General features: G+C 39.9%; 4 protein-coding genes across 4 annotated transcripts in view; all 4 read right to left on the bottom strand.

Annotated features, from left to right (window-relative positions):
- LOC111232436 (neuronal acetylcholine receptor subunit alpha-7-like) overlaps positions 1-5722 on the bottom strand; it is a 41789-nt gene extending 36067 nt beyond the window's left edge. Inside the window, exon 1 of the mRNA XM_022759952.1 lies at positions 5625-5722. Within this exon, the coding sequence (XP_022615673.1) occupies positions 5625-5694 (70 nt within the window). The 5' untranslated portion in view covers positions 5695-5722. The remainder of the gene's footprint in view (positions 1-5624) is intronic.
- An 8598-nt stretch (positions 5723-14320) lies between these two features.
- On the bottom strand, positions 14321-21841 carry LOC111232437 (neuronal acetylcholine receptor subunit non-alpha-3-like). The gene is made up of 6 exons (XM_022759953.1): positions 21586-21841; positions 19480-19631; positions 16984-17028; positions 16572-16681; positions 15237-16146; positions 14321-15135 (listed from the first exon to the last, which is right to left on the bottom strand). The coding sequence occupies exons 1-6, from the start codon at positions 21647-21649 to the stop codon at positions 14971-14973; spliced, it is 1446 nt and encodes a 481-aa protein (XP_022615674.1). The 5' UTR covers positions 21650-21841; the 3' UTR covers positions 14321-14970.
- An 18254-nt stretch (positions 21842-40095) lies between these two features.
- On the bottom strand, positions 40096-56782 carry LOC111232448 (neuronal acetylcholine receptor subunit alpha-3-like). Its single transcript, XM_022759972.1, has 8 exons — positions 56641-56782; positions 44383-44522; positions 44217-44261; positions 44028-44137; positions 43546-43753; positions 42326-42952; positions 41927-42064; positions 40096-40527 (listed from the first exon to the last, which is right to left on the bottom strand). The coding sequence occupies exons 1-8, from the start codon at positions 56696-56698 to the stop codon at positions 40402-40404; spliced, it is 1452 nt and encodes a 483-aa protein (XP_022615693.1). The 5' UTR covers positions 56699-56782; the 3' UTR covers positions 40096-40401.
- Positions 56783-67841: 11059 nt separating this feature from the next.
- LOC111232449 (neuronal acetylcholine receptor subunit beta-2-like) overlaps positions 67842-72089 on the bottom strand; it is a 15012-nt gene continuing 10764 nt past the window's right edge. The window contains exons 5-6 of the mRNA XM_022759973.1: positions 69154-70144; positions 67842-67997 (exon numbers count right to left, since the gene is read on the bottom strand). Coding sequence (XP_022615694.1) covers positions 67842-67997; positions 69154-70144 — 1147 coding nt within the window. The remainder of the gene's footprint in view (positions 67998-69153; positions 70145-72089) is intronic.

Raw genomic sequence — 72089 nt, 5'->3', positions numbered from 1 at the left:
CAAACAGGAATGCTATTTCATACGTCAGGGTGTTTATAGTGCCCCTGATGAGCCCAACTAAACCTATCCAGGCTGAGCCTCTGTCCAACACACACACACACACACACACACACACGCATGGCTGCATGTGAAGGCAAATGTGGAGGTGCTTTAAAGGGCTGGTCTGCATTATTTTCAAGTCTGTCTTAAAACAACACTTATATATATATATTTCAAAGTCTTTTTAGACCAAATTCCTTCTTTGTGTTACAGACCCTCCCCTGCTGCTTAGAAAGAGACAGTGTCCTTAAAAATCCCAATAGTTGTTTCATAACGTTAGGTCCTTAGGATAAGTGTTTTTGCTTGATTGACAGGTGCCTCAGCCTATCACAGGTTTGGTGATTGCTGCTTACTTCAGGTTTCAAAACATCCCGTCAAAGTGACATAACAACAGCTAGCTGTTTGCATCAATGATCTTGCCTGATAGACAGACTCTGTGAACAGGGTTACGGGGCCTCTAGCGTGGCTGAGGCCCCTGAGGTTCCTGCTAATATAACATGAATCCTGATGAATAAAGAGCGAGACCACAACAAAGCTGTGGTGACAAAAGGGTCAGAAAGATAAGAACTGAAGTAAAAGCATTTAAAAAAAATATTCACATCATTTGACTTCAATTTAGCTTTAGAGTGGACGATCTTAGTTCAGCATTTGATCTACTTTTCAAATGAATCATATAGATTGCATCATTTAAACATTGAATGTTTAAAGTTCAAACGCTACCACCCACTGTGAACTGTTAATCTGCTAGCCCGCTGCAGCAGGGAAGCACTGAGCAGGATGAGCCAGTGCTAGCTGGTTAGAAGCGACTAAACTTTCAATTCAAAACACTTACATATAGCACTTCCTAAATAAATAACAGCGCTGTCCAAATGAATCCTCCATATGAGCTAAGCAAAAAGTATGATGGGATGTGACACAATTTGAAAACAGAAGACAGCGTTGTGGGAGAAGCGAGCAGACAAACATCCGAAAGAATCACGAAAGCGATAGAAAGACATGAATCACAACTTACAGTCAGGACTATCACGATAAAATCAGAGCGTTAACAGGATGCAGATCGTGTTTAAGATCATGGATTGTGATCCGACCCAAAAAGATTGTTGTATGATCTTTTGTCCAGGCGCCTCCCGCCCTAGTTAAGCTCAACATTAACGTACACGCAAGTTTTTTCTTTCGAGGCTTGTCCATTAAAAAGTAAATGAAATGCTGACATCAAAATCATACTATTGTGAAACCAACCCCTCATTACTTACAGTAATCTTATTTCACACTGTGGTAAACATGCTTGCTAAATCTCAACAATTGAAACAAAAAGCCAAGTCTATTATCCAGTCTGGAACATAACAGGGCTCTGATCCCAGAATGCTCTGGGACTTCGGGACCAGAGTTATGAACCTGGAGGGGGAACAGGCCTGCACAAAGAAACCGCTGACAGGCCGCCACTCCCTGAGGGCCAGGACAGTCAACACCACGGCAAATGCTACACATCCACAGTCTTTCTGATGCAAATATCTTGTGTTAGTGTGTGTGTCTGGGTGAATAGTAAAAAAATAAATATCACTGAGACAGACACCGAATGGTTGAATTAAAATTTGCAGCAGATAAAACTTGGAAACACTCAGGTAAATCACATACTGACACTGCTGAAACTCCACTGGCCAGAATGGCACAATCAGCAATGCGTCTTGCAGATATCAAGCTAGTTTTTTACAGATCCAGCTGCTGTAGAAGACTGGACGAAAATTACATAGGTGTGCCAACGAGTCCCTGCCAAACATTTCCTTTCCCAAACCAGTGAATGGGCGCCCTCCTTAACAGAAGCCATCTACTCTCTTTTAGAATATGGCCGACCTTGACGATTGTTATTCAACTGTCTGTAAGAAAAGCACCCCAAGGTGAAGAAATAATAGGGTCCTGGCTGCAACAAATTGTGTGCCAATGTCTGTGATTGCATGTGTTGGTATAAGAGTTAATTTAAGTCTTATATTCATGCTTGTGGGAAACAAGCATCCTCCAAATGACAGGAGACTAAAGAGGATACTTGCATTGGCTCCACTATTGTCATCGTGATTTGTTATGTCCAAGTACATGTGTGTGCAGCCTCCACAAAGGTTTGCTGTATGCATTGATTTAAATTAAGCTCACATCTACTTTGGCAATGGTCTAGCACCTCATTATTTCACTATCAATCATTTGGTAGAGGAATGAGACGGGGGAGGTCAGCAGTGAAGTATCCAGATGTTCCGCATCTTTAAACCTACATCTTAACCCAGGTGGCTAGCCTATTACCCAACCACAGGCAGCGAGACAGGGAGAGGAAAAGGAGAGAGAGAGAGAGAGAGAGAGTCAGAGGAATAAGAGATGATGATTTGATAACAGGAGGCACAAGAAAGTAGGAAACAGAAAAAAAGGGAATTAGAGCTGGATGACGGTGAAAATGAAGTGACGCTACGGTAAAACCAGGGCATCAAGGGTCCTTAAAAAGCCTGGGAAATTCTCTAAACCCATTAAAAAAAGAGTACAATGGTTACGTTTCATAACTTTGTATGGGTTTCTATTTATGCTTAGCTTTGATCTGAGAGTAAACCGCAAACAGAGGTTTTACATTTTGTGAGATTTTAGGAAAGCAGAGTTATGAAGTAAGAATGTAAGCGCTCTGACTTATTGGTTGTATTTTTATTACATCATGAAAATGAGATTGGCTGTATTGTCAGTTTTTAGTTAGTTCACTTCAGCTTTTGCACTTGCAGTTAGTCAGGTTCATACACATATTAAAATATCAATTATGTCACTAAATGTTTAATTATTCTGTGCCTTTTATCATATAATGCGCATCTATAGACTCACAGCTTTCATTATCATTAGCTGTTGCTAATGTTGTCTTCATTACAATTCCAGATGGCAATGCAAAAGTTGCAAGAAAGGGCTTATTGTAGGGCGGCCTCTGACACCTGCAGACACTAGACAAAAATGTATATGAGAAGGGCAGCATGTCACTGACAAGATGTAATATATAAAATCTGTAATGAGGGAAAAAGGGGGGCGTCAGGCAGATAGAAGGGAGGGTGAAACAGAGACAGATGAGGGACAGTAGAGGAGGAGACCACAGGATGAACTAATGCCGAAAAAGATCGATTTCCACCTTCAACCACTTTCTGTAGCTGACATGTGCCATTACTCTGTATGACTCTGTCTTTTCTGTGTTTCTCTACAGGTAAACGGGTTTCCATGTGCATGTACTATACACATGCTCATTACCATTTTGTGTGTGCAATGCTGAAAGCAAATAAGGAGCCATGGATCCATCCATTAACACATTATTTCCAGCATCGTGTGACAACGGTGGTGAGCAGGGATCAGAGCATATGGTCTTGTGTGTTAATGGTGTTTTGGATGGATGGATTCATATAGAAGAGATTTATAATCTATGGTTGAGGGCTCAGAGCCCTAAAACCACTGGACGTTTAATCCTAATCCAGGAGTTAAGACCTGTGCTGCTAGCTATCACATCCATACTGTTATGCTGGTTTAAGGCGTCCATATACAGACCCACAGTTTTAAACTTTTGAGATAACTGGATGGCAGAACAACTTGTTGACTGTTTTCGTGTTGTCATTAAACGAACAGCAGCACTTACAAGACCTTCACGCATGACTGAAATGCTGAACAAGGGCATAAACAGCCCGATCTACATAAACTTCATGATTAAAGAGCGCAGAGTCTGGGAAAGTGTAAAGCATTGCTGAATATGGAAAAAAATTAGAAGCAGGCAGACCGTGAAAGAGTCTGCGAGAGAGGAAGAGATGAAACGAAAGAGACAGACGAAGACATCGAGAGAGATGAGGCGCTGCTTTGACATCAAGCAGATATTACCGCAGCATCTGTGTCAGGCAACTTCACTCTTACCAATCTCTGATTCTCTGTGAGGGGTCAGGAAAATAATTTCATACTCCATCATCTGTCAATCCATTGTGTCTGGAGGCATGGAGAACAAATTGCTACAAAATCATGCTTCAGTTTCAAGGAAGCTAAATCGTCCTATATCTCCTGTTTTGGCTATTGTCTTGTGTTTCCCTTGACAGACTAAAGCGGCTTATCAATTGTACAGTGAATGTGCACATACTAGGCCTACAAGCAGCTAGCTGCTTCTTTAATCCCCATGTTCAAAGCCTCGTGAGCATCTGTTCTCATTCCAGAAGTCAAATGTAACATGCCATGGTACAAAATTATAAAGAAATCCATAGACAGATCCATATCTATATCATATTCACATACTGCACACATCACTAAAAGTCAACCTCAACATTAAAAAACTGCAGCAAATAATTAAAAAAAGACTTTGCAAAGACTGAAACTTTCTCACCTTGTTGGCAGATTTTTTGGAATTGTTTAAGAGAAAAAAAAACAAAAGCCTTATGATTTTAAGATTCAGTGCTAAATAACATGATGTATGTCTTCAACAGTGCTGCCACAACTTTGACACTAAACACCAACACTGTCCCACCATGAGACAGCAACACTGTCCATGAAAGACTGTGGCTGCCTCCTGTCATGGGTCAGCATGTAATCCATCCTCTTTATCTCTCCCTTCGGTATTTATTTCAGTCATTAAAGCTCATCCTCTCACCCCCATTCTCACCCACAAGATGACCACTGACTGGATCGGTATGGAGAGGTGAGGGCAGTGGAAGCTTGGCAGGTTTGATGGTGGACACATGAACATGCACGCACACACAAACACACGCACACGCACACGCACACACGCACACGCACACATGCATACATAGAAAGTTTGAAGGGATATCTTCAGCAAAGCCGCTGTGTCACAAACGGGTAAGTAAACATCCCAGATGTTATAGATGCTGATGCTACTGATGATGATGATGGGATGGGACTTAGGAGAGAATTAGAGCCATGCATGCATATCTCATTGCACACGAACGTGCAAACATTAATGCTGCACACAACACACATCATGCACAAACACATAAATGCACACAGACATGCAAACAGTGTTTAAAAATGCCTCTTAGTATATTAAATCACCCATTTAAGGAAACAAAACTGTTGAAAACACATTCAGAGTACAGAAAGAAGTGATTTTTGTTTTCCTGATTGATGTTTGTCATTTAAAGATTCAGAAGCCAGTGTCATTCAATATAACATTTGCTGAATGTTAAAAAAAAATAACAGTGATTCAGTCCTTCAGGGGCTCTTGTTGGCTTAGTAACTTAAAATGAAATATTAAAAGTTCCATCTCTGTCTTCCCACTATAAAAAGCAACTAGGTTTCAGTTTAAAGCAGCCTAAATTGCCTCTAAACTAATTGCCAGTACGTTCTAATGCAAAGAACAAGTTGCCCAGATATTAGAAAAAGATGCTTCCTACAAAGACCACACCTAGACTTATTAGTCCCTTTAGGAATAACAGATGAAGGCTGATTCAAGCTCAAAGTAGCGTTTTTTCAGTCTTCTCATAGCCTTCATTCATCCAAACAGACCCGTGCACTCACTGAAGAAGTATCTAAAAACATACAAGGGAAAAAAAACTTAATAAGGCTAAAGAGCGACTTTTCCATAAACCTACCTTTGAAGAGCATGGCCGTCCAAATGTAAAACCCGAGCGAACATGGTCCCCAAAACTTGTGGCACCGCATCCTGGCACCGCTCAGTGGACTCCGCCGGCCCCCCGACTCTCAGTGTCGGCTACACAGGTAAACTGCTCCGGCTCGGCGGTGGTGTGAACATGAGGCTGGAGGAGGAGACAAAGAGGAGGGAGACACACTGTGTGAGATAAAAAGACTGACAGACCAGAATGAGTATGGAGTTCAGATTAGCGCGTTCACGCTGCTTCAGAAACACATCCCCTCACAAACACAGCGCAGCGCCGCTGCACGGGGGCGCGCGTCCGAGTTTGAAATGTCCTGAAATCTGGCTCTTCACAGGTAAACCGAGCTGTGACGCTCACTACAGTAACATTTCAGATCATATCCGACAGATAAGGTCACCTCGTCATAGAGAGTTGTTGGAGAGTGTTCCGTTGTGAATTTATTAAAACTTTAACTTGTATTAGATTTCCCAAATTAATTAAATTAATTTAATTCCTTAAATTTATAATATTTTTGTTTAATTATTTTTAAACAAGGATAGGATTAGGATAGTGTCTCATTAAGCTCTATAAACTTCATAATTCTGTCTGTGATGTGCCCAAATTGTGCTCACCTGCAGGAACATGCAGCAGCGAGAGTCTGTGACGTAGACAAAGTGTGTGTGTGTGTGTGTGTGTGTGTGTGTGTGTGTGTGTGTGTGGCCTTTATGTTGTTAGCCACATTTAGATACTGCAGACCTTGTGACTTTGTTGGGTCTTCACAGGCCCCAGTGTATCTTTTGATGAATAATCATGAATTATGAATGTATTCATAAATAAACGTAAATTATCAGCATTATTGATCCCACTGTCATTTCTGCACAAAGTTAGCATAGCTTAGCATTAAGACTGAAAATGGCGAAAAGTTACCTCAGCTCTGTCCAAAGGTTAAAATAATGCCTTCCAGCAGCTCACTAATTACCACATTATATCTTGTTTGTTTATTTTGTACAAAAATCCAAGAGTATAACAGCAAGTTGTGGTTTTATGGTCACTGCACTCCGGCAAGAAATTGTCTGGCATATAACCCTGAATTAAGTGGCCAATGGCTGTTTTTACACTTCTGTTTTTGTACAGAGCAAAGAAACAAGATATAATGTGTTAATTAGTGAGCTTAGTCCAAGCTAACCAGCTACTTACTGTAGCTTCAAAAGAGTGGTGTTGACCTTCTCATCTAATTCGCTTAAGGAAAATGAATAAGCTTCCCGAAATGCCAAGAATTCTTTTAACAGCTGATGGGAAACTGGAATATAAAAATTACTGCGTGGCCAGATAGTGACATTCTTGGATCTTTTGAAGCCCATCAAAGCAGTGCAGCAGGAGTCTTCTCTCTTAAGTGACTCACTGTTTATTTACCCCTTAAAAATCACTATGTTTATTTCGTAAAACTGTTCTGATCAATATCTTTTTATCACAAGGCTCAAATTTCTATGTATAATGTGAAAGGGTTCGCTTGTGACTCTCTGCAGTTCCCTGAGCTCTTAGTGTTTTCCAACTCATTGTTTTGGCTTTACAGGCACAATTTTGCTATGTTGGTTATCTATTACTGCTCTAATCAGCGTTGTTCAGCTCAAAATCTCTGTTAAACCCACAGTACACTACCAGCTCAGCACTAAACAGCAAACAGACAAAATTAGCGACTCGCTGGTGAACTAGTGGTGGAGCTTTTACACCAAAACAGAGCTAGAGGGAGAATGAATATTGGACATACATTCATCATGTAGACAAAGACACTTCTCTAAATTAAAGCAAAAACTGCTCCACGTCTGCTGTATGCGTAAATAAGTAATTGTTTGCTAACACATTGACCATATCAACTTCATAAATTGATAATATGTCAGTGTTGTTTTTACAGCTTGTTGGGCTGCCCCACAAGTGGCCAAAAAATCAATCAATGCTGGAAGACAGTGCCATTGAGTCACTGTAAAAGTACAAGAAAGACACTCATCATGTCACTTGTTTTTCTCTGTGCTGGACAGGACCAGGCCTGGCGTATAAAGTAGACACAGATCACCACCCAGCTTTCCTTCTCCCACAGCTGTGGACTGTCATTTATGAATGTAATGTGTCACACTGCAATTTCCCACTTCTCTGAGTTACAAAGAGGTTCATCAACTGCATTTTTGCCGTATTTGTCCCCTTTTTGTGCCAGCCAGGCTCATAATCAAATGACCTATTTATTCCAGTCCATAAATAATTTCAGTTTGAAATAGGATCCGACAGGCGATTGGGGGGAACACTGCACATTTCTCCAAATGTTTTCACCGCCTGGCTCCCATTCTCTCTCTCGCTCTCTCTCTCTCTCTCTCTCTCCCACTCTTCTTAATGCAAGAGGGGCGTATCATGTAAGAAGCAGTCCTGTGCCAGTGGTATTCGACCAGCTCTTGCTATTTTTCATACTCCACGTGTCTGCATCTCATGGAGCTCCATCAGAGAAGCTTTATGCTGTTAGATGTGATCCCATATCTGTCTGTGCTGTAGGTGGGCCGACAGCCACAGTGGGCTCAGTGAAACCTCTGATCACAACCTTCATCCTTCTACTTGCTCTCACTGGGCAAACTTGTAGTCAGCGAAAAGGCAGTGACATTAAACTAATCCTGATTTTGCCAGGGACCCAATTCTGAAAACAACTGCACTAGGCCACCTGTCAACTAAAAGCTAAAAATTTGGTGTGACTTTATTGAGGTTTAATGAAAGCCGTTCTGCTCAAATCACCAGCAGAAATACAAGTATATAGCAGCAGGACAATAACATGCGGAAAACCAGAATTCTTGTCTTTTTCCCTCTGCATAATTTCACGTGACATACCCACCAGAGAACATAAAAAAATACTGCTCAAAAACGTTAAACTGATGCTGAAATCAAACATCAGTACATGACAAAAGCCATCTTATGATCACGAACAATGAAGTCAATATTCTAAACTTTGATCTTTGAATCTGATCTTGCAGCTAGAAGTGACAGATTTGTTTTGTAGTTTATGACAAAAGACAACAATGTCAAATCAATTTCAAAACTGACAAAAAGGCTTTGAAAAACAAAAGTATTATAGCATCAGATGTAAAGTCTGAAGATGGATCACGTTTATTGTTTTGTTTTTTTTGCATTATATGGTAACTCCTATAGGATGTACATCTGCAGTATACCATATATATAACATTTTTTGTGTGTGTTTACACAGTGATTCTCTCTATCTGCATCATAAATATATTTTTTTCTCCCCATGTGTTGCCTCCTTTTGTGCTTTCTTATTTTGCCTCTTGGGGGGGAGGGGTTGAAAACACTTACTAACACATGCTGTCTCACAGACTGCACAAACACACACACAACAAACAACAGAAAACCCCATCCCTCTCCTGAAGAGGCAGAAACTCGCCATCAGCAGTGTGTGTTAACTGCTGGGACTCTGAGCTTTTTAAGCCAAACATCATCAAAAAGAAACAGAGATTTACTTAAAACTCAGCACTCAATTCTTTTAAAAACACATTTGATAATTATCAGGTAAAACAACAGAGCAAAGACACTTCTCAGCAACACCGTAGGGGATTGGCACCCAGCTGCTATAAACATCAAAGATCTGAGAGAAAGTATGATACTTGTAGATGTTTAAAAGTCATGAGCTGTTGAGCTTTTTCCTGCAGAGTTTGAACCTCTCAGTACTGACAGGGAGGAAATCTGCATCATGATTTGACATTTTTAAATGCACTGATCCACTGATATGAACAATAGCGGAGAAGAAAGACCAAGCGCAGAAAAGAGTGCAGAGGGAGCCCAGAGGGAGCTGTTAATTCTCTATCTTTTATAAATGAGAGGTGTTCTGCTAATGGACTCAAATGTTGTGGAGGTACCATTGCTTCTTTCCCTCGTCTCTTTGTTCTCTTTATTTTCTTCAATTTAAAACCATCCTAGCGAACACATAATTACTGACAACAGAGACAGCGCTACATTGTTCCACTCATATCTGGATGTATGAGAACATCACAATACAAACAAAAGCTAAAACTGATAAAGTCAGCGATGATGATGATGATGATGATGATGATGATGATGATGATGATGATGATGATGATGATGATGACGATGACAGATGTTTCCTTATCTCAGTCGACACACACAGTTCAAAGCTGTGTATTAAAGTTTCAATCCCATATTTTGTTAAACATCTTTTCCCTGTTTCTAAATGAAATATTTGAATTATTCTCTCGGTCCCAGCAGGGTGCATATGTGTGCATGTGTGTGTGTGTGTGTGTGATAGAATGGGGTCAGATGAGTTTTAGTTTTTGTCTGTCGCTACCTTTGATGTGTGGAAGACGCAAAATAGCTTTTGCTGTGACGGAGAGCACACGGGTCCCAGAGCTAACCAAGGTGTGTGTGTTTATGTGTACATGTATTTGCTAGGCGGCATTTCTGTTTACGCATGAGAGTGTGCGTGTTATGTGTCTGTGTTTGCAAATGTGCATTCATAATTGTCATTTGGGATCTTCTCATTAATATGTGCATGTGACAAGTTTTTTCCAATTATGTTTTTATATCTAATATGAGTTTTTTGTGCGACCTAATACATGTTTTTAGGTGTGTGTGTGTCCACTTGATGAAGTGCATCATGGTCGTCCTGAAGCAGCTCGTCCTCTGTTGTCCTGCTGCCAGCCAGCCATTTGTCTCTGTTACACTGCACAGGTGGCGACTCAGTTTATTATGGGATGTCAAAAAAGGTCAGACCTCTCACACACACTTAGGAGTTTACTGTGGATAAGGTCAGCAGTGAGGGAGAGGCACAGTCTGGGAAACAAACAAAACACAGTAAAAAGTTATACGGAGAGTTGTGTGATGCGTGGGAGGATAATGTGTGATCAAAGAAAAGTTACATCTTCATACAATTACATGCAAAGAAACACTGTCACACATTTATATTCACATACAGTACTTAGACATGCCTTGGTGCATAAATAGAAAATGAGTAAATTATTAATGTGTTTTTATTCTGTCATTGTGCCTGTGCATTAACCCTCACTTCGCCTGTTAGACGGTCATTTTCCTGTGGCTTCATTAATGTTCGAGCGACACTGTAAATATTACATCACATAAAGAAATTCACAGGAAATCTCCTGATGTAATGCAGCACCTTAAAAAGAAGACACTCCAAATTAATTCTCTTGGGACCTGCTTTGAAATTTTTCAGGTCTGAGTAAGCCTTTCTGGACTCAAAAACCAGGCTTTAATCCACTGACACAGCTTCCAATAAATTTTGAAAAACACATTTTCCCCGTCTACGACACACATTAGGTAAATGCCTTGTTCAGAAACTGTGAACTGTCTATTAGTGAAAACTGAGGTTAGGTCCCCACCCAGTGGAAGTAATGTTGATGTACACAAAATGATTGCATATTAATAACACTTACACTTACACGTACTATAATGCTTCCATGACCATAAAGCATGAATAATACAATTTACAATATGTTATAGTGGGTATGGTTTCCCACAGGTTCACGACAGAATTAAATTGTTTGAAAAATATAAAGCAAGGCCGGCATCACAACAACAACTTCATGCACAACTTTCTGAAATAAAATTAAAACAATTTTCAACAATGAGAGTCAACAATAATAGGAATATAAAGAAAAACAATGTGGCAAAATATATAATTGTTTGCACATATGGCACACTAAACTTGATCTTTCAGACACCTTATTGATGTCATGAATAAAACCAGTCAAGAGAAATGTTTACTGGAAGAAAAACTGAGAATTAGGTTTGCTAAAACCTGGAGTGTGAGTTTGTGTACCGTCCAGACGGCGCCATCTTCATGTTGAATCTCACAGCCTGACCAGCAGTTTGTGTGTGTGTGTGTGTGTGTGTGTGTGTGTTTGTTTGGAAAGTCTGTCAGAGCTCTGGCACCCACATAAGTAGCTACCTTGAGTGACCGGCCTCATGCTTGACTCCATTCATCCCTCTCTGGTTCCTGGTAAAACATCTTATGAAAGAAACTCTTGTTCACTTTCACATTCAGCTGAGAGATTCCGAGCTCTGAAGACACTCAGACATTTAACAGATCAACAGCTCACTGCTCACACTGCAGGTAAATCTCACATTTCTTCTAATTTTGGATAACTTTATCGTACATCTTTGAGAGGAAATCGAAAAACAATTACATGCAGCTATGAATGTATTTCTGTGAATTGTGGTACATTTAACATTCCTGTCTTCTTAATGTACTTTAATATTTTACAGACATGAAGGCTGTGATCCTGTTTGCTCTTTTGAGTGGTAAGTTTGACATTCTCAGGATGATTTAATGTTCAAAAATGTAAATTATGTAAAAATGTAAACTCCATTACGTGTAATTTATTGTCTTCAACGTGGAGAATCACTTTGTGTTTATGGTGTTTTGTTGAGTTTTTTTTAAAAATAGTTATATGCTGTTAACAATGTGTTTTAGGGGTTTTTGCCGCCCCATTCATGAAAGAGGAGGAAGCGAAGCGATTCATCAGGCTGAAGAGACAGTCAGGATACTGGGATCCACACCACTCTCAGAACCAGTGGGGTTACACCATTCAAGAACAGGTGACTGTGCTGTGTGGTGTGAAAACAACATAGAATAAGCCAACTGGAGCATTTCTGTGACAAAGCATCTTTCATCCTTCCAGGCTAACGAGTACTGGACGGCCATTCGAACAGATGCTCAGTACTACATGGACATGAGTAACCTGATGTTTGACCGGTCTGTTGCTACGTGAGTGAGATAATCAGCAGCAAAGCATGTGCCAGGGAGTTTAAACTAGTTTAAATGTGTTTTATTTTGTTGTGAAGTGCAGTTTTAGTGCTATATTCTTCCATCTTTAACACCTACCTACCTACCTACCTACCTACCCTGAACTGTTCAATTTTGTCCACTGAGGGCAATATTTGCAAAGGCAACTTATTCTTTTTCAAAGTGTGCTGCCATTTGAAGCCATCTGAAGCTGCTATGTGTGTCCATATTGAGCAGTGCAACTTTAAATATTGAGCCTAAAAACATACAACTTGCTTTTAATTACTGTATACGATATCAATTCCTGTGCACTTCTTTAAAATTATGTCACTAATACTTAGTATTTTTCTTTTTTCTTTATCTTTCTATCATCTGCCTATGTTGCAGTGAAAACAACAGGTTGTATATGGAGATGCTGCGGAATGCAAGAGCTCACCTGGACAGCCAGACAGGTCAGCACAGAAAATGAAGAAGAGGAAAACTGAGAACATGATAATTACTACAATCTATACTGTATCTCTACTAAGAGCACATTACAATAGTGAAATAGTTACAGTTAAAAAACTACATGTACTGTACTACTGTACTGCATTCTTTAAACAAACACCAATCCAAGTATCAAGGCTCCTTTTCCAGAGATAAAATAAACTGAACACATGTAAAATCCAACAATGAGTAAAGAGTATCCTTAATATCAAACCAGCATTATACCAGGGAGTAAAAATGGAAATGTAGAGGTTTTGGATTTATATGTTCATAATCTTTCACGGATATATTTTTATAATGGTTAGATGCTGCAGTTGTGTAAGATTTATATGTTTTATATATTCATATTTTTTGTGTTTTATGAAAATGTTCTCTAGTATATTACCTGCAATCAAACATTTTATTCAATAAAAGTTTTAAATCAAGGCAAATGAAACTGTGCAACTGTGTTTTTTTGTTTTTTTAATAGCTGCAAAAAAATTCAAGTTTTTTCTTTCTTATATTTCATATCCATCCTCAACAAATTTTGCTTGTTGCGCTTTTGCTGGTTCAATCGTGGGCTCTGACAAAAAGGAAAGTGGACTCAGTTTTCAGAGAAGAAACTTTATTTCATAAAGGTCTTTGAGGGGAAAGGGAATCCTAAGTGTTGTTTTCTGTTTGTGTGTTCTGTTTAAAAAAGGACATATTTGTGGTTTGCCACTGGGTGGTGCTGCCATCTGTGGATATTCCTAACATATACTGTATATCCATTTACAGTACTTTTCATGAATATACAGTAAATAATTGTAACTGTATCACAAAGAAACTGTGTATTCAAAACAACTTTAGTGTGATAAACTATATCTGAGCAATACAAATATTGTACTTTTGATTGTGTAAATTAGAGAAATGTCAACGTTTTCATTCATTACACTTTAGATTATGTAACTTGAAATTAATTCTCTTACCAGCAGTGACCAAATTATAGCACATTTTGTATTTGAGGAAGATGAGACAGACAAGGTATTTAACAGAAAAGTACAAGGCGTTCAGACACAATATCCCAAATTAGAGCTCTGATCAATCACCTAATGTCTTCATTTCCTTAAAATTTTTTAATGTCTTATAAGATTTTGCAAACATGTACAACATCTAATGAGTGTTTAACAGTTCAAATGTTGTTGGCACCTTGAGAAATTAAATCAATTAGCTTTTATTACAATGCGCTACTAAAACGGAGTTACAGTAAGAGGTATTTTGTGCTTCAGGTATGTGATCTTATTATTGTGCCAGAATAGTTATGTATAATGTGAAAATATTATTGAGGTAATAAGTCAAAACGGAAAGTTTAGATAGTTCTTAATGGGTTTTTTTTTTTTTTTTTTTTTTTTTTTTTTTTTAAAAACTGTACCATCCCAGACAGGAAATTTATTTTGCAGCCAGGTGAGACAATTAAAGAAAATAAATCCACCACATACACCAAAGTCAAAGGCAATGTCAATTAGAAAGACTAATCAATAAGGAAATCAACAGTATTAAATCATCAGTACATTAATCAATCCAATAATATAATTTGGAGTATGTTTTTATAGTTTAACTTAATGCTGAATGAAGTTGTCTGGGTTATTTTACTCCTTTTTACACATTTTTAAAGTTTCATTTAGTTTCATCTTAAATAGTTTTCTATTATGATCGGGATGTGTATTCTAGCGTACTAACAACTGCATGCTACTTAAAGCCACTATGAAGAATTTGAAATTTTATGACTGGCAATAAACAGGCTCAACTGCAAGTTTCTCTACGTTTGTTTCATTTTTCTATAAACAACATTATGGCATTATAGTAAAATCAAATAGAATTGTACACATACTGACTTAATGGCATACAAAACATTTTATTCAGTGGATCTAGAGAAGAGAACTAAATGAAGATAGCTAAATGAAAGTCAAAGAGTCAAAGTTCACCTTTATAAAGCACCTGTAGGAGCTTCTTGCTCTGTGGTAAGAAATGTTTTACATATTTGTGAAGGTGGATCATCAGTTGCCCGTGAAAGTGGGTGTGTTATTGCCTCTAGTTTGAAGGTGGATCCTCAGTTGCAGTTTGAGGAGGGATTTTCATGAACTTCTGCAGAGCTGGAGTAAAGATGAGGATGGTGCCCAGTACTGAGGCAGTGAGGAAAGCCCACAGGAAGATCCTGTCTAATACCTGGGCCACAAACTTCCAGTCTTGTACCACCTGGAAAAAGAGGAAATTAGAAATGGTATGACAGTTAAATATTAATCCCTAAGAGCTAATCTGATGATTACTTTCTTGATTGATGCTACACACACACACACCTCGTGGATGAAGTGCTCCTTGCGGATGTGTCTGCTGATGTACCGTACTGAATAGATGGCCTTCTCCAACATGGTCGCCCAGGCTTCGTCCTCCTTACCCTCAGAAGTCGCCTGTCCGTGGGCTCCACTCTTCTGCCCTCCTTTCCGACCTCCAGAGCGAGGCTTCAGCTCGGGGCTTTCAGGAGCCAGCTCTGGGTAGTGGTAACGGTCAATGTGTCCACGCATGCAGAGCAACCTTGGCAGTTTCTGGAGGAAGAGATTACGAACCCATGGCGACATGGGGTGGTAGGTGGCTGAGGAGCGGTGGTGGACGTTGATGACGAAGACAGTGACGATGATTGAGAGTGTGACAAATATCATGATGAAGAGCAGGTATTCTCCAATGAGCGGGATCACCTTGGAGGAGGAGGGGATGATCTCCTCTATGACCAGGAGGAACACAGTCAGCGACACAAGGACAGAGGTAGAAAGTGACAACTTCTCTCCCTCATCTGAGGGGAGGTAAAACACCAAGACAGTCAGAAAGGACAAACCCAAACAAGGGATGATGAGGAAGAGTGTGTAGAACAGCGGTAGCCTCTTCAGAATGAAGGAATACGTAATGAAGGGGTATGAATACAAGCCGTCCTTCCGGTTCCCTCTGGCACCAGTGGCACTCAGGATTTCCCATTCACCATTATCAAAGAAGTCCTTCCGATCGACCTGGTCGTCCATCAGAACCAGGTCCACCATGTTGCCATCATAGGTCCAGGAGCCAAACTTCATGGAGCAGTTCTGGCGGTCAAAAGGGAAGAAGGTGACGTCCATGGTGCAGGCGGACTTGTAACTTGCAGGTGGTGTCCAGGTGATGGTACCGTTGAACTTGACAATGGCTTTGGTCATCAGGGACCCCTCAAACCGCCCATCAGCACTGAAGAAACATGGAGCAAAAGTAAAGAAAATCTGTCTTTCCATCAGAATCACATTTACAGAATCTCTATCCGTTGATTCTATTTCTATTGGTTATGTTGATCTTTTGTGGTTTAATTTTATCTGCATTCAAAGCACTTTGACATTTAAAAAAAGGTTATATACACATTTCTTCTTTTATTCATTAATAATATTAATTGCTACAATAACTAACAATTTGAAAAACCTGAAAGTTAATGGAGTAGACAAGTGTTAGAAATGTGTAGATTTTGGCTACAATTTGAAGATTAAATATGAATGAAAAACAATATATAAACAACATTTACTACTTAATTTTGTTGCCGTATTTTTCATACTGTTAAAATAATGAATACTTCTCCAGATATCATGTGTTAACATTTAAATCATTTGAAACTGAAGTCTTACTTCTCATAGAGGACGATGTCTGGGAGCCAGATATTTTCAGAAGGAACTCTGATGGAGGTGATTCCTCCATATTTCTCTGGATTCCATCTGAGTTTGTAATCGATCCACTCCTGGTAAATAGAAACAGGATGCTGTATCATTAGACCTATATAAAATACTTAAAAATAGTCATTTTTAGTTCGACTTTATCAGGATGAAAACAGACGATTCATTTTGCCACTGTACTTCTCACTGTTATTCTTTTTGTATTGACCAAGACCTGCCTTTATCTAATCTTGCATTAGATGAAAGTAAAACTTGAGAATGTGAAAAAAATGCTCTTTTCTCAGCTGAACAAATATTAATGTTTTAGATTTAGAACATAGATTTAACATAACCATGAAGACTCAGTTTATTTTTACATCTTGCTTACCTGACAAAGCCAAACATTAGTTGTCATGAGCTGGTTTTTCTCATCCTAAATACAGAGACAACAGAAAAAAACAAAAAGAAAGATTAATGTGTGCAGGTTAATGACACATATAATGATCAAAATGCAAACAAAAGGGTTCAAATATAACCAAAATTAAAAACCAAGGGTGGACCAAGTAAATGGACCACAATTGTAAGTCATTTGTATTTCTATCTGATGCTGTAAAAGGTTCAGTAATATTTGTAAATATCAAGTAAAAATGGCTATGCAACACTGTTACCTAATGGCAATTACCAGTCAACAATTTACTTTTTTTTTTCCTAAGCTCCAATATTTCCCACTTGGGTTCAAGTAGATTGATGTAGATAATAAAAGTGCGGTTATTAGTAGGCCAAGATTACCTAAATTGAAATTGTTATTTTTGTTCACATTAATACATTCAAAAAGCAAGAAAGAGGAAGATCATGCATGGTTAGGGATGGATGTGATGTAACTTGTTTACAGCACGCATCATTTCTGAAAGGATCAGATGTGATTAGTGGACTAGATGAGAAGCTTGGTTGAAAGTAAACTAAATCATCCTTTCCTTTTTTGTGAAATCAGACAGAATCTCATTTAACTGTCTCTGCCACTTCCTCAGCAAACAAGAAAAAGAAACATGAAACCAGAGGTGGGTGCAGTGGACCAAGCTGAGGCAATATAAATACAGCAAGAGTTAAATAGAGTAAGACAGGGAGAACAGGAAGAGAGATATGGAGAGCAACTAGCACAGGCTTGTTTCCACATCAAAGTTTGAGATGTAGAACAGACTGAGAAGAAGAAACTTGAGAGAAATAAACCAGGCAAAAGTGAAAGGGACATATTCAAATATGTAGCTATGTTTGTCAGGAGCATTATGCAAAAAGTACTATACTGATTTGCAGCAAACCCAAACTTGGTGGAAGGATGGGGTATGGGGCAGGGAAGAAACCAATCAATTTTGGTACTGATCCACTCGGAGGGGAAGATCCAGGAATTTTTTTTTCTCACTTTCCTTAACATTGTGAGACATTTGTCAACATTTTTGTCAGTTTATCAGAAAAATAATGTGTGGATCTTGATCTAAAAAATAAGACATATTTATGGTCTTTAGATCTATGAGTTTGTGCAATATAGGGCAAATCCAGATAATAATCTGGATCTGGTGGAAGAAACGGTTTGGCTTTGGTGGAGGTACGCGCTCTACTAAGTGCCAGTCTAGTTGTTCAATGTATCCAGACCCGGCCTCAGCTGTCAGAGTGAGTTGGATATTTTGGTGATCACATAAAGCAGAGGTGAACCATAATCTAATACAGAAACATGCAGCAGCCCAGAAAGACTCAGGGGACAGTGTAGCCAAGCTGCTGTATGTCTGGTTAGCTCTCTTTCTCTCTCTCCATTCCAAAATTGAACAGATCATCAAGATGGATCTTTCCTCTCTGCAGAATCACAAAGGGCTTTTTTTTTTTTTGTTTTTTGTTTTTTTTTTTATTATTCATCCCTGACTGTCTTCTCCCGGCACGTATCAGGTGGAAGGATGAAGAGTTCAATCTAAACTGTTTGAGATGAATATTTCAAGCCAAGAGGAGTGGTTCCTCCATTAGCATTCGCCGTTTTCTCCTCTTGAACACCTAAACCATCTCAACCTATCAAAGCAAGCCTCTGAAATATTTAAGGAACACTCCACAGAGAGAAAGACTGTGTGGTTGTAGATATGAAGAGAGTGTTCTAGATCTATTTCAGGACCATGGAAAGCTCCACACTGACGCAGCAGCTGTTTGGTTTCAGCACCATGGACAGAGACACTGCTGAAAGAAAATAACCACATCTAACTTTTGTTCTTAGTTTAGAATTAATACTTTTTCTTCTTGTCCTATTTTCATGTTTGTTAACTTTTTCTCTTCTGAGTAAGATGTTTTTTCTTAAGTCCTCGCATCTTGATATGGCTAGTTCACGTTTACCAACTGCTTTAGCAGTTATAGGATAAGACTGGCAATATTCTATATTTTTGTTCAACTCAATGCATTCATCCATCTGTCAATACTTAAATACCAACTTCACCACTATGCCTATGGCTCTCAGTCCCATTCATTCCTAATGAAGACATAAATCAGCAAAAATGAGTGGTGAATATATATACTCAATATATTTATGTTTTAAACAAAAGTGTTTGACAGGGCTAAATGATTTCCTAAAACAGCTTAGGCCATTTCTGGCAGCAGCTTGAATTAACAACTGAAGTTTGAGGGTTTTGTGGAAAACTCAATATATCTTTGTAATGATGGATCCACTTGTGGGGTCAGTGGTTTTGGAGACATTGTTAGGGTTTGGTTTAGAGTTAGGATAAGGGTTAAAGGCTTAGTTGTATAGGTACTGTTAGAGTAACGGGTTGGTAATGAATGAAGGCAATGTCCAATACAATATCCTCATGAAGACAGACATGGATAGATATGTGTGTGTTTCTGCATTCATCCTCACCACATCAACCAGCTGGGAGATCTTGAGTCCAAAGCGTACTTTAACAGTGTCGTTGGCACGCTGGATTGGTCTGACCCAGCGCTGGTAGCCTTGGAAAAGGTTCTTCAGCAGGGCATCCTCCATCTCTGCCAAAGATACAAACTCATTTGGAGCTGCAATAAGAAGGAGGAATGTGGATTAACAACCATCCACTGTTAGATTGCTTTGTGCTAATGCAACAATGTCTGTTTTCCGCCAGAAACTAAACCTGCTAACTAATGTAAATGACTGCATTCATCATGTATTTTCTTGAAAACATTAGTAACGCTACTGTCACTTAAGTTGATCGTAGGAGAATTCTGTACTGAGCTTCTTTTTGAAAGGCACAATTTAAGAGTAACTGTGGAGTTGTGTTGGTAGCAGCATACATAGAAACTAAAGTGTAGTTCACATGCTTTCTCACAAAGACGGTTACAACTTAGGATAGCACCAGTAACTTTGTTGTTAGACCATTGTTGTAGTGAAATTGATGCACTCAGTTTGCCGCACTGGCCTTTTAACAGGGGCTATATGTGAATAAGTACCTCTGTGGTTTAGTGTTTTATATTTCTCACATGTAATGTTAATCTTATAGCAATCTTGAGTAAATCAACTAACAGCCCCTCTGGTACTCTTTCAACTCAGCTCATTGACCATTGTTTGATGTTATAAATTGTGTTTGGCCACTAATTCAGAGTCTGGCCCAAGAGCATAAATGAGATTGTCATTGGTTTGACTGTTTACAGATTACTACTCTAGCACAGGTCTTCTGGGACATGTGAGAGACAACTGAGAAAATGTGTTTAAAAAGTAAGACAGTTACCTCAGGCTTGTAAACTGTATAGTTTGTTTAGCTGGGTGAAAATTAGCATTAACGATTTTTAGCCAATTGTCTCATTTGAAACTTTCCATTCTTGTGTTTCATTATAAACACAAGAGAATAGGTATAACAAGTACATGCATATGTAAAACAAAGGCAAACAGATAATACAAGTTCTGTTGTTCCAAAATCCAGATAATCTTAACCCATATGAAGATATCCAGTATGACTCTCCCTGGCATATCACAGAATTCAGAGCTTCAGTCATCCAGCTGTGTATAGAGGCAGGTATTTTAGATATAAGAGAGGATGAGGAGAGCCTGATGCTGCTTGGCAGAGAGTTACAAATGAAAGGGGAGGGGACAGAGATAATATAACTGTGTCCAGAAGCTGGGCAGTCAGCCTGAGGCGATATGATGTCTCCGAAGGGACAGCGACAGTCATATTGACAACAGAGAGCTATCAAGTTAGACACTGGGGACATCAAGTTCAAGAGCTAAAGTGTGTGGTGAGGGACAGTGTGGACCTTTAACCTGCAGCTGGTTTCTGCACTGGCTTCCCATCTGTCTGACATCATCTGTGGTGAATAAATTATTCGCCAAGCAATCATAAAACCACCCCGTTAGTGGGCAGTTTAATCCCACTGGATCACCTCTGCCTGCACTTTCAAGGACTCAGTGAGGTGCACAGAGAGCTGGACAATGATATCCGACACCTGAGTTCCTGTTTGTCTGACGACCAATCACATTCAGCAGAATAAGAGCTGGGTCATAACACATTACTGTTGAACTTATATACTGGAAAACTGGTTTAAATCTCATCTGGTGGATGTAAGAATGCGGTGTAGTGAAATAACTGATTCTATACACTACATCTGATTACTTTTTTTTGTTCCAAATGATGTATTTCTAGTTAATTCTTGTCATTACAATTATACATCAAGCAATAAAAGAGTTGAGAGGAAACAGCCCACGCCTTCTGATTTTATGGAGCAATAACGCACAGGAAAGAGACATGGGGAAGTAAACACGGATGCTGTAAGAAATTTCCGCAAGAGTAAAAAGCCACTTTTGGATAAGCAATGAACGAGCAGGTGGTAGTTTTTGTCTGAGGAGGTCATCAGAGGGTGTGCGGAGTTGATTTGAATCTTTATCGGACGTCGCACCACATGGCCTGTCTGATGTGATCTTGTCGCTTTGTTCTCCCAAAAGAAACCAAACTGTATTGGAAGTACAAATCAGATATATTTTTTTAAGATGTTTTCTTACCGGCGATGTTGGCGAGGGACAGCGGGCAGGACATCCACAGGAGGAGGAGGACCGCAAACTTCATGATGATGGTGTCCGGATCCGCGGCTGAGCGCTCCAGCAGCGTCCTGGTTTACTCTCGGCTGTTCAGCTGGGGAGGACTGCTGCACACACACACGAAATGGCAGAAACGCCGAGGTTTCCATTAGTAGTACTCAACAGCGTGCGGGAAAACAAGCCCTCTGCTACCGCTGAACGGAGGGCAGGGACCCGGTGTGAGGGCGCATGTGGCCGGTGTGCGTACACTATGGCTCCAGTCCGGAGCGTCACGAGGAGCTACGGTCAGCGGGGCGGCTCTCTGGAGGAGGAGGAAGAGGAGGAGGAGAAGAGGGAGGGGGAGGGAACGACGCCCTGGTTGGGATGAAATGTGGAGTTTAAAAGCCGCTCTGAAACCATGAAGCAAGTTTTATTCTTATCCGTGTAGTTTTGCTTCTCAGTAATTAGTTTTATTACTTAGTATCTGTATAAAAATACGGGTATAATATTCCTGATCGACTTTAAATTATCTAAAGTATTTGCACATTTTACAAACGAATCTGCCGACGTAAAATGACTTAGACGTTTGTAACATTTGTATTGTTTCCTTCTCAGCAATATAAAATTGGAATGTGCTGTAATTATGCGACAGACACACACACACACACACACACACACACACACACACACACACAGTTACTTACCGCCTGTAGAAACCAGGGTCTAATTGGCAGAAGTGAGAACCGCTGTGTATCTCGCTGTGCATGTCACTGTCGCTTCTCGTCCACTGGAGTGCGCTAATAGGACCATTAATCCAGGACATCAGTTTAATAGTGATTCATTGAGAGCAAAGGCCGTTCATGTTATTCAAATGGACAGGCAAAGATCTTAAGGTGCAAAGCTTAACTTAAACCTGTAATTACAGAACAGCAGGGTAATGCAAAAATCACTGTTATACCCTGTACAGTTTCAGGTTCAGGTGTATTAATTTACCAATCAGTCATTCATTCAACCGGCCTAGTTGGACTCTTGCCAGGAATGATTCCAGGGCCAGAATGTTTGAAAGCAAAAAAAAAAAAACATGAATGTGATACCAAACCCATAAATGATAAAATTAAACCAAGAATGAGAACTCTGAACTAAGAAAGAAAGAATGAAACCATGAAAGCAAAGATGGGTCCAAGAGTGAAAAAAGCCAGATTCAACCGTTAACCCTTGTTGAAGTTGAAAAACTTAAGCAAAACTTACAGGCTGCATGTCAATAAATGATCTGTGGGACTCCTCGGTGGTGGGTGTGAAGGTTTCTCCAGTCTTGAAGATAGATGGGGGAAGCAGAGTTGGCAGGACCTTAAGTGATCATTATTTATTTGATGGTAAAGTGACTGACAATGAATACCCAAAGTTGTACCCATGAATGCCAAGTTTTTAAATTCATGAGGATTGAATTTGTTTGCCAATTTTACTTAGGCTGTTTGAAGGACATATGTTTGGAACTAAGATGGAGATAGACTGAGTAAAGAGAGACAGGAAAGAGGCAGAGGTAAGCAGAGGAGACGTATGAGGATACTGGGGTAAAGATTGGAAACTGAATCCAAAAATGGCTCAAATGCTACAGGTAGGTCAGCTGATACTGTGTTACTCTGATTTCCTTAACATTTTATTTTTATTTCAGTTATCTCTTTTCCCTCTTTCTCTGGCAGTATGCTTCTCAACAACCACTGCATTTTTTTTTAATTTACAGATATTATATTTGTATTAAATATTTACATCAGTTATCAAAAGTAAATAATTACAGTTTTAGCATTTAATTCACTGAATTGTGAGGACATTTTATGCTTGATAGTTTTACTGCTGCAGTTCATGGGACTATGTAAAATAATTTAGTGAATTATATATAGTAAGTAAAGAGAAGGATTGTTTAAAAGTAGAATCAAGTATTTTGGATATTGTTTGCCTTTTCACAGCAGCTTTCTCAGTCCAAAAAGACATTTAATTTGTCAGCATGTTCACTGAGGTTACGCCAATCAATCGCCTGATTATCAGCTGCCATTCAGCATAAAACATTTAAGGCAAATGGTTATCAAACCTGATGCCCGCCACCCAGCACAATTTGTCGGTGATTTAGCGAAATTTCAAAAGAACATTTTCACTTGGACCTAAATCTGATGTGAATAATCAGGAAGTCATAAACCGAGCTAAAGTTAACTTCGATAAAGTTACCTGAGGTTGTTGTTGTACTCAATTAGCACCGCCTCCTCCGGGATTTCTTCTCTGAAACGTTTCTCCTCGGTGTCTCTGATGTGAAAATACAAAAGAGGAGACGAACCAACAGATAAAAATTAGAAGGAAAACTGTCAACACATGCGGCCGCATCCTGACAGACACTATCCTCAAGTCACTACCGACTCTGCACCATGGATGTATTCTGCACGAAGCCTGCAGAGGCTGCTGGGTGTTGTAGTTGTTAGAATTGTGACAGCGTGCTTACATTGCATGCGTTTCTGTTTGTTCACCTGGCTGTGAAATAACTTGTGTATTTATATTGTGAAAAGAGAGTTTAAGATGACTTAACCCATTCTCTTTTTAAACTCTAAACTCTTGGTTTTCAGTTACGCAAATCACAAACACAGACATTAAGGTAATTAACAAAACCTCTGAAAAAAGTTAAATACACTAAATGGCCAAAAATATGTGGACACACTTTCTGTATACCATAGATACTTTTTTGTTCTGGGGATGGTTTTCATGGTTTTGAGGTTTTTGAAATGCCTAAAATAAAGTTAAATACAACACATTGCTAGATGTGTTTTTTTTATGTACCCTATGTACAACATGTTAAATGAATGTGATTTGACTTTCTGTCTTTGATCACTGTATATTTTTTTCATTGTCACATGAATTTTCCATACCACATTAAAATCAAATCAAAAAATAACAATGCAGACAAGTGTATTAGCTAGCTGTGAAATGTCCAAAAGTAAACAGCTCTAGCCTTCTAAAGTGGGCAGCTAATGTTACCCTTAAAATTTTAAATTTTGGAAATTATAGGGCTAGCATTAACTGCTAAAGTTCTTAAGTTTGGACATTACAAGGCTAGCATTTAGTTTTTTAAATAATGCCAGTAATATTAGCAGCTAACTGTAGTCTTCATACATTTAACAGATAGAGTTCTACTACACTTCAATGCTTTAATCTAAACACTTTTATCCTCCACACTCACCATGGACTCCAGCAGTTCAAAAGGGAGTGTCAGCCAAACACTTCCCTGTTTTATGCTCTTGCTGATGTCATCAATGATGTCACAGGTTATAACATGAGTGTGGGGGTGGTTCTCTGATTTGGATCATGTGACAACCCTCTCCACCTGTGTACCTGTTGCTTCCTGTGTGTGGCTGCTTCCTTTACAGGTACTAGAGGTGGGTGAGGCAAAGGGTTGTCAGAGCCTGGGCTCATCAGCAGATCAGGCACACCTGGGCCCTGTGTGCTAGTGCTTTTAAAACCATGCTGGAGCTCAGTTCTGGTTCTCTCTCCTCCTTGAGGCACCTGTTTGGTTTGGTTGGTATTTGGTTTGTGTTGTTTGTTGCTGCACCATACAACATTGCATTCACACACTTTTTCACTCATGCACTCACTTACACTGTTGATCTTACAGATTACACATACCATTGTTAATTTAGGTTCTTCTTCTAGAGTTATTGTCTGTTTTTTTTTAAATAAAACATTTGTTAATTGGCTTGTTTGTGTGCATCTCCCTCTTTTTGTCATGGCTGTGCGGCCCGGTTTGTGACAAGTGGGGGCTCGTCCAGCCAAATTTGATTTATTTGTGGCTGTGGTTTGGAGTTTTGATTTATGTAGGGTTTTGTTTGAAGGTGCACAGGTTTTTGCTGAGATGTATAGTACATTCGGCACAACTTGTGTTTGGAAGATGCATTTTGGATAGGAAGTTGAGTTGGTTGTTTAGTTGCTGTTTCAGTCTGGGGAGTTCAGTCCAGGCATGCAGGGGGGAACTATCACCAGTGATTGTGTGGGCCACTAGTGGGGTAATTTGTGGTTTTTGTGGAGTTTCCCTTGATAGGCATAGCAACATGGTTTATTTGGGCCCGTTGGTTTGTTTTTTTTATTTTGTTTTTTTGTGGCATGCTAATTGTTCAGTACACAAAGGGACTATATAAGCAGTTGTTCTTGCTCAGCTGAAAGAGAAAGCTGTCTGTGCAGGTGGGATCTATGGTGGTCATAAAATGCCTAATGGAATGTATTTCTGCTTGGTAACACACCTTGTTACCAGCTAAAGATATTGAACTTATTGAAACCTATAGCAGCTAATGTAACTCAGATTTTTTGTTTTATTTCATCTTATGTAACCTACTGTTTAATTTTCATTAAATTTGTGATGGCCATATTATGGTGCCCAAAGTTAGCAGCTAATGTTACAATCAGTTTTTAATTACTCATATCTGTGTAGACCAAATGTTAAGCCAATGTTTAATGGCTAAACTAAGAAGTTAATTTAATTACCTTTTGCTAACAACATTGATGACCACATTACAAGTTAATGTTAATTGTTTTTTTTTTTATTTCATTTTATTCAAATAATAAATTTGTAGTGGCCATAGTTAGCAGCTAAGGTTATTGAAAATATCATGTTTTACTTAGCTATTATGATTAATGGCCAATTTAGCAGCTAAGGTTACTGACATTTTTCCAAGGTGGATTTATTTTGTCATTATGCTGTCATTTTATAATTATATTAGATCTGTTGTGGCCAATGTTAGCAACTAAGGTTATTGAAAATATCATGTTTTACTTAGCTGTTATGATTAATGGCCAATGTAGCAGCTAAAGTTACTGATGTTTTCTAAGGTGCATTCATTTTGCAATCAGTATACTGTCATTTTTACGTTTTTACCTTGTTTTCTTTAAAGGAAACACTGGCAGGTAAACTCACTTTCACTGTTTCAGTTTACATCAATAATAAATTTGTGATGGCCAGAACTAGCAGCTAATGTTACTGTCACTTTTTCCCTTTCCCTTGACATTAGATCATTGGAGACCGAGCTCAGCAGCTAAAGTTGCTGAAATGGCTTCATTTTTTTTTTTTTTTTTTTTATAAGAAATGTGTGTATTGGCCCAATTCAGCAGCTAATGTTACATGGACGTTTTCATTTTATCTTATTAGAACCTTGATGACCAAATTACCAGCTAAGGTTAATATTTTTTATTTTATCTGAACATAGATTTGTGGTGGCCATAGTTAGCAGCTAAGGTTATTGAAAATATCATGTTTTACTTAGCTATTATGATTAATGGCCAATTTAGCAGCTAAGGTTACTGACATTTTTTTCAAGGTGGATTTATTTTGTCATTATGCTGTCATTTTTTAATTATATTAGATTTGTTGTGGCCAATGTAGCAGCTAAGGTTACTGACATTTTTTCCAAGGCGGATTTATTTTGTCATTATGCTGTCATTTTTTAATTATATTAGATTTGTTGTGGCCAATGTAGCAGCTAAGGTTACTGACATTTTTTCCAAGGCGGATTTATTTTGTCATTATGCTGTCATTTTTTAATTATATTAGATTTGTTGTGGCCAATGTAGCAGCTAAGGTTACTGACATTTTTTCCAAGGCGGATTTATTTTGTCATTATGCTGTCATTTTTTAATTATATTAGATTTGTTGTGGCCAATGTAGCAGCTAAGGTTACTGACATTTTTTCCAAGGCGGATTTATTTTGTCATTATGCTGTCATTTTTTAATTATATTAGATTTGTTGTGGCCAATGTAGCAGCTAAGGTTACTGACATTTTTTCCAAGGCGGATTTATTTTGTCATTATGCTGTCATTTTTTAATTATATTAGATTTGTTGTGGCCAATGTAGCAGCTAAGGTTACTGACATTTTTTCCAAGGCGGATTTATTTTGTCATTATGCTGTCATTTTTTAATTATATTAGATTTGTTGTGGCCAATGTAGCAGCTAAGGTTACTGACATTTTTTCCAAGGCGGATTTATTTTGTCATTATGCTGTCATTTTTTAATTATATTAGATTTGTTGTGGCCAATGTAGCAGCTAAGGTTACTGACATTTTTTCCAAGGCGGATTTATTTTGTCATTATGCTGTCATTTTTTAATTATATTAGATTTGTTGTGGCCAATGTAGCAGCTAAGGTTACTGACATTTTTTCCAAGGCGGATTTATTTTGTCATTATGCTGTCATTTTTTAATTATATTAGATTTGTTGTGGCCAATGTAGCAGCTAAGGTTACTGACATTTTTTCCAAGGCGGATTTATTTTGTCATTATGCTGTCATTTTTTAATTATATTAGATTTGTTGTGGCCAATGTAGCAGCTAAGGTTACTGACATTTTTTCCAAGGCGGATTTATTTTGTCATTATGCTGTCATTTTTTAATTATATTAGATTTGTTGTGGCCAATGTAGCAGCTAAGGTTACTGACATTTTTTCCAAGGCGGATTTATTTTGTCATTATGCTGTCATTTTTTAATTATATTAGATTTGTTGTGGCCAATGTAGCAGCTAAGGTTACTGACATTTTTTCCAAGGCGGATTTATTTTGTCATTATGCTGTCATTTTTTAATTATATTAGATTTGTTGTGGCCAATGTAGCAGCTAAGGTTACTGACATTTTTTCCAAGGCGGATTTATTTTGTCATTATGCTGTCATTTTTTAATTATATTAGATTTGTTGTGGCCAATGTAGCAGCTAAGGTTACTGACATTTTTTCCAAGGCGGATTTATTTTGTCATTATGCTGTCATTTTTTAATTATATTAGATTTGTTGTGGCCAATGTAGCAGCTAAGGTTACTGACATTTTTTCCAAGGCGGATTTATTTTGTCATTATGCTGTCATTTTTTAATTATATTAGATTTGTTGTGGCCAATGTAGCAGCTAAGGTTACTGACATTTTTTCCAAGGCGGATTTATTTTGTCATTATGCTGTCATTTTTTAATTATATTAGATTTGTTGTGGCCAATGTAGCAGCTAAGGTTACTGACATTTTTTCCAAGGCGGATTTATTTTGTCATTATGCTGTCATTTTTTAATTATATTAGATTTGTTGTGGCCAATGTAGCAGCTAAGGTTACTGACATTTTTTCCAAGGCGGATTTATTTTGTCATTATGCTGTCATTTTTTAATTATATTAGATTTGTTGTGGCCAATGTAGCAGCTAAGGTTACTGACATTTTTTCCAAGGCGGATTTATTTTGTCATTATGCTGTCATTTTTTAATTATATTAGATTTGTTGTGGCCAATGTAGCAGCTAAGGTTACTGACATTTTTTCCAAGGCGGATTTATTTTGTCATTATGCTGTCATTTTTTAATTATATTAGATTTGTTGTGGCCAATGTAGCAGCTAAGGTTACTGACATTTTTTCCAAGGCGGATTTATTTTGTCATTATGCTGTCATTTTTTAATTATATTAGATTTGATGTGGCCAATGTTAGCAGCTAATGTTACACGGACGTTTTCATTTTATCTTATTGGAACCTTAACGACCAAATTACCAGCTAAGGTTAATATTTTTATTTTATCTGAACATAGATTTGTGGTGGCCATAGTTAGCAGCTAAGGTTAGTGAAAATATCATGTTTTACTTAGCTGTTATGATTAATGGCCAATTTAGCAGCTAAGGTTACTGACATTTGTTTGAAGGTGGATTTATTTTGTCATTATGCTGCCATTTTATAATTATATTAGATCTGTTGTGGCCAATGTTAGCAGCTAAGGTTATTGAAAATATCATGTTTTACTTAGCTGTTATGATTAATGGCCAAACTTAGCAGCTAAAGTTACTGACATTTTCTAAGGTGCATTCATTTTGCAATCAGTATACTGTCATTTTTACATTTTTACCTTGTTTTCTTTAAAGAAAACGCTGGCAGGTAAACTCACTTTCACTGTTTCAATTTACGTCAATAATAATTTTGTGATGGCCAGAACTAGCAGCTAATGTTACTGTCTCTTTTTCGCTTTACCTTGACCTTAGACAGTTGAAGACCAAAAGCTTAGCAGCTAAAGTTATTGAAATTGTTTCATTTTCAATAGGAAATGTATGTTTATTGGCCAATGTTAGCAGCTAATGTTACATGGACGTTTTCATTTTATCTTATTAGAACCTTGATGACCAAATTACCAGCTAAGGATAATATTTTTTATTTTATCTGAACATAGATTTGTGGTGGCCATAGTTAGCAGCTAATGTATTGAAAATATCATGTTTTACTCAGATATTATGATTAATGGCCAATTTAGCAGCTAACTTTACTGACATTTTTTCCAAGGTGGATTTATTTTGTCGTCATGCTGTCATTTTCTAATTATATTAGATTTGTTGTGGCCAATGTAGCAGCTAAAGTTACTGACGTTTTCTAAGGTGCATTCATTTTGTAATCAGTATACTGTCATTTTTACATTTTTACCTTTGTTTTTTCAAATGAAACGCTGGCAGGTAAACTCACTTTCAATGTTTCAGCTTACATCAATAATAATTTTGTGATGGCCAGAACTAGCAGCTAATGTTACTGCCTCTTTTTCGCTTTCCCTTGACCTTACACAGTTGGAGACCAAAAGCTTAGCAGCTAAAGTTATTGAAATTGTTTCATTTTCAATAGGAAATGTATGTTTATTGGCCAAACTTAGCAGCTAATGTTACATGGACGTTTTCATTTTATCTTATTGGAACCTTAATGACCAAATTACCAGCTATGGTTAATATTTTTTATCTTATCTGAACATAGATTTGTGGTGGCCAAGGTTAGCAGCTAAAGTATTGAAAATATCATGTTTTACTCAGATATTATGATTAATGGCCAATTTAGCAGCTAAGGTTACTGATGTTTTTCCAAGGTGGATTTATTTTGTCATTATGCTGTCATTTTCTAATTATATTAGATTTGTTGTGGCCAATGTTAGCAGCTAAGGTTATTGAGTTTTTCTAAGGTGCATTCATTTTGCAATCATTTTACTGTCATTTTTACATTTTTACCTTGTTTTCTTTAAAGAAAACGCTGGCAGGTAAACTCACTTTCAATGTTTCAGCTTACATCAATAATAAATTTGTGATGGCCAGAACTAGCAGCTAATGTTACTGTCACTTTTTCGCTTTCCCTTGACCTTAGACAGTTGGAGATCAAAAGCTTAGCAGCTAAAGTTATTGAAATTGTTTCATTTTCAATAGGAAATGTATGTTTATTGGCCAAACTTAGCAGCTAATGTTACATGGATGTTTTCATTTTATCTTATTAGAAACTTGATGACCAAATTACTAGCTAAGGTTAATATTTTTTATTTTATCTGAGCATAGATTTGTGGTGGCCATAGTTAGCAGCTAATGTATTGAAAATATTATGTTTTACCTAGCTATTATGATTAATGGCCAATTTAGCAGCTGAGGTTACTGACATTTGTTCCAAGGTGGATTTATGTTGTCATTTTCTAATTATATTAGATTTGTTGTGGCCAGTGTTAGCAGCTAAGGTTACATGGACGTTTTCATTTTATCTTATTGGGACCTTAATGACCAAATTACCAGCTAAGGTTAATATTTTTTATTTTATCTGAATAAAGAGTTGTGGTGGCCATAGTTAGCAGCTAAGCTTATTGAAAATATCATGTTTTACTTAGCTGTTATGATTAATGGCCAATGTAGCAGCTAAGGTTACTGACGTTTTCTAAGGTGCATTCATTTTGCAATCAGTATACTGTCATTTTTACATTTTTACCTTGTTTTCTTTAAAGGAAACGCTGGCAGGTAAACTCACTTTCACCATTTCAGTTACATCAATAATAATTTTGTGATGTCCAGAACTAGCAGCTAATGTAATATGAAGTTTTTACATTTCATCTTCTTGTTAGAACCTTGATGACCAAATTACCAGCTAAGGTTAAATTTTTTTATTTTATCTGAACATAGATCTGATGGTCCACAGACTATGACTAGTGTAAACTGGGTCTGTTTATAGTTCCAGTAAAAAAAAAACTGACAGCAGGGTATGTGGATTTTCCAAAGTATATGGAGCATTGTTTCTGGAAAGACATAATGCTGTAGTATTTTCAAATGACAATTTACAACTGAGCACTGCAAAATCCAAACTCAAGCCAAAATCTTAGCAATGGATATCATGAAACCAAAACTACAATATTTGCTAGATTTTGTAATTTGCATGAAATGACAGTAAAGACACAGGAAGAATGTAGGTCCTCACAAGTATAAGATGAGCGTGGAACACACAGAGTCACCAACAGGCACTCATATATTCTGCAGCTAACCAGGCATGAACCACACATTTTCTTTTTTGTATTTTTATTCCATCCTCTCCTCCCCTTGTGCTCCCCCTGTCTCCTCCTCCACCATGGGTTGAAGTGACGGGGATAACGGCAGGCTGATTATCACAATGAAATTATCCTGATTTTCTGCTCCACTTGGAGTTGTGGGGTGGGCAGCTGCTGCCTCCGAGATCGTCCCATCCGCCTCGCCTCTAATCATTCGGAAACATAAATTCTCGCGGGCTGGAAACCTGCCGGTCCCTTCGCAGACGACTGTGGGCAGCTGCACAGTGTGTGTGCATGTGCGTAGTGTTAGTTAATGTATGCATGTGAGAGGAGGAAGTGAGAGGGAGAGAGAAGACAGAAAGTGAAGGGGGAATACATTTTCTGTGTGTGTGTGTGTGTGTGTGTGTGTGTGTGTGTGTGTGTGTGTGTGTGTGTGTGTGTGTGTGTGTGCGTGTGCACGCGTGTGCGTGTGCGTGCGCTTACCTAATGTTAGAGCTTGTTTGTGTGTGTCAGTGTTCTCTTCTTGCCTCTGTTTGGTGGTGTTTTTGTTTTCTCAGCTGTTGTTGCGCTCATAATTAAAGTCTGCATAATTTGACTTGGTGCAGAAATATTTAATAATAAAAGGAAACAGCCCCGTCTCCCCAGGCCTGCGGGTTTAATCTTAATCTGTTTGTTATTGTAGGGATTTTTTTTTAAGTGGTGATAACGGCGGGAGGGGGATACAGCAAAGGAAATCAAATCTCAAACAGGCTTCAAAGGAAAATACAAAGTCAGTGGTCTCACATATGCTAATACTATCAGCCCACTAATGCTACCACCAACACTTTAAATGGAAACCTGATGACCTTGTATGCTTTGGAATATCAGTGGTACCCAAAGTAGCTTTTAGAGGATGAAAACTTTTTCAAAATGAGTTGAACTTTTCAGTGATCTGGTGCAAAAATCCCCACTCATCAATAATGTAAGAGTTCAGTTATTTGATACTTTAATCATGTAAAGTACCAAAGAACTGCTGAGCAAAATAGAGGGAACGATTCTGATCAGATCAGAGGGAAAAAGTCACTGGAAATTTTGTCAAAACTTACAACAGAGAGAGGAAATTGGAAAAGAAAGATGGAAGACTGGAAGAAGAAGAAGGCAGCAGAATGAGATTTGTCACTCAGCAGACACACACACAAAATATTTATTGACCTGTAGCATGATACTTCATCTAGATGGCTAACTGTGATTTTTCCTTTTGTTTTCATCTGACTGACGTGAAGAAGAAAAGGCCACTGATTGAAACTTGAGCCCGCAGGCGGTGTCACAATACTGTGTGTGTGTGTGTGTGTGTGTGTGTGTGTGTGTGGTAATTACACTCTGGGCCAGCCCCTCAAAACTGACATTCACGCTCACAAAAATAGGTTCCTACCTTACAAACAGTGGACTGTCAAACTGAACCACTATTTCTACTAATTTTGAAAAAACAAATACATTTTTATTTAAGGGATTTTTGAATAATGTAAATGCAAAATTATTGTGTGTGTGTGTGTGTGTGTGTGTGTGTGTGTGTGTCGGTCAGAACACTTCAGTCCAGAGTCAGTTTGCAGAGAGTGAATTAACTCTGACACACCAAAGATGTTGTCATCAGATGTGAGTCATCTGTGCTGTGTGTGTCCTCTGCATTTGTGCCCATATGTGTGAGTGTCTGTATGCATTTGTGCCTGTATGAGTTCATGTGCTTGTGTGATGTGCAATTATAATGTGACTTGTCCAGCTGTGTTGGTCCGTGTGCCAATATGTATGTATGTAAATTTGCATTTGCACATTATTTGTGTGTTCGTTTTATCTGTCTGTACTTGCTGTGTCTTTATGTGGGTTCTTTGTATTTGCACATATACACATATGTACGTGTGCTCCAGTGATGAGGTTAGACTGGGTGTGTGCTTTGTCTGCCTGTGTCTGTCTTTGTATGTCAGTGTCACACACACAGACAGTGGATACTATCCCAGGAGAAATCAGTCTCCACTTCTCATCGAGAATCATAGAAATGTTGTACAGCCTCTGGAAAAGACGGACGCATAATGAGGCACCTTATGTCACGCACCCACAAATGCAGTGTGTCACATTCACATGAAGCTGCTGCAGTGGCATCAGAAAAGTCTTGACTCCAGTGAGATCAGCATTACATTTCATATTGTATTTACATCCACAATGCATCATGAGCAAATCAGTGAAAGCCGCAAATTCAACGGAAATGGTTCTTCAGGCCCCAAAAATGAGTCCAACCGCTGTTCATCATGAGCAAACATTCTCCAACCCAAAGTGGAGGGTTGCGAATATGGCTCCGTCTTGCTGTGCACTGCTTCCCTTCTTCCTTCATAATCCAAAAGCAGTGTTGCCAGTGGCTTGCAGTTGCACCACAGCTCTCACAGCCAGGTGATGTGAGATCCTTGCGTTGCTGTCAGAGGTGCTGATAAGACAGTGGCAGGGCTGTCTGCTGCTGTCGCTGTCCAAGGCGCTGATCCACTTCCTATAGAGCACCCTATGCATCATAATGTATGTCCTCAGGGTCTGTGCCTATCTGCAGTAAATGCTGTCATGCTTTAAATAAGATTAAACTATCATGAAAAACAAGGAGCTTCAAATAGACTGTGTATTTTCAACTATGGTTGAGTTGTGTCAAGACATTTCCACAGTAATGTTGATATTGCACTGCATTCTTTTTTTTTTTTTTTCAGGATGACCTGGTGACACAACTTGACAGCAGAGTGCATGTGTAGTGCGCTGACAGCCACACAAGACGTCAGACAGATTTTACTCACGCAAATCCAGTGTCCACTCCTCAATCTGCCCATTTAAGACCCAGTATTACTGCACGTCCTTCCATCTTGTCTTTTTTCTTTCCTCCTCTTCTCCTATAATTTTTAGCCTAAAGGTGTGTTAGTGCTTGTCTGCCTGGTTGTATTTAAGAGCCTCAGCTCTTAGCAGGTAATCTCTCTCTACCAGTGCTCCAGCTTTGCACAAGCCTGCACAGCTGGAGTCCTAGAAGCAGGTTGCATAGCACAGATCTATGTTGCATTTCTTCCTACAGTCATATTTTATATTTTTTCTTATCTCCCATATATTTAAAATAGAACTTAACAACACCATGTCACTGTGAACAACACATCAGCATCATAAACAGAATAAATATCATGCAGCATTTGCCTCTCTTATTGTTCTTTTTTTATCAACAGATTTTAAGAAATGAACCATGTGCCCTACCAGACATCTCCTGTTCAGACAGTACAAGTCACTCGAAGACAAGAGGGAAGTGCATATTGCTCCGAAGGTGCTGTAAGTATTTGTCTAAATATGAAAGTAGCAATCTTGAAGAATTATCAAGTTTGTTTTGAACCACACTTATGTGATGGTGCACACGTCACTAACTTTGTGTTAGTGTCTCGTGTTCCTAGTGATTTTGCGGGTGAGTCATTCCAGACACCCAGTTCATAAAATTGTAAAACGCAAGGACTTCTACATAATTTCATCAGTGGGTCATAGGCTCAGTCACCATTGTGTTACCCCATTTGGTGATAGATAGTGACTTAAAAGACAATTATTTAAATTGAAATCTGCGAGATTACCATTTTAACTTGCAATTTCTGTGATTCTCGCTTGCAAACCCAGGAAGTGCCACAAGCATTTTCTGTTGTTCCACCAAAATGCTCTTTCTTAATTCTAAGACAATGTTTCTTCATCCATCTATAAATATTCATCAGAGAGTAAAATTAGAAGCCTGTTCTTTTTGTGTGTGTGTGTGTGTGTGTTGTATTCTAATTCAAGAAACAGCCATTTATGTGTATGAGCGGACCGTGCATGTGTGTGTGTGTTCAGAAGGCTCCCACTGGAATGAATTATTTAGAGGAGAGTCTCCTTTACTTATCCACAGTTGACTGGCCGCAGGCACATACCGTTCTGCTCCCGACGACACAAGAGACTACCCTAATTTACCATCCACCCTCCTGCAGTATGCCCCCATCTTACCCTACAACCCCACCCTAACTTTTCCCAGCATGCTCTAGTGGTCCCCTGCAGATGGCTCATCATTTCCTTGCAACTTGGGTCCCTTGAAGACCGAGAGGAAACGATAGAGAGAAAGAGACAGGGAAGAAGACGAGGACAGACACCCACGTGTGGTTACAGAAAACAGAATTATGTCGTTTATTTTTCAAAAGGTTTGATCACCAAAACAACCAGAAAGCATGATATTAGATCCTGCAGACACACACGCTGTGTCAAGTCTGTCATCCTGGAGTCCTGCTATCCAGGAGCTGGATGCTAACAGTCGGCGTCAACAGTGAGGAATCGTGTAAAATATTCATCCATGTGGCTGGCTTAATAATGTATTATCCTTCAATTTAGCACCCAGAGCTTTACTGCGCTCTGCTTTGCTCTGACTGCCACCAAGTACTTGAAGTCCAATCACTCAACGAAGATCCACCGCTTTAAAATATCAAATTTACACCATTACAAATTCAGCTTAAAGTGGCTGCAGTTTTGGAGAACCAGCAAACCCTTGTGCATTTCTCAAAATATTGTAGAAGTTGCATCCAAAGATGTTAAAGAGAAACATCTTTGTATGATTGGGTGGGATGGGAGTGGGAATCTGATTTTAAAAGACTCAAGTGTTGTCAGGCTTTTTTTATTATTTTATTTGCTGTTTAAAGTTTGAAGGGTGACTCAATAAGCTTGAGGAGTTTTGGAAAATTTCATGTATCATACAAATACTGTCCAAATATAGCAGGAGTGGCTGGCTCTCTGGCTGATCTCTTCATTCTGTGCCAGCCAGGTGCTGATGTGACACGGTCACATCAGCCCTGATGTGACCCTGAGACTGATAGGATAGTGTGTGTGTGGCTGCTTTACAGCTGCTGCTGCTGCTGCTGCAGCTGCATCTCCATCTTTATAGCTATGCTCCATCCATCCCATAATCCGGATGTAGCGAAAATCCATGCTGAAGAGGGCACATATAGTGTCACATACACTGTCACTATCTCAGTGTCTCTCTCTGTTTCTCACTTCCTCAGGTGACATGTGTAATCTTCCCCCTCCCTTCTTGAACACACACACATTCACTCACAGAAATGTGCACACGCTCATTCAGTGCACACAAGTGGGGATTAAGTGTGAGTTGTTGGGGGCCGCAGGGTGGGCCGATTCAAAGCCGGAGTCATTTTCCAGTCTGACTGGAGGGGGAAAGGGCTGCATCTTGTTCCTTCACCACCCCCACTGTGTGTGTGTGTGTGTGTGTGTGTGTGTGTGTGTGTGTGTGTGTGTGTATGTGTGTGTGTGTCAGTGCTGACAGACACACTCAGACTCACCCGTGACCTTTGATGGAGGGAGGGAAAGAGGGATAAGTCAGAAAAAGACAGGAGCTTCAAAGAAAAAATGCTTTGCTGTGCTTTTTGCTTTCAAGTTGCTGTTTGTGCCAGTTGGGGTTTTACTGCAGCCAACGTGTTTCAATGTGTGTCTTCACTGTCTTGTAAAAACTGATTCCAGACTGTTTTCATATTGTTGTTTCAGTGAGTAGAACCCCCTGAATTCACCCTGAAATTTCTGGAGGTGTCATTAAAATGAAATTTTTTCTGAAATATTTCCACCAGAAAAATAATTGAACAAATCTAACGAATCTAATGTGCAGCTGCAATGTCCAAAACTAAATAAAAATTATAAGATCAACCTTTAGTACTACAAATTATAATAATAATATCTTAAATATTTTTATTTTGAATGAAAATAAAATAATTACAACCTCAACTAACATGAGAGTATTATAATTTGAGTGTACCTCTGTATCTGCCAGTATGAGACATGGATCCTAACTCACAGTTCTTTATATGTTTGCAGTGTTGTACCCAGTATACACTTGGGACTTGCATGAGCTGACTCACTGATTCATAACAGCACCCCGACAGAGTGAGCACCTCTGGCAGTTCCTTTAACAGCTGGCTTCCTCCCCCGACCCCTCACCCTTTTCTCATCACTCCATCCTCCTTGTGTTTTCTGCCTCATTTCTACGATCCTCCAATCCCTAATAACACTGTTTCTCTTTTTTAAGTGACCAGCAGCTACAAACTCATTGAGTTATAACTAATATAAAATCATGACCACCTGCCCACTATAAGAGCAGTCTCATCATTGCAAAACTCAGCTGCAGAAGTTGGTGCTCAAAGAAGTATTGTGGGTGAGTGAAAATTCGTACATTTCCATATTTTAACCGGGGGAGTTGTTATTTGCACTGGTACCATTGTTTAAGAAACATACAGTTAATAATATAAACTATGATACAGGACTAATACTAGACTATTATGTCATAACGACAAAGACTGCAAGATCATCCATCTGTACCTGACAGATCACTGGCTCTTATTCTGCTCACTAAAATGAACACTTGAAGTTTATTTTAGTTTTAAGTTTTTTTATTCTTTTGTATTATTTGTATATACCGATAACTGCAGCCGTAGCTCTAGAAAAACTCAGTCACTCATCAATGTGGAAAGCCTTTGAAGATCTTAAAACCTTCATCTTTCACCTCAGAAGGAAAAAGAGATGCAACACAGGTCGTAGGTAGTATATGTCTGCAAACTGTTTGCAGTATATTACTTGCAATGATTTGAAAAATTGTCTCTTTTATACCCATATGTTACCAGTGCCCACTTTCTATTTACCCATTCTGATGACCTACTACGCTATGTGGTTTAATACAGTTTCTATTTTCCATCCATTCTCTGTCATTCCTCTCTGCAGTCCTTCCTCTGCATCATCTCCACCTCTCCTCCTTATCCTACAGCGACTGATTATTCTTTCACTGAAGAGCTTAAAAACCCTGTGTCACTGTCTGACATCAGCTTAAAAACCGTCTATGGAACACACACAAACACACCAATGCAATTACACGCTAGGTCAGAGGGCATTAACTTCTCAAACACGATTGCAACATGTACACATACACCAGCAGGCGAGCAGTTATGCTGTGATATGCATCCAGTGTGAATATAAAAAGTTTATTGATACTTCACAGGAAAAATTCTATTCCAGCGTTATTCCCCCTTGATGTTATATGCATAGTCATGATGTATTCTATACATTCATCAATTTTATTTAAAATAAAAAACTGATCCAGTTAAGGGTTGTGGGGAGCTGGGTACTATTCCGGTTCACACTGGACAAGACGCAGAGCGCTCCCAGGGCAGGTGGCCACACAGACAGATGAATACATTCACTTCGATATTCAATTCAGAGTCTCCATTTCACTTCACCTTTATATCTTTATATTGTGTGAGAGAACCGTAGCACTGGAGGAAACACGCACAGAGATCACAAGGAGATGATGTAAATTTCAGACGGAGTTTGAGTCCAGGAAGTTCTTTATTATTAGAAATGACTTGGGACAGTTTGGCCATTTTCAAGTCTTTTTACAAGTTTAATCTACATTGTGCAAATTTTTTTAAGTTTGCACTGATGTTGTGAATTTATGTGCGGTGCATAAGTATATGTAGTTTGACCACATGTGGAAAACACGTCATCATCGAGGGTGTACAGCCATAGCGTACAGCGTACGTACGGTGTCCTTTTCAGAAGTCATGCATAACTCACTTATATTTGACAAAGGTATGTACAGGGAAACATAGAGATGATTGCAGGTGTTTGACATCAACAAAATCATTCTGAAAAACATGTGGCAGCCATCAAATGTCCTTTACATCATAAGGTTGTACATATGATTACCAGCTGTCAAAAAATAGTTAAGTAGTCTTTAATTTAGAAATTTTAGAGGGACATACTGGTCCACATTTCTCAAAAGTATATTGTATTTATTGCACTGACTTATAACGAAAAAATTTTATTGCAACACTCACAGGTAGTCAGGTCACTCTTTCTTAGTGATTCGTATCTTAAGAGGTTCTTCTACAGTAATTATGATGATAATTACTTAAGCAATTACCCGACAATGTTAAACATTGTATAAGACGGGACAATAACAATGAGAATGCAGAGAATAATGGGCACAACGGCAGACAGAAGACAGCCGTGAAAAGATAAGCTGTAGGTAGCGGCAAGTCAAACCATGGCACAGGAGAGGAGGAAAAACGGGAAGAAGAAGAGGAGGAGAGCAGATGTGATAATCATGTCTGGGAAAATAAAACAGCAGTGGAGAATAGAAGACTGGATAACAACATTGCATGCACACTGAAAGGCCAAGAAAAGGGAGGGACGGGGATATGTGGGTAAGTCATGTGAGGAAACGGACAGCTGAGGGCTAGAAATGATGGATGATGATGGAATCCCAGAGAAGAGCAAGAGGCAGAAAGAGGAGAGAGGAAAAGGCAGAAATGGAGAAAGACGACAGCCCAGAGTTTGATGTGAAATAGCTGCAGGAAGAATAATTCCCATACTAATTTAAGTGGGTTACACAGACAGACAGAAGTAGACAAAGAGAGAGAGAAAGAGGCAGGACAAAGACAAATGTGTCATTTAAAGAAGCTGATGAGCGGCTGGAGGAAAAGTCCCAGAGTTCCCAGCACACACACTGTCACAAAAACCCACAGGAAGATCCTGTCGATGACCATGGCGACGTACTTCCAGTCATCCTCCACCTGGGGAGAGGAAGGACGAGAATTTAGATGTGTATGGAAGTAGAAAAAAGACAAAATATCTAGGGCACACAAATTCATGAACTAGCACTGCTCTCTCTCTTTTCCCTAAAAGACTTCAAGCGACCTTTGCTTAATGGTAATTGTGAAATCTCGAGCAGTGGCACAAACCATCACATTCACTGTATGTCACTGTGTCAACACCAGAGCTGTATGGCTATGAGGAGTGTGCGTGTTTATGTGGAAGATATAGGCTGAAAGGCCCACCAGTGTTTACGACTACGCATCTGGCCGTTGTTAGAGTTTGTACAATATGTGTGTGTGTGTGTGTGTGTGTGTGTATATGCTATTGCATGTATTCCTTGATCAGTCAGGTGTGAACAATAGGATCACGGCTGCACTGACCATAATGCCATTGTGTGCCTATAGAGGAGCCGGTATGGCTATTCTACATGCCTCAAAGAAAAGATGGAGCTGAGGCAACAAGCATATCAGGACCATCCAGAGTGTGAAGGAGGCAGAAGCAAAGCCCTGCATCTGCAACAAACAAGCAGCTTTACAGTCCCTTTTTAGCTCCGTCTAAATGGTTTCTACACCATTTACTAAGCTAGGTAGACATTCACACACTGCAGAGATAACACACATGCAGTATAGCTTTGTTGTGTGTGTGTGTGCGTGTTTGTATGTGGGCTGGGTGCATTGTGAAGACAAAATCTATTCACACCATTCTATTGGTGGGAGGGGAATGTTTATTTTAGTGTTAAGACTTGATTTTAGGTTAGGACCAGGTCATGGTTAAGGTACGACTTGAGATTAGACATCTCAGAGTTATAGTTAAGGTTTGGGTAGGCCTCTGTGATGTGCTCTCTGGTTTTGCTATGGCCTCAAGATTGTGTCTTTCCCTCGTCTTATGCTTGTGTTTGTGTCTCCCTTTAGGAGCTAGTAGGCGGCATATGCAACAATAATACTTTAATACAATAATAATACTATTGTCTTTTTTATTCGACACATTCTTCTTCCTTGTCAAAAACCTGCCGCCTACATGACACACAATGAAACTCAGCTGCCAACAGTTCGGTCAGAAGCTCAGGTGTCTTAAGCTAACAGTGGATAATATAGCCTCGAGCCACTAGCCTCAAGCAGAGATGAGGAGCAGCTACAGATGTCTGGTGGGCTCTCTTCTGTCTATCTCAACACACCCACATTTTACTCACTGCACACATGGGGATTTTCACTGTTAATCACACTTTTATAGTATTATTAGACCTTCTGCGGAAAGATGGTTTAAGTCTAATGGGAAGATGCAATCTACTGCTATCATTTTTCTAGGGCAAGTAGATTTTCTCCAGTCATTTTGCAGAAAACAACAGAGACAGCTACAACTGTTTAGCTGCTTACGTACCTCTTTGGCTTTGTTGCGAGTTCTCATGTTCTCCGCAATGTACTTCACGCTCTCGATGGCCTGCTTGATCTCTGGTGACACCACAGAGAAGGCAACGACAGCGTTGACGGGCGACGGGGCATTCAGAGGCCTCGGAACCTTGGGCGGCCCCGATTCCTGGGGTCCTTGGGTCTGGGGTGCCTGGGGTGCCTGGGGTGCCTGGGGAGGAGGAGGGGGAACCATCGGGGGAGGGACAGGAGTCGGCACCTCCTTGCCTCTGTAGGGGCACCTCCTGTTCATATCCCGGTTCATCTCGCCATACTCCACACAGTTCATGGAGCCACCAGCTGAGGAGGCCCCTCCTCCCCCCGCGCCACCATCCAGCGGTGGACAGGCTACACCCCCCGTTATACCTCCAACACTGACACTTCCTGTGCCACTTCCTCCTCCTATGCTGTTCTTTCTCTTCTTTTTTCCTCCGCTGCTCCCTCCTCCTCCTCCTCCTCCTCCTCCTGTTCCTGCTGTAATAGCAGGGGAGGAGCAGCCCTGGTCGATAGGACGCCTCATCAGCATCACCCTGGGCAGCACCCCAAGGAACACAGCCCTGACCCACTCCGGCATTGTGTGAGTCATAGGGGTGCGGTAGTGGACGTTCAACACAAAGACAGTGATGACAATGCTGAGCGTGACAAAAATCATGGTGAACAGGAGGTACTCGCCGATCAGAGGGATGACAAGTGATGTTGACGGGATGGTCTCTGTGATGACCAGCAGGAACACAGTGAGGGAGAGGAGGACGGAGATGCACAGGGTAACCTTCTCGCCACAGTCAGACGGGAGGTAGAACACCAACACGGTGAGGAAGGAGATGAGGAGGCAGGGGATGATGAGGTTGATGGTGTAGAAGAGCGGCAGGCGGCGGATGTAGAAGGAGTAGGTGATGTCTGGGTAGATCTCCTCACAGCAGTTATACTTGATGTCATGCTTGTATCCCGGTGCATCGATGATCTCCCACTCCCCACTTTCCCAGAAGTCTTTCAGGTTTACCTGCAGAAATGCAAATGGGAAAAGTTATTTTTAGGTTTCACAGTTTCTGTTTATGAAATTCAAAATCCAGTCAGTTTATTTAAAGTTGTTTTTTTGGGCAGTTTTTGCCTTTATTCATATAGGGACAGTGAGAGAGTGACAGTAAAGTCGAGGAGAGAGAGGGGATGACATGCAGCAAAGGGCCATGGGTCGAAATTGGACCCATGGCCGCTGCAGTAAGGACTGAGCCTAAGTGGTACGCGCTCTACCAGCTGAGCCACCAGGGCACCCCAAAATCAAGTCAGTTTAAAGTGACACATGTGGACAGTTCGACGTGTTCAGAAGTTGGCAGATGTTTGTAAACTGTGATGCCTCATTAAATGTTTTCTGACAACAAAATGAGGAGATTTAACTTTTTGCCCAAATCGAGGAAATTATAAAAAAAGGTAATTTGGCTTAGTACTAAAATGTTCCTGCTAACAATTTTAGAATTACAAAAGATAAAATACAAGTTCCACAAAAAAACAAAATATTGTATAGCAAATATATCATGTAGAATAAAACTGCTAGAATAAAAGTTAGAATAAAATTGTGACCTAGAAAGACCCACTGACCTTTGAGCCAATGAGCACCAGGTCGATCTTTGCCTTGTCGTACGTCCAGGAGCCAAACTTCATAGAACAGTTCTGGTAGTCAAAGGGGAAATAGGTGATGTCCATGGGGCAAGATGATTTGAAAATAGCTGGAGGAATCCAGGTGATGGTGCCATCAAACTTCAGCAGAGCCTTGGTTTTGTCCTCTACAAGGAAATCACCTACGGCACTGTGAGAGAGAGTTTCCAGGGAGATGTAAATGTCATTTCACTTAGAGGCCATTACAGCATTTACCTCAAAAAGGTCAAGAGATGGTGAGCATAAATAAATAGCATTAGAAGAATAAGAATAAGATGTTAACTTATGAAAATTTTAGACGGCTAACTACTGTACATCATGGTACTACTGCCAAAGCCACCTGATGGGTTTATATGTGGTTGCCTATGACGGGTGATGTCTATTTAAAGCCTCTTTACATCTTACCGTCTGCGAGCAAAACTTACTTGTTGTACAGAACAATGTCCGGCCTCCAAATTTTATTGGAGGGAACTCGTATGAACTCAATCCCATCGTATTCAACAGGGGCCCATCTCAGTTTGTAGTCATTCCACACCTGAAAGATGAAACTTAGTGTAAATCACTGTTGTACAAATAATCTGACAGACATCGCATGTAGGATGAATATCACTCACATGTCTCAGCCACAGATTGGTTTCCATAATCTGATTCACCTCATCCTGTGAGGACGGAAAAGGGTGAATTAGTCATCAGAGCAAAAAGAACTTAGATGAATGGATGAGCCACGTGCTTTTATAAAACATCTTATTTCTTTGGTTAGAGACAATTAGCTATTCTTACCACTTTGACCAGTTGAGATATGGAGACCTCAAACTCCACTGTGACTGGATCAGATACATTCTCCACTGGTCGGATGAACTGGTTGTACCTCCGGAACAACCTCCGAAACAATCTGTCCTCCGCTTTAGATGAAAAGCAGTCTAATGAAACAGAGAAGAGGAAGAGGAGGAAATGATAGAAGAAGACGATGAGCAATTACAATGGCATAAAGGCACTGACAGCGGGGAAAACAATTATTAACCATTAATTTACTGTGTTCAAATTCGGGCGTTGAGACGCCCTCCAAGACCATAACTGCAAGAAAATTGAACCTGACTTCAACATTACTAAAAGGTCAGTCACTCAAAATAATTTAACATTAGTGTCTTCCAAACAAAATATGATTGTTTGTGATGATTGTTATGCTCTTATGATAGTTGTACTCTTTCACAGGACATTGCCTCAATGTTCTCTCTTTCACTTTCTAGCTACAGCAGATAGACGAAGCAACACGCATCCCTAGATCAAATGGTTCCCCATGATCACAGAAAGCATATCACTAGTGATATTTAGGTGTGCAGATAGTTTTACTTTATATTCTGAAGTTTTGAGAGAAAAGCTCCTTGGAGTTCAGGGCACAAATAAACCCAAGCCTTGGAGTGAGTGGAAAAATGGAAAATACAGTTTGTTTTAGTTTGATGTAGGTGAAATGACCCTTTAACTGTTTAATTGATGTGTCTTTGCTCTAGAGGCTGTGAGGGATCGAAGAGTGTTATGAGAGGCATTTCAGCTGCGTGTTTAAATGGTGAAGGCAAAGCCTAAAAGCTTTGAGCAGATCTCCAAACACAAAATGCTTTAAGTAAAAAAAGAATGACGTGTCCCTGAGCGTGTTTGTGCCCTTTGTCAGGATGGATTGAAGGTCATATCGTGGGCAACTGCCACTAGAAACACTGATGCCTCGGATGGCGCATAGACCCACGCCTGTCCAAGCAGAAAATGTTGCCTCTCTTGGGACAGCACACACTCACACCACCAGCACAACCTCAGAAACATTGTGCCAGTGGCTTCAATGGTGGCTCCAAGTCCTCAATACAAATCCTCTATAACCTCTTTCTTCTGGTTAACTAAACACAGGATACCAACAGAACTTAGCTATTTCCATGTTGGCCATTGAGACAGTGTTAGTGTGCCCCTTGGATTTTGAACTGACTGATTGATTTTGTTCAAGCACAAACACTTTTTTTTTCAAAGCAGGGACCGACCTCTGTAGCTTTCAAGTCAAGAAGTGGTGCACATATTATTCAACACAGTCCCAAACCATCAAACTTGCACTTAGCGAGCTGCATGAACAATTTTAGAGATGGAGGAGAATGTGCTTCACCGAGAGGGCAAATGGGCCACAACCCATATACACACAAATAGCCACATTCACTGAAAAGGTTTGTTTCCTTGACAACATCTAAATAAAACATGGGACACTTTCTGTCTGTGCGAGTCAGTTAACTCTCTACAAACCAGAAGCATGTAAAACTGGTTCAAAAATTTACAGTGACATTTCCCCATCTGCTTACTCTTCATAATTTACATCATTATCATCTCTTAATAATTTGTGTGTCACATCTCATCACTAAAACTGGTGCAAAGGGGAACAACTGAAATACTGTGTAGGTTAGGCTGCCTACAAGTTTGCTTTAGAGGCAGTCTTTTACAGCAAGCATTGCAACTGATCAAAATATGTACTGAAAATATAAACTGCAATTACTAATTGCAGGCTATTACTGTAAACTAGTTCACCAAAGCAAGCATGCTTAGAGTGTAAGCGCAGTTAAGTAGGTGGTTTGTGTTGTTTTCTATAGAGATATAGACTTTGAAAATGAGAATATATGTAGACCTTGAGCAAGGATGGTGCTTTCATAAAATATAATCTTTGAAGACCCTATAAGCTCAAACAAGTATTTCATTTTCACTGCCCATAGAGCCACAAAGCAGCTCTTCCATTTATTGCTGTTGGGAGTACACTTAGATGGATATCTTGCAGACGTACATATCAGATTACAGTCTGTGCAGTTCCTCATTTTAGGAGACTTGTCCGTTTGCTCTATGTTCACAAATCAGACTTGCTAAGGCCAAGGGGAAATAACAGTCTGAATTGAATTTTATCCCTTGTTGGTTTATTTTAGGGGCTATCTAAATCTGAAGCATGTCAACAAATGTTACAGCCTAACAATAAATTTACAGAAACACTGTGAAAACACGTCTTCGACCATTTATACAGTACAATTAGTACAGTACAGTTAATTTTAAATTACAGGGGACTAACACATCTTTGGGGTAGACTCATCTTAAAAATTCAATCTCTAAAACACACAGCACTTATATAATCACAACATCCGGTGCACATAAAACGATGAACAAACACAAACACACATACGACTCCATACAATATTTAGTCCCACGTAAAGGTCAAAACAGGAACAGAATGCTGCAGCAAATGGGAAAGTATGCAATGACATGACATGATTTATTACACTTACAACTAAACTTAAATCTTTATCACTGCCTCCTCTAAATCCATGGTGAGGTGTGAGTCTCACTCAATTTCAAATTCAGATAAGAGCACATATTGCAGGGCGCAGACCAGTGGAGGCTGAAGCTATTCAAGTCCACTGAGATAAATGAAAATCAGGTCGTGCAGCTTCTTTTTTTTTTTTTTTTTTTCCTAACCCCAAACATTTTCAGCTGCATTGCTTTCATCAGTCTGATGAACCAAAGACATCTGGGGTAGTAAATCTGAAAAAAGAGTTCAGTTGATTTGATTACAGTCAAGTTAATTTCAACATGAATTGTTTTAATACAAAACTATCCCAAGATGTTGACTAAAAAAAAAACTAGAACAGGTCAGATCTAGAGCCAATACTCTAGTGTATGGGTAAAAAGTTACATTATATTATAGTGGCTTCAAAACTGTTAAGAAGTTTTCTGAGGTCACTGGCAGAGGCGAGCCGAGTCTTAAAGCTTAATGAAAATGCCTCTCTGGAGAGACACTTGTGTAATTTCAGCTCTTGGTACCTGCCTTAAAAACTGCCCGCTGCTCCCTGATTCGCTGCTCCTGCCAGAACCTTGTTTAAGCCTCTAATTGGGCGGGGGGACACCAGGGCAATTAAAATCAGTCAATTAATTGGACCTTTTGTTCACTGTGACAAAAAATAAAAAAATAAAGCCAATCATTTTTTTCTTCATCTGTTGGCACAGTCACTCCGTTAATTCCCTTCTTTGTTCTGCCACTGAAGATCTTAAGTACCCCTAATCTAAAGGAAGTTAATTATAACCTTTGCACTTTCACCTCAGTTGTACTCAACTTTTACTATTCGCCACACTCCCAGGCATTTAATGTAAGGATTCATTTTTGTGGAAAATGAGTGCATAATGAGTGTACATGTGAAAGTAACAGACAGTGAGTGATTTATTTATGACATTTATGATGAAAGATGATTTATGAAGATCAAGCCTTCCTTTCAGTAAATATACACTGCTTCTTGCAGTGGTCAAGTTACAGTTGAATTCCAGGGCACATGTAATTTCACCTGATCCAGCCATTGAGTTACATTTACAACATAATAGGCTCATAAAGCTTGTATCTATTATGCTCAGATGATGCTTCAGGTCAAGCAAAACTTCACATTGAAATGACACTGAGAGTCTACAGTCATGCTACCGGCTCCATGAGGCTTTACTTTAGCACAGCGAGGCTTTCAACTAAATGACGTCAGCATGCTAACATGCTCAAAATGACAATGCTAACATGTGGATGTTTAGCAGGTATAATGTTTACCTTGTTCACCACCTTGGTTTAGGATGTTAGCATGCTAAGATTTGCAATTTGGCAGTAAACACAAAGTATAAGTAGGTGCTGGCAGTGTCATGAGTTTCAAACAAATTCAATTTGACCTGATGATGGTGTGAGGTGCAAAGTTAAGAGATCAGACAAAGATTCAGGGTATCACCAAAGTTATATGGCAATATCCGCTGGGGACCATACATTTCATCCATCCAATAGTTGGTGAGATATTTAAGTTTGGACTTAAGTGGTGGATCAACCAACACTTCCATCCCTAGAGTCTCACCACTAGCATGGCTAAAAACTGACTGTTAAGATTGTCACAAACTGCTCCAGAAGTCATTAACAAAATGTGTCTTGTCTTTTCTCTGCTCACTTGTCTCAAGTCATTGTGGACAAAACTGCCTCTGATGATGAACATCACGTCAAATCAACTTGACAGTCATGTTTCATTTGACCAGACATGTGCTATTTCCTTTCCCAGTCTTTGTGACATTGCTCTAACAAAGTGACAAGCCTTTGTTCTGACACGGATGAAGCCAAGTCAAGCAGTCATGCATTTCACCTTTAAATAGCCACATTGATTTAGAATTAGCAAGCCAAACAGTGAGTCTGTCTCTCATGACTACAGGAGCCTAAAGCTGCAGAAAGAGCCGTGGCCTGTCTTTGATCAGGCATGTGCTTAACAGGATGAGCCTTGGAGCGAGTGGTGGACACTCCAAAGGAACTAATTACCCTCCAATAATACGCTGCCGACAGTGTGTGCGAGTGCATGGAAAAGAGATATAAAGAGAGAGAGTGAGAGAGTGGAGGGAAGAGATAGGAGGAGAGAAGTGACAGGGAGAACAAGCCGAGAAAAGCTAGATAGAGTGTCTCTGCTCTCAAGGGTTTTTGATGGCCTGACCGTGACACGCTGAATGACGCACAAGAGGATCCACACTGATTACTGCATGTGCTTTGACTATCCCATCAAGTATATGGTGCATGTTATAACCCATGTATGTTTTCATGTATGAGGGCTTGCCTATTTGTGTATATACAGTATATGTGTGTGTGTGTGTGTGTGTGTGCCATGTTCCTATTTATGAACAGTATGTCCATTCACCGTTGATTTGACTCACTCTGAACAGCATATGATTTTTTTTCACTGACGCATGAAATTCAATAGTTCTTTGCTTCCATGATTTCATCTGAGAAGATGTACTTGTTGGAGTTTGGAGGTCAGATCTTTTCATGTTATAAGAAAATGTAAGTAAATTCCAATTTTTACAAAAAAAAAAAATTAAAAAAGAGGACATCCTGTGAGGCAAAAGTGTCTTAAGTAGCCCAATCCAATAATATGTTTATTAAAAATAATCTGAACAAAACTAAAGCATGTGAAGCTTTTAATGTCAGGGTCTGACGAACAGAACAATAATGGCCCTACATAACAGCCGTGGGATGCTGGGAACTAAAATATTCATTTTATATTGTGTATTGTGTCATAGTGGAACCTGACTTTTTCACATGACTCCGGTATTGGCCAGATCTATGTTTTATATGCTTTATTTATTGATGTCATTATAAAATTTCCACTATATCTTATATTCATTCAGTCCTAGTGAGCTATGTTTTTAGTGGCATATAAATGCGTGGCTTCAGGTTTCCTTGCAGAAAAATTATTCAAATCAGTTGCATAAAATGAGGCATGCAGATTTTGAATTTGAAAAAAGGAGAGCACTGGTAGCACTGGTCAGTCCCTAGCAGTTCCTTCCCAATCACCTGTGTACATCAAGCAGGCCGAGGAAGCTACGACTGGTCTGGTTTATTTCTACTGACCAAGTCACAGCAAGAAATTATGATTCTATGATCACCTAATCTGACATAGTGCCCATCCAAAAAAAAAAAGAAAAAAATATATTGTGCTCACCAGAAAAGAGGGAGATGGGAGAGAGAGGGAGGTTCGGCTGCTCTATCGGCAATAAAACTCAATACTCAAAGTTTCAACTGAAAAGTTCAGTGACACGTGTCTTCATGTGACTTGCAGATACTTAACAGCTGTGGTGACCATATGTTCAGTTTTAAAAGCAGCTACAGTCGGAGCATTTAGAGAAGCGCTTTATTGCAACAGGAGATGGAAATGCAACAGCGTATTGTATTGGACTCAGAAACACAGTTTCGACACGGTGTCTGTGCAGTGGGAGGTCGCAGTGCTTTTCACAGAGCTGCAGTCACAGCTGCAGGTAATTGACTAATCAGTACTAATGTCTATTTTTTCTCCCAGTGAGGCAGTGAGGCTGGAGCTCGCCTGTTGATCAGGCACGGCAGAAGCACCGACTCCATCAGTATTAAGTTAAGATTTTGAAAACTTCTTTGCTGTTGGCTTTCCAGGATAAGTATATTCTCTCTAAGTGTTGGCATATTCCTCAGTCTGATAAATCTTTTAATAATGTATCATCCCCCAAGGTTCACATACAGGAGGGCTGAAATTTGGAGGATAGGCTTATGAAGGCAGAAATTCAAACAAGCAGAAGACAGGTATTTATTCCAGGGTGTTACCCCTGTAGAAACTGCAGATCTTGCAGTTATATTAGTTCAAACTCCAACATTTCTTGCGTATACATCAGCAGGACATACAACATTACATCATCATAACCTGAAATTCCTGGGAAAAAAATCCTGCAGTTATTTTAGTCATGTCCTTGTAAAATGCTCTATGTTGTAAAACAACAAGGAAATTAGGAATTCACCTCAATGAACACAGGAGCTCTGTTAAGAGGTGTGATGTCAATTCACCAGCAGCAAGCAATTTTATGGAAAAAGGAAATAAATACACACACACAGAAAATTGAATATCTGCTGTGCACTCATAGTGATACCAAACAACCAAGAGGTGTGCGAAGAACTCTGAGACATCTTTTAGAGTGTGAAACACACAACGTAACTACAGTGCAGTCGTTTAGAACATTAAGAATGGCTTTCCTATAATATCATTTTTACACTCCACAGCCCTTCTCCTGGTTTACCTACTTAGGCTTAAATGTCTGATTATCTTCAGGGAAGATAAGAAGCTGCTAAAAGAGATCGAGTTATGACAAAATTAACCATTTTCTCATCTTCAGCACGACCTTCACCTTCAGCCCTGAGTACTGAGACAGCAATGAAATAATGGATACAAGTGGATAAAATGACTTAATGACTATGTTACTCTTCAAGGCATTGTTAAGAACTGAGAGGCAGCAGGAGTTACTTCTGCTCTTCCTGCAAGGAGTCACTCTAGATGGAAGATGACAGTTTCCTGCCTCTGGAGAGAGGAAGTCTCTGGGGTATGCCCAGGACATGCTGGAGAGATTACATTTGCTGACAAGTTCTCAAGACCCATCAAAGTCACAAAAGAAGGATGCTTAGCTGTGTTTTCCACAGCCATGGACAAGTGAATGGAAAATGGATGAATGGCTGGATGGATGAATGGAGGGTTTACTACTGGTCGATTCTGAGCTGGAGGCTACAACATACACACTGGAACATATCATGTTGTAGCAAACAGCAACTGAAGTTACAGTATTTCTCGCCATCATAGTTGAGCAGTTTGTTTGAACCTAAGGTAACTGCCAGCAAGGACTTTGATGAATGCATTAGGGCAACTGGTGAGAGTGTCACCACTGGGTGAAGGCAAAGCCTAACCTGGTGATCGTCGTACATGACACCAGGCTTGTTTCATTTCTTGTAAGAACACAGAGATGAAGTTCAAACTGAAGAGTTCAACACAACGACTGCAGACAACCCAAATGCCACAACCGCTGTGGCTTGGAAACAGTAGACTTGTACAAAAATAGACATGGGACTGAAAGACAAGGGCACTTTGAACATAAGATTGAAAATGGGAAACTAACAGTGAAATACTGTATACTATGAATGACACTGATGTAGTATGGATCTATTAGACTGGGGCTTAAATCATCTGTTAAATATCAAAGTTTAAATTTGTTGAGCCTAGACTTGTGTAACAAAATGTACTGAGCTACTGCAAAACATGCTGATAAAGATCTGACATGATTTGAGGGTCTAATTTAAGTTGGGATAATAAATAATAAATAATGCACTGGCATGAAAGGTCTGTAATACCTTGCTTTGTCTGCGTTATCATCTTGAGTGTTTAGGACACTTGACAAACATGATACAAAAAAAAACCCCAACAAATCACAAGAGAAAAAGAAGCCAGCTGATAGAAAATAATGCGTGGTATGAAAGAGGAATGGGGAAAGCAAAGCTAGCGAAAAATGTTTGGAAATCCTTGTCCTCCATATGAGGCATCTTGCCCAACCTCATCTCTAGCTTTCTATTTCTCACCCTCTCTCACTCCATCCTAAAGCGTGACTCAGTTCATTGCCAGCACTGGAGACCAGGATGTCCCAGAGGAATCAGGCAGCAGGGCTGTCTGGAGGAGGATGTCTGTGAAAAAGAGAAAGTGTGTGTGGTGGTGGTTGTGGTGGTGGTGGTTGGAGGGGAGTATGATGGTCTAAGCCAATCCATGGGGGGGTGGAATAAGGCCTCTGCATCTGCCTGTGGTGGTCACACAGTATGTGCGCAAGGGAAGGAGCGGGCGGGGGGGTTTGGTTGCAATAATCACATGACAATCGTGTTAAAAGGATCCTCAAGCCACCACACAGTTCTTAAGCCACACACACACACACACACACACACACACACACACACACACACACACACACACACACACACACACACACACATGCGTGCACACATGCACACACACACTGATCGTCTGTCAGACTTTAATGCAACTATATTGCTTCTGGGAGAGAAACCAGAGAGCTGTTCTGTAGTTCCAAGCTCAGAAGAGCATTTAAGTCTGGCAGAGGAGCAAATATGCTTGATGATGCTGCAATGCAAGGAGAACAGTCGATACAAGCAGACTTAGATAAAAGCTACAGAGGCTTAATATAAACCATTTTGAATACTGGTGAAAGAAACATTAGATTTTTTCCCCTTCGTTGGCCACGCTGCAAGCTCCATTGATCTAAAACATTCAGTTGTGATTCAATTGAGTATATACATATGCATATATATACGTATGTGTGTGTGTTTTTTTTTTATTATTATTAGCAGCCTGCACTTGCTGCTCTCTTGAAAATGTATATCCTCTTTATACTGTCAACATGCCGCCCCAGCCTTTTAAAATGCACAGTAAAGTGAGATAAAGGGTCAAGCCTGAAACATAATGCGGATCAGATCAGAATAATGCAGACATGGCTTCTGCTGTAGATGATGCAAGCAAAAGGTGCTTTGGGGAAATGCATCATGCAATTTCACTAATTTTAATCTCAAACTTTAAGGACCCTATGCTGTCCTGAAATATGTTGATGTGCACCACAGTCTATCCCACAGGCTGTGACTTCATTTTGAATGTCATATCTCCAAGTACGAACCCCTTGCTGTACAGATCTCTCACTCCTTGCCTCCAAGCCACTCCAACCAGATTCTATTTTTGACTAAAACGCCCAAATCCTATGGACTGCAGGATCAGCATTTCCTCTGTTATGGGGACAAATCACTCGATCCTGGATGGCAGGAGACAATACCTTCTGTAGCCCACTAATCAGACCCCCACTGGGAGTGTGTGTGTGTGTGTCAGTGTGTGTTTTTCACGCACTTATCTGCATACACAGCCCCTGTTCAGAATCATACAAAACCCCCCACAGCCAATGAGGGATTGAGGAAAGGAGGTGGAGGACAGAGTGGGGGGAAAGAGGAAGGTGAGGGCAAAATCCTTTCATTTTTCTGGCTTTTAGTTAAGTGAACCACCTCTTACTAGCAAGGATACAAAGTTGATTTCCTCTCACTTGAGCAAAATTCTCCTCTGCTGTGAGAGTATTAACACTGTTATCCCTTTTTTCCCTTTTGAATTTTACCCAGTTCAAGGGCAAAGCGACAAAGCAGTCCGCTGTGGCAAATCCATCCAGCTGAAGAGAATGACAGAGTGAGGCAGAGAAAGAGAGAAGTGAGGTAAGTCTGCATCAAGTTACAGGATGTGTGAAGCCAGTGTCTTTCACATGACGACTGGATCGTGACAATGCGAAGACACTTAGTGCTGCTCCCACGGGGCGACTCAAAGTACCACATCTGGGACATGCTCGCCGTTACACTCAGGAAGTCACAACATTTTCCTACAACATAGCTTGGATTCAATCTATAGCCAGAATAATCACACCTCCTAAAGTCTCTGCTGTATCTCCTAGGTCAGTCCCAAGTAAAGTATCTGTTAGTTTAAGGTAAAATGAAGAAGACTTGGGTGTTTAATATGAGCAGCAATACCTATTGTGTCTGAACAAAACGAGAAACATGCCACTTATAGGCAACTGCCCTAAAAAAGTACATATTTGATGAAAATTCAGTTAAAAACTGAATCTGACATCTGTATTGTTCCTGAAAACGTATGAAAATAGCTTTTTTTAAATTTGCAGAGTAACAGCCAAGTAGACAAAGCAAGATAGCTAGCTGCTGTATATCAAGTGAAAGCTAGCTGGGGAGAATGACAGCTAAAACCCGCCTTAGCTAAAGCTAAAAGTAAATTATTTATGCAGATGTTTTCCTCATAGCTCTTGTCTGTAATTGCAAAAATGTTTTCTGAATTTAATGGACATAAATATAGGTAGGCCTAATTCAGTTTGTTATTTGTTATTTCACATAACCGCTAATTAAATGAGGCTGGTCAAGGAATAAACCCAAACTAAAGCTAACTAGCTTAGCAGAGTATCAGGAGCTAGTCAAATTAATATGATTCGGTGTCGTTATGCTACTTTTAATTAAAATTTTAAATGTGTTAATTTATAAATAGATTTTTTCAAATGATCTTATATAACAACAACAAAACAGAGACACTTTAATTCCTATTAATTATTGTCCTTAAATAGTCAGTTCATTTACTTAAACAATACAGTGGATAAGAAAGCTGAATTTGTTAGATAGATGTTAGATGATAGACTGTTTTTCCGCCTAAAGATGCATAAAATGAAACCATTACATCTGCTTCAACTTTACTGCCTCTGTAGATAACTATCTCTGCATTTGGAGGACAGAAACTTAAACTTCAGCAACAGAGCATCCACAGAAAAACACATTAAAGTACATCCCACAATCCAGTGAGCACTTTGAGCAAATACACTGCCAAAAAATATTTACCACTTTAAAGCAAGTTATTGATCCTACACATAGACAGATAGGCTCCCCATTAGGCTGTGGTGCTCCCATCTGGAAAGAAAACTCCTCTTTGTGGATGTGAATGAGATGAAATTCAGATTAAAATAACCATTCAGTTACACAGCACAACACAGCATAAAAGTTTTGCTGTAAAGTGTTTATCTAGGCTTTGTTTTGCTCTGGGTCCCCTGGGAGCCACTCAAGGACCCCGCTTCAGAATCTGCAGTTTTAAAACACGCGGGATTTGGCAGCCGTACGTGAACTAAAGACCTTAGAAAATAAGAAATAGGCCATGGTTTTGGAAACACAAGGGAAGACGGTAGGAGACGAATCACACAGAGAGCAAAACAAAATACAGACAATATGTGCCGAAGTGATCCAGCTGTGATTTAATGTCACAAACTACAGACATTAAATTATACTTTTCCTCACAGCTTCCACTGTAACTTTTCCTGCTTGTTAAACCACTGGCAACAATGTGCCTGCTGAAATGCCCTTGAGTAAAACAATTCATCCCTACAGCTCCAGAGCCTATACTGTAATGCATTGTACCTAACCCTGACTTCTGACCTCTGTGGGTGGAGGGAGCACACATCCCCCTGCACATCTGGAAGACTCAGGTATGAAATCAACACTGACAGTCAAGGAGCTGCTGTTGGAGAGAAATGTATGTCATCCATGCGTTGGCTCGTTTTGTTCATGCATGAGTGCTTCACAGCAGCTTCAGGGGCACAATCACCATCGCAGATCATGTCCTGAGAAAACTGAACCCCGTGTGCATGTTAAAGTATCTTGTTTGATTTATTCCGTGCATACAGATCCGATTAGAGGCCCTCACCACATAGCCTATAGAATAGGAGTGACTCTACAAGTTTTGAGATCATATAGGATATTTAGGGGTGGGTTGGGGGGTGAAGGGGTGGGGGTGGGGTTCCTGCACTCAGAATGAATTGAAAAGAATGTCATTAGTTATCATCAAGATGCCTGGAAGGAAAGGTTACCTGAAAATACTGGTTTCCTCGTGCTTTACTCTCTGGATTTGGGATAAAAATCTGTTTGTTTTCGCTGATCTTTCTCTCAGACGCACAAGGGAAGTTCACCTGAGGTGGTAAAACTGATTTCACAGGCAAGGTCAAGAACCGCTCACAGGTCTTACCAGATAAAGTGACGGTATAAAGTAACGAGTACAATGGTACTTTTTGCGTTGCGAGTCCAGCACCGATCCAGGGCGCGCAGTGTCTTACCTTGCGCTGCGACGAGCACCAGCAGGAGCACGTTTGTTAGTTTCCCGGGGAAATTCATCGATTCATCGACGCTTGGAGACGCTCCCTGCGGATAAAAGATGATGCTGATGAGGGAAGTCTTGTCAGTAACCCACTACAGGCGTCTGCGAAGCCTCAAGATTAGAGCAACATTTTTCCTTTGCGCTCCGGAGCGTGGAGAGGTTGGACTCGCGGTGCGCCCTCCCGACATGGACAACTTCTGCACGTACCGCCTCCCTCCTCCCTCCGTCCGTCCCCGAGTCCCACACTCCCACCCACTCACCCACGGGCAAAACTCAGCGACCTGACTCACAGTGACTCACAGGTGATAAGTTTGGAATAATGAAATGGTTTTCAGCCATGGCTCTAACCGGTTCTGCCAGTTCCACTGCAAAAATATCCATCTTAACAAGTAATTTATTCTCATGTTCACCTATCTATCTATCTATCTATCTATCTATCTATCTATCTATCTATCTATCTATCTATCTATCTATTTGTTTGTCTGCACACAGTTTGAGAAAATTGTGTAAAAACATTTCTCTGAAAAAAAAGTTTAACTACAGTATCTCTAACCCAAATAATTATCCCCACATTTACTCAATATAGCTGTTGAGAAAGATGCAGCACACACACCTACCCACACACACACACACAAACACACACACAAACACACACACACAAGATCACATATTTTCAGTGCTGAGCTGTAAATGACCTATTTAGTCACTTAATTGATTTTGTACGCATAACAATGTGCAGGCAGCTTAAAGCATTAGCTGCTCTATAATAGAGTCTCGAAGGCTACACTGTCTGCCCAGTTCAAATAATGGAAAGCTATTAAAGCATAGCAACACTGCATGGAATTGCACTGGAACTATTATTCAAGTATCAAGTATATATTATAGTATTCAAGCCCAGACTGATTACTATATCGTCTTTAACATCATCTTTAAAGATAAAAAAAAGGCAGTAGTAATGTGGTTTTAAACATCATATGTTTCAGGTGAGGTAAATATTCAAATTCCTTTCTTTCACTGAAACATCTTTATTTATTTTTTAGCTCTGTCCTTTGTAAATATAAAGGAGCTTTTACCCCATCACTGGGAAAAAACAAATATGCATCAAAATATCTTCTTTGTTTGAAATTTCTAAAATTCATCTTTTGTAAAACTGAGTCAGACAAGCACTGTGTGTTGTTTTAGAAGTCAACAAATAACAGGATGATCAGAAATAGCTTTTAGTTGATTTGTCCCTTAATATTTCATGAATTCAAACATGCGTGCGTGCATGAACAGAACCTGCATGAATGTATGTGTGCATATACATGTTTTAATATTCAGCAGCATAAGATGTTTTTGTATCTGTCCTGCCGCAATATTCACCCCTCCTAACCTACTTACCTGGCCCAGAAACTACCACTACCTGTATATCTGCTTCTAACATGGAGTTAATTATATATACATATACATATACATATATATATATATATATATATATATATATACATATATATATGCACACATACACACACACACACACACACACACACACACACACACACACACACACACACACACACACACACATATCTTACACACACTTATTATATACATGAACACCTGTGTGGGAGATCAAAAAGAAATGACTTTTGAGAGATTATTTTTCTTATTTTGCTTCATACAGAGCAACATATATGAAATTGTTGAGGACAAACACTTTTATCATGTTAAACACAGGTTATTGTATGTTTTCCTCCTGCAGACTCCCACTGCTCTTATAATATGAAAACTGTACCAGTGTATCTGGATGGAATGTGTGCAGCAAGACTTGTAAGATTTGTAAAAGTACAGATTGCCTAGCATGTTAGCAGCCGGCAGGTCAAGAGCCAAGAGGCTGAAGGCAGGTGGAGCTGCTCGGTCCTCAGTTCAGTTAGCTCTGTCGTTGGGGAGTGAAGTTGACTGAGGTTGTTGTTCAGGCTCGGAAGGGAAAAGCTGCGGTGATTAACTGCTGCACATGGGCCGGTGGGAACTGGCAGGGGAGACAGAAAGTGAAGTATAAACAGAGGTTTGATGGGAGAGAGAAGAGGCAGAGAGGGCGTGATCAGTGAAATTAAAGGGATATGGACGGCTAATAAAGAAATACATTTAGATTGGCTGATGGTGAAATGTTAATTGATGTAGTAAGAAGAGAAGAGAAGAGAAGAGAAGAGAAGAGAAGAGAAGAGAAGAGAAGAGAAGCAATTTTGGCTGCCTGATGTGCTCCAGTGTGACAGAGCCAGTGAATCTATTTGCAGAAATGTATTTTTTGACTCAGCAAGATGAAGAGAAAAGCTGAGGACGAGTCTCCACCCACCGGTCCGGACTGGGGAGAAACAGGAGGTCTTTTCTTTTTGTCTGTCGTTCACACTCTGTAGTTCTTTTTCTCCCTTTCTCCAGTTTTTCTGTCTCTTTTCCTGTTGCAGCTTTTCTCTCCATCCTTTTTTTTACCAACACTTTAATCACAGTAAGTCCACTCCCAAAGGTCACATGAGAGATACTGCCCGCAAGATAGTGATGGACATTTTTAAAGAAGCCCTTATGACATTTAACACTAAAAAACAAACATTTGGAGGTGTTTTCCCACAGCATTGAGCTTTGAAGATAAAAGGTCAACCAGTGACCTTTGTCATTCATTGGATATTTTTCCCTTTAATTATATAACTATATGTTATAAGGGCCAGAGTGACCAAGCTTTGTCTTTGATTTTTTTCCATTATATACTAGTTTTAAAATCTTAATATTTACAAGTCTCAGGAACGTACAGAGGGCATTAAAACTTTTCTGACTTTCTGATGTTGTTGCTAGAGACAGATGTTTTATTGTTGAAATATGCACTGTGTGTACAAAATATTTGCATCTTCATTGTCCTGTTTAGTTTCAAGCAACTTTTGGAGAACCTACATCTTAAATGTCTTAAAGCTGAAAAGTTCCTGTGCTCAACTCATCTGCTTCTAATCTGCATGTCTTATGTGATAAGCTTCAATTTAATTAGGGAATTAAAGAGGCTTTACTGGGAATCAAAAGCCTCAAGGAATAGAGCAAGTGTCCCTAATAGTTTGTACAAACTATTGTGCCACTGTATGAATTGTAATAATTGTGTTTTTAAAAATGATATCAGCTTTAATACAGCAGATGGATGACAAGGACTGGATTCAAGCATTGTTTTGTGTGTGTACACATTTATCAACACATGTATGCACCTACGTTAGATCCAGCAGAGAAAGAAAGTGAGAAGGAGATAAGGTGTGTGAAAAGTGTGATTTCAAACAGGCAGAGCATCTGCAGCGATGCAGGAGTTAGTCAGGTTCACAGGAGGAGAATATTGCCCTGTAGTGTCACAGTCAGTCTGCTGGTGTTTTGGCACCATCTCCAACCGAGGTGACATCCCCAGCACTGCTTACTCTCTAACAGGGCAGGCGAACAGAGAAAAACACTCTCTTACCATCCTGCTGCTTTTCGCTCTGTCACCTCTCTCTCTTTTTTGTCCGCTGTCCCGTGTCTTTCCCTGTACGATCACACAGCCAGATGCACTGTTGAGTAACAGCAGGCATCTGGTTGGACAGCTCAGACAAAGCAGAAGGACCTCCCGGGCCCGATGGAGACAGCAAAGCAAAAGGAAAAGGGCAAGTGTACTTGCAACAGTGTGTGTCAGACAGGACTGTCCTGGCTCATCCACATCAACCTTGTGCACTGTTGTTCCCTCCTTAACTGAATCTGTTTCAGTATTATCTCTTTATTTTCATCCTCTCCACCTTTCTCTAACACTTCAATCACACTTTTTCCTGCGTTTGATGTCTCATCTTCATGGATCATACAATGCCCTCTTGTTTGATTCTTTCCTCTCTGCCTAAACGCTCAGATATGTCTGTCTTCTGTTGAAATGTAAGCAATGTTTTGTTTTCTATAATAGACCTTTTTCACGGCAGACATTTCATACAGACAGATTATATTACTACCTGCTGCACTGTATTAATTGCTGGACCAGAGCACTTTTTAATGTTATTCATTCCACCTGTGTTATGACAGGTCAAAATCTCTGCTGTGAAAAAGGTCTATTAAATGAGAATATATTAAAGGCCCCAAGAAAGGGACGGGTGAATGAATTGCTTTATTAGGAGAGTTTAAAACTGCAGGATATAAAAGAGCAGAGCACAAGTGGGTTTAGTCTTTCCATGTCTACTTAAGTGCACTATTAGTTCTTGGTCACACACTCACTCACACTGATGAGTGTCTGCCTTTAGTCAACCTGTAGTCTGACGTTGCAGCAAACCTGATCCTTAATCTGTATTATTGAACAGGTTGTGTCTGTGGCTAATTTAGCATCAACTTAACCCTTTAATATGCAGTTGTCCCATGTTATTCCCTTTCAGTAGATGCATTTATCACTATTAAGTATTTTGTAATATGTATTTAACTCTGCAGTCCGCCTCATTTTTATGGAGCGTTTTAGTGATATTCAGCTCATTGTTTTGGTTCTGCGCTCATCAACCTTGTTTCCAGGTGTTCACAGTGAAAAAGCTCTAATAAACCCACTGTACCCTACCTATACAGCCTGTTCATGTCTCCTAAATTGCATCTGTATACAGCTAATTTGCAACAGCAAATATATTTTGAAGGAAATGCAATGTTCTCTATTTACATGGTGAGGGAAATGTAGTTCATTGACATACTGTATCTTGCAGGTCACAAGATGTTGATACTGAACGTGACTAATAAGGTATTTTATTTGTATTCTGCCAAAATAGCCAATTTTGGAGTACCATTTGCACTTGTAGTGACTACAGCATTATTAAACGTTCCCTCACAGCACTCACACGCAGGTTGGAAAAAGATGAATTATTTAAAAGAACTGACTGGTGCTCCATTTTTGGTCATAGACAAAATGTAGACATGACAAAATGTAATCTCAAAGTTCAAAACGGAGAGGACGTGTGCTCCTGACCTCTCACCATCTTCCACTTTAACCCCATCTCAACAGTTTAGCCTTCTCCCCATGAATCCCCGTCTTCCTTCTGCTCCATCTAATCCTACCACTCCGCTGTCGCCACCCTCCGCCAACCCCCTTTTTTTAAAAGCTCTCAGCCTTCCCTCTCCTCCCACAGCTCATCCTGCTCTGTCAGTCACGCTACACTGTGTGACCCCGCTCAACCTTCCAGCATTCACATCCTCAACCCCACCCTTCCCTCCCCAACCGCTCCGCCCTAGCTCTCACAGTTCCAACAAACTCCTCCTCGTCTCTTGCCCCTGACCTATTAACACCATAGAGTTTACTTCCTATTTCCATTCATCCAGTCGACCACTATGCGCAGTCTGCATGGTCATGCTGTGGCCCGTTGCAGCCACCAGCGACTAATTAAAGTCTTCTCACTGTTCAAATAACAGTTATCTGATTAAAGCCCTCTGCTGCTAATTAAACTGCCATCTCTCTGCGCCGTGTTTTTTCCCACAAAACTTCCCTCATTCTTTCTCCCTCTCTCTGCATGTTCTCACACACACACGCTCATATGAATCTATAGCTACAACATCACTATTATATATTGTGACAATGTGTTTACACTCATGTAAACAACTCCATTCTGCTTTACGTCTTTGTTCTCTCAGTGCTCGTCTCGTTCTCTGAATGACCAGCAGTGTCATTTTCAGTTAAACAGCAGCAGCCTGAAGAGCCACGCGAAGCTTACTCATTATCTGGTCCACTCATGTTTGTCCTGAGATGTTGATGATGAAATCTGAATGATTGTGCTTCTTGTTACGGTCAGAGATGATCTGCTTGCCAAAGCTTGAAGTGATTTTTAATCAGTTTGAAATGTATTTGGAACATTTCAATAATAGCCCTTGCAATCCTCGCTGGTATCCTGAGGGAAAGTGTCAAACTGGAGTATTCAGTCATTTTCTTATTTTGACTCTTGTTGCAAGATATCTTCAAAAATGACGGTTTTTGTAATGAACTGTTTTGCATGACAGATACAATATAGATGTGTCTTGGTGACCCTGATATTTGAATCTAATTTTAGAGATTTTAGACTTAACATTAAAACACCAAGATGCTGACATAATGCCCAAAACATGTTAAATAAGGATCTAGACAAGTGGTTCCCAACCTCTTTGGCTTGTGACCCCTTAAATCGAAGCAATCTTGTTGTGACGGATGTGTTGATCCAGCAGTTGTGAACACTTCAGAGTGATTTTTTAAATGATTTTATGCAAATCATTCATAGAGTCCCAAAGCATTAAAATGATCAAGATTTAGCCTGTCAAGATCAACATAACATAACTTTGAGCTTTCTTATTCTGTTAATAATAATAATAATCATCTCCCAACCCCCCAGATTCATGTTGTAACCCTTGTGTAGATATCAAGTCAAAATGAGCTTTTTTAAGAAAATTATTGTGATGTGAAAAAAATCATATATATTTTGATGTGTCATTTTTAACTTAAACACACAGACAACAACTAATTACCACTAGAATATATCCAAAGTCCTGTGTATTTACTGCAGTGTCATCCCAAATAAAAACATGAAAATGGGTCGATAATTATTCAATGATTAGTAGTAGAAATGACAGGATTGCTGAGAGAAACATTGAACTCTGTAGTGTCTCCTCTGGCCACTAGCGAGCAGCAGCAGGCATCCAGATCTGTCAGCAAGTAACGGACTTGTGGAGATATTTATTGTTCCAGCAGGGACATTATGGAGCGGCCCCTGAGCCCAGTTTAAAACCCTGTGAAATGTTCGGACCACGACTCTGTGTCTGTCCCCTCAGCTCAGTAGCTCAGATGGGAGGATCGATGGCCCCCTGACTCAACAGCAAAGCAGCTACACATTCTGTAATGCAGTAATGTAGTTCATAAATATCGACCACAGAGCTGAAGTGGCAGGTATAAATCCTAAAGGGATGTCCTGTGGAGGATAATGGGGGAGATGGAGGGCTATGGCCGACAACAGGAACCACATCAAACTGCTGACACTCACCATGCTGCATATGAGGGACCAGTTAATAGAATAGAATAGAATAGATCAGTGCAGACAGAGAGCTGTAACTTGTGTGTCTGCATATCTGAATGACCTTTGACCTATTGCTTACTTCTTAATTTCTGCCTGTCTGAATAACCCATGTACTGTTTGGAATACACTACATACAGTTAAACTTCATTTCCTAATCTAATTCTCTCCCAGTTAATGTTTCTGGTTCTGCAAAAACAAGATCAGAAGAACAAGATAAGATTTTAACATGTGTGGTTGAGAGTTAAAAAGGCAACCTCGTAAAATTAGCCTTTGTTTTCTTCCACATAATCCAATTAAAAATTATATTTAAAAAAAAAATCTACAAGACATTCATATTTCAATTGCATATGAGGGCTTGCCTACCTCTGAGAAGCATTGTCTGTGTGTATGTTTGCACACATGCATGTATGCACATTATATACAGAATGTCTGCATGTATGTGGGGCTTGTCTTGCAGAGGAGAATACATGCTTATTGATCTCTTACTACAGCATGAAACAGTCTTTAATGTCAGTTCCTCTGCTGGCCTGATAGATTGCAGAAGTCTTGTGTCTCTTGTTTATGACCGACCTTTATCATCCCTGCCTCCCATGCTATTATACTTCCCCACCCCACCCCCACCCCCCACCCCCCTCTCACCCATCTAGTTTCGTTCTTCCGTCACGCCTCATGATCAGACCTGGAGACCATAACACTCTCTCTGCCTTACTTTTCTGCTTTTTTTCCTCTTGGAGAATGGGCCGGGTCGTGCACTCATCTTCAGGCACTCGCTTCAGGGTGCTGGTAACCTGCACAGTCAACAAACTGAGTGAAGTTAGACACAGTTGAATAACTGCTAAAACCATATCAATTAGATTTCTTCTTTTCCCATCAATATGATTTAGTTTCCTGATCAGTCTGGGACTTTGCATGGTAAAAAAAGGGCAAAAAAGATTGAGAATTCAAAGGTTCCTCTTTCTCTAGACAAACTTTGAGAATAGTTGCAGCCCTGGATGGGATGACGGTAACCTTTAAAGCATTTCACTTGACTGACGTTGTTTTGAGAGATCTTGTCTTTGTCACTTTCACTTGCAACTTCCCTGGGGGCAGACAGGGACTTCAGTCTGAGACGCTCGCATTGACAAGCAACAGACAAAGTGTCTATTTTCTCCTTAAGGCTCACTAGTGTGAAACTCCCTGCATGTAAACATTTGCCATCCTGTTGAAATTTCCCCGCTGGCAGCAGCTGACAGCTCTTTGTGTATCGGAGGAGGAACACAGGGGTCCCCACCCTCTGTAGACCCTCAGAGTAAGAAGCAACATCAGATACAGACACAAGAAACTACACATTAAACTTGAGTGGACAAAGGAATTGTACAAATAGGTTAAATTTTTAAAGGAATTACCAATTTAATACCTTAAATGTGATACAAGTTGAGTGTTTCAAATAGCACTACTCAAAAGTTTAAAGAATCATGTGACCTTATGATCAGTACCACTAATCATTAAAAATAACAAAATAAAGAAAAAATAATGGAAACAACATTTTTGTGATGTTTTGGTCACCAGAAAATTATTATTAATAGCGTGACTCTCACCAACAACAACACCACCCTGTCATCCCTCTAACCCTCCCCACCCTCATGTGGTCACTCCCTTAATGGAAATTGATGCAAATACAGTCAAGTATCTAATTTATGAGTCATACCAGGAGAGGGGGGTGGGGATACAAATATGAGCTGTAATTGCTGAACCCAATTCCAATTCAATGGCTGTCACTATCTCTGTAGGATTATGTTACTGTTTGACTCAGAGTGTGTGTGTTTGTGTGGTGTGTGTGTGTGTGTGTGTGTGTGTGTGCTGTGTGTGTGTGTGTGTGTGTGTGTGTGTGTGTGTGTGTGTGTGTGTGTGTGTGTGTGTGTGTGTGTGCGTGTGTGTGACTGACATGATGTTCGCTGGAAAATTATGATGCAGTATCTTTGCTGGAAGCATTAGCAGTTTCAGGCATCTTGTGTACTTGTGTGTTCTGGAAAAACAAATAATCAGGGAAACAGAAATTACAACTAATTTGGAAAATTGTGATTATATAATCGTCTAATGCCGCTATTGTTGGTGGTTATGTTTTTGAATCTCTAATTTTCTCTCATTATTTACAACTGCTTTCCTTATGAATATTACTAATACTGCTACAGTAAACAAGCCATAAACTTAACCTTAGTTAGACTGTGTGTGCATGTGATTCACCAGGTCTGCTTGTTGTTTTCATTTCCCTTTATTGATCCAGTTAGCAAGACATCAGATCCCATCACAGTCCCATCTTGTAATTCTCTGCATTTATTGTCTGGACAGACAAAACTGAACAAGTCACGCAACATGGCTGGTTGGTGAGAAGAAAAAGAAAAACTATGTTTAACTTCATTCACTGAGAAAACAAAGATGAAAGAAATCAATACTGCTGGATTAGTACAGCACATACTTTCCTTGGCTATGTTGGTAGCAGTGACAGACGAGTGTGTTATGATGGTGACAAGTTATAATACCGCTTAGAAATAATTACTGGACACGGATTCAAGTAAGAGAACAGGCTGCAATGATCAAGCATTCAGTTTGATGGAAGATAAAGCAAGTGAAGAGCCAGACTGTTTGGCTAATTTACTCCTGGTCAGTGTGTATAAAATACTGTACAATATTATTGTTGCTGGTTTCCTTGGTGATGGATGCTGACGAGCACTGCTTTGAAGACACCCACGTCCTGTACCTTTTTAAAAGAAGCGTGGTGAGCATCAACAGCCTTATGGTCATTGGTTTTAGGTTTTGCGTTTTTTTTAGCACTATCATAACGTCCCTCCTTCATTTAAACACAGCTGCTTTTAATATCACAACAACACTTTGACACCGATTTGATCAGTCTGTCAAGTCATGCTCACAGTGAGGTGTGTGTGAGGGTAAAAAAAAACAGGCTGGGCACCCCTCTCGCACACACACTCATCTATTATTATTTAAACAGTCCTTCAGTTAGCCGTTTTGTGTCGCCTCTGGCTCAAATTTTCAAGGCAAATATTATAAATTCATATAGTGTGTGCTGTTGGCAAAGGGACACAAGAGTTGACTATGTATCCACATAGAAGAAAATCATCTTTTCTTTAGCGGTGTGTTGTCGATGTGAGGCCCATATCTGCAGAGGCTTACTGAGGCTTTGTTCATCTTTGGGCTCTTTCTCTCTCTGGGTCCAAAAAAGAAATTAAAACAAAAAAAGTGTCTTGTTGTATGCATGCTAGCCCCCATAATGTCCTGTTAGGGCAATTAGAGGATAGGATGGGACCAGAGAGATAGGGGAAAAGAGAAAAAACAAGTCCTTTCTAAACAGAAAAAAAAATCAAGTCCTGAGTTGCTGCTGGCCAGATAAACCTTTGTGAACAGTCACAGGGGTCAACACACTTTCAGGTAAAGATTTTCCTGCAGATCTATATTGATTCCACTAGCAAGAGCATCATGACTGAATTGTTGTTTCATATCATATTTTGAATTAAAAGATAATTCTGGTTTGTTAAAACTTGGGTGTTGTTTTCGTAGTTTTGGCCATTATTTCTTTTGATTATGATTATGATCCTGCGGGTTGGGGGCATCCTTGTAGCTGAGTGTATGGGGCACATACCATGTAGCTGCAGCATTTGGTTTGGTTCCAGCCAGGAACCTTTGTTGCATCTTACCTCTCTCTCACTCCCCTTGTTTCATGTATGTTTCTATATCTACTGTGCATAAAGGCAATCAAATAACACAAAAAAACAGAGTTTGGAGCCACAAATGTTGCCACAGTTAGCAATTAACAGTCCAATGTTCATCATTCATGTGTAGTTAATGACCCAAAACTTAAAAAAAAAATGTGACCCAAGTTGTTATAAAACAGAATTATGCTTTAAGTTCACTGAACTAAACAGATCCTATTTCCTCTGTGGATGGCAGATGATGGAGGACGAAGTGGGCAAGGGAAATTTGGAGAAGAGCAGGTGGTGGTAGAGGGCTAAAGTGCATCATAATCATTTCCCAGTGAGAGTGCTGTGAGTTTATGTGTCAAAATGTTATTAGAGCTCTGTTTCTGGGGGGACTCAAAGTTCACCTCTGGGTCATGTTGAAATCAAAGTTCAGGTTTCAGGTATCAATTATGGTCCATGTCATCGACAATGGGGGTGTTGTAACTCTGGAACAGGGGCTGCATGAAGAGGCCGAGCGTCCCGACCACACACACACACACAAAGATCCACAGGAAGAGACGGTCGATCACCATGGCCACATACTTCCAGTCTTCAATGATCTGCAGAGAGAAATACAAGTTACTTAAGTATTACCATTGCCAATACTACCAACTAAAACAGTTAATGACTTTGCCATGATTTAAAAATAAGGGATATGACGTTTCGACTTTGTTGATGTGGCAAGTTTTCATCAAAACACAAACACAAAGTCCTTAATTGTGCTACCCACAGAAATACATACACTATGCGTACACAATTTTATAGTCTATAGAACGTATTTTGTAGAGATCAGATAAAGCAATCCTTTACATTTTACAGCAGAGGTGACAGCCAATAAAATCGGCATTTGCATACAATTGTGTCCTTACAATGATACAATAGGTAATCTACTATATATTTTTTAATAGAATAATTTCCTAATTACTATGAATCAATTAGAAAATTATTATGTAATTTGTATATAAAAAACAACAGGGGATGCTCTAAGTTAAATGCTAATGTCAGCATGCTAACCCACTGCAATGATGATGCTAACACGCAGATGTTAAGCATGTATGATGTTTACCAGGTTTGCCATCTTAGTTAGCATGTGAGCAGGATAAGATTTTATATTCAGCCATTAACAGAAACTACAACTGACACTGTTGGGAATCCCATCAGTTTTGCAGGTATTTGATCATAAAACAATGTATTGGGCAAATTAAAGTTTGACCTGATGATAGTGCTGGATGTAAAGCTAAGAGATCATCAGTGTTAAAATTCATCCTGAGCGGGAAATTAATCTTTCACGGTAATCCATCCAATAGTTATTGAGGCGTTTTACTCTGAAGCATAAATGTCAGCTTCTTGGTGGCACTACAGGAAAAGTCAAAGTATCACTAATTTCGTTAGGCTTCATCCTCTATGGACCATGACTGTCTGTAGTACTGCAGTACATGACTGCAGTAGCCATAGACCAACCGACAGACTACTATTTCTAACCATAGAGCCACATTGCTAGCAAGGCTAAAAATATATATTGTCAAGGCCACTGTCCTGCTACAAACATTGTACAGATCTCTAAAACATAAAAGCAACCTTTGCCAGAATGGAAGTTGTATAACAAAAACAAACAGGTAAGCAAAATCTTTCATTTGCTCATATATGAAGCTTGCTTCACATACTTCCACTTATGACACACATGCACATGCAGATACTTTTCTCCCAAACACGTACTCCTTCATCATCATCCTCGCTCTTCATCTTCTCAGCGATGTAGCGCACTCCATCTACTGCATCCTCCACGTCAATGTTGCACTTGAGCGTCATCCTCTTTCTGAACTCTGTGTTCTCTGACAAGTCGCTGACCTTCCAGCCGTAGCGTTTGGCCGACTCCTCATTGACAAAGAAGGACGAGGAAGAATCTGCCATCCCTGCAGGGCTGCCAGTCCCCCCGTCCGCTCCACGCAGCTTCTGGTCAGAGTACGATCGCTGCTGGTGTTTTTTCCGGAACTTCTCACGGATATTGGAGCTACCTGGTCTCCGCATGAAGAGGTAAGAGGGGAGCCGGTACAAGAAGACACGCTTGACCCAAGGAGGCATGGTGTGCGTACTGGGGGACCGATGGTGCACGTTGAGCACGCAAACGCTGGTGACGATGGAGAAGGTGACCAGCACCATCGTAAACATTAGGTACTTCCCAATCAGAGGCACTGCTAAAGACGTAGGTGGTACAATCTTTGAGATTAGGAGTAAAAACACAGTCAGGGCCAGAAGGACAGAGATACAGAGAGTCATCTTCTCACCACAGTCTGACGGGAGATAGAACACCAGAATGGCCAGGGACGTTATCAGGATACAGGGGATGATCAGGTTGATGGTGTAGAACAGAGGTTTTCTCTTGATAATAAAGTCATAGGTGATATCCAGGTATCTAATGTCATCAGGGTCTTCATTCTTGCGTCCAGGCAGTGAAACGATATCCCACTCGCCACTGGGTTTGAAGTCATCACGTGAGGCAAAATCACTGAGGAGGATGAGATCAATCTCTGTGTGGTCGTAGGTCCACGAGCGAAACTTGAGGGTGCAGTTCTGCTGGTCGAAGGGGAAATCACGGACTTCAATTTTACAAGCTGACTTGTAGATAGCTGGTGGAAGCCAGGCAACCTCACCGTTGTTGGAGACCACAGCATTGGAGTAGAAGGAGACTTCATAGGTCCCATCGGCACTGATAGAAGGAAAAGGTTGGAGGTGAGTAAAAGGAAGGAGAGAGATGAAGTCAAAGCAGTCAAAGCCAGACTGATTACTGAAGGATCATGTCAAATTCTATTCAAAGATCACTCAAACACATGTACACATCCACACACAGTATTACAGATGCATAAACTGAAAAAAAAAAAAAAGTAAGGACGGGTGAGGAGGTTGGAGGAGAATGGCTGCTTCTTTGCATTTAAAGGCCCGTTGGGGCAGCTTAAACATTCAATAAGAATGCCCCCCTGAACACCTCCTTTAAAGGTATTCAAGGCATATCCATCTGGAAGGAGACCCCGAAGCACACCTAGAACAGAGGGATTATATATCCCATCTGTCCTGGGACCACATTGGGCTCTTCAAGGGGCAGCTGAAACAAGTGGTTAGTGAAGGAAGTCTAGGCTTTGTTTGCTACCACCATAGCAAGGATACAACTAGATATTGGATTACTGCCAACATAAAGAAGTGGTTAAGGGATCTGAGGGTAAAAATGGTGTTGGCATGAGCTTATTAGCAGAGTAAGGCTGCATTCTGACAGACACCACATGAGAAAATGCTCCATTGATGAAGTCCATGGTGCCAATGCAGAGGGCTCGGACTAAAATGGCCAGTGTCATCATGCAATATTTTTAAGCCTGATTCTTTTTTTTTCTGGAAAGCAAGGTGTCTGGTCATAATGGCCACACCGCACACTTGCATGAATTTGATTTGGCGTAACTAGTCAGCTGGTAGCCAAGCAGCTGATGAATGAGCCAGTGATGGTGAAGCGTGAACGAAGCAGCTGACATCAATCAGCTAATGTGATCTTAACTTGAACTTTACCTGAACACTGTGCTTCGATATAACCTACCACTAACTCAGGGGTTCTTACATACCTGCGACTTTTACTTAATAAGAACCACTAATGTCACTGGCTGAAATCTATGTCATCATTTGTCAAATTCATTACAACCTTGAGCAAGCTCAGCCTATCAGTGCAATTAAGAACACATTAACAGCATATCATGCAGCAATATCAGAAGAAGAAGCAAAAAGTTTACTTAAGAAAAAATGAATTTACTGTACCAACTGCTGGTGTGTTGAGAAAATGATTTCTTGGCTGCATGTGTCACCTCTGCTGTGTCCGCGGAGGTGACACATGCAACACTTCTGTGTTTTGAAAGTTGCAGGATGTGTTTATCTTCTCAAGGGAAAAGCTCAGCCTGAGACACATGAAGTGTGGCTCAAAGCAACTTGCCCCCCCAACCTCCCCCAACCCCCACCCCCACCCCCACCCCACAGCCCCCACCTAAAATCTGCTGAGACTGACTTTTTTCCTCATCTCACTGAGGCTGCAGGTGATGCATTATAGATAAGTGGCCTATCAATTATAAAGTAGGTCAGGAATCCAACCATCACACTCAGTCTCTAATGCTTTGGGGCTGCTGTGAATATGCAGACTAATTAAAAATGCAGAGGCCCCACCTACTTACTGCGACCTCTGGTCCTCCAGACTTGGCCAGAGATCTCGACCTGAAGTCGTAAAGTAGTGCTGATCATACTATCATTATGCTCTTAAGCCATTATGCTCCTTATGTGGTCTTTAGCTGACCAGATATCTGTGTTCGTGAAAGTTTAATGCCTACAAACCGGTATAAACGGTGGGGAAATGCTGCTGACCAAAACGCAAAAGCTACACATCCACATCTCAATCTCAGGCCTTAGATAGAGTCGCTGAGAAAATCATCAGGTCTATTTAGTAGATGTTCTTGGTCTTTTTAATCATATCACATGGTCTTCACCAGCAGATGGAGTTTGCTAAGTTACCATGGCATCGTAGATGATAAACTTTTCAGTTTTTAATTGTTGTTTTCTGGCCACTTCAAGGACTACCTGTCTATGTTGTCTTAAAAGTTGAGGTTCAAAGTTTGTTCTTGAAATTC

Source organism: Seriola dumerili, unplaced genomic scaffold (assembly GCF_002260705.1).
Source record: "Seriola dumerili isolate Sdu_G_001 unplaced genomic scaffold, Sdu_1.0 BDQW01000331.1, whole genome shotgun sequence".
In the NCBI taxonomy this organism is placed as follows: domain Eukaryota; kingdom Metazoa; phylum Chordata; class Actinopteri; order Carangiformes; family Carangidae; genus Seriola; species Seriola dumerili.
Note: the sequence above shows the minus strand (reverse complement) of the source record. Positions and strands in the feature narration are given on the sequence as shown.

Coding starts and splice junctions, on each gene's coding strand:
- LOC111232437 (XM_022759953.1), bottom strand. CDS start 21,649: ATGAAGTTTGCGGTCCTCCTCCTCCTGTGGATGTCCTGCCCGCTGTCC. Junction 19,632..21,585: donor GTCCCTCGCCAACATCGCCG/GTAAGAAAACAT, acceptor TTCTTATTGCAG/CTCCAAATGAGTTTGTATCT. Junction 17,029..19,479: donor TCTCCCAGCTGGTTGATGTG/GTGAGGATGAAT, acceptor CTCTGTATTTAG/GATGAGAAAAACCAGCTCAT.
- LOC111232448 (XM_022759972.1), bottom strand. CDS start 56,698: ATGAATTTCCCCGGGAAACTAACAAACGTGCTCCTGCTGGTGCTCGTC. Junction 44,523..56,640: donor GGTGCTCGTCGCAGCGCAAG/GTAAGACACTGC, acceptor CTGTTTCATTAG/ACTGCTTTTCATCTAAAGCG. Junction 43,754..44,027: donor GACATTGTTCTGTACAACAA/GTAAGTTTTGCT, acceptor TCTCTCTCACAG/TGCCGTAGGTGATTTCCTTG.